This window comes from Adiantum capillus-veneris, chromosome 29 (genome assembly GCF_014529385.1).
Source record: "Adiantum capillus-veneris isolate H3 chromosome 29, ASM1452938v2, whole genome shotgun sequence".
Lineage (NCBI taxonomy): Eukaryota > Viridiplantae > Streptophyta > Polypodiopsida > Polypodiales > Pteridaceae > Adiantum > Adiantum capillus-veneris.
The window spans coordinates 135,416,087-135,488,175 of NC_140959.1; the positions used below are offsets into that span (position 1 = coordinate 135,416,087).

Sequence of the window (72,089 nt, forward strand, 5' to 3'; positions counted from 1 at the left end):
TCCATGGATATACTCTCCCATTCTCTTGTATGTCCACTTTCATGGTAGGCCAATAAAAGTACATCTCTACTCATCGAAGAGTAGGTTGAATGCCTCTATACCACGCATAGGAGGAGCATGGGATTCATACATAACTTTCTCACGAAGGGAGTGGGTAACACATAGCCTATTGCCATGGAGAAGATAACCAACCTCTACAAGGTGAATGGTTCCTCTTTCTTCCCCAAATCAAGGGCTGACATTACATCTTTAAAGTCAGGACCAGTAGCATACTCATCTATCATAGAAGATAGATCATTGTGAGTTGCTATAGACACCGCATCAACTTTTCATCGTCGTGAAAGTGCATCAGCCACTTGATTATGCTTACCGGCATTGTGAGCAATATGAGATTAAAATTGCGAAAGATAATTTTTCCACCTCATTTGTTTGTCAAAAAGCTTGGTTTGCGTCATGAAGTACTTGAGACTTTGGTGGTCGGTTAGTAGAATAAATGGAGTCTCCAATAGATAGTGCTTCCATGTGTCTAGGGCATGTAGAACAACTAAAAGCTCTTTCTCATAAATGCCTAAGACCCGTTCATTCGTATTTAGCCTTCGGCTCTCATATGCTATGGCATGCCATTCTTGAAGCAAGACTGCTCCAAGGCAATCACCACAAGCATCATATTGGACCTCAAAGGGCTTTGAGAGATCCGGAAGCATGAAGACTGGTTGGGAGGTAAGCTTCTCTTTGAGCTTGTCAAAAGAATTTTAGTCCTTCACAGTCCATGAATACTTAACATTCTTCTTTGTTAAGTCATGTAATGGTCCTGCTATTTGAGGAAATTTTGCTATGAAGAGTCTATAGTATGCACACATACCAATAAGGCTTCTTAGCTCATGTAGATTCCTTGGATTAAGCCATGCTTTTATTACCTAAAATTTTGATGGATCCATACAGATACCATCTTGAGAGATAATATGACCTAAGTATTGAATCTCTTGAAGGAAAAATTTGATTTTCTTTTGATAGAGAAAAAGCTTGTTCTCCCTCAATGCTTGAAAAATCACTTGGAGATGTTGCTTGTGTTCCTCCAAGGACTTGGAGTAGATGATGATATCATCAAAGAACAATCCATTGAATATGCGATAGGGTCTAAATATTTTCTCCATTAGACAATTGAACGTGGCCGGTGCATTAGTCAAGCCAAAAGGCATGACTAGATATTCATAAAGGCCAAACATTGTACGAAACGCGGTCTATAGTATATCTTCATCCACTATCCTTAATTGATGATAGGCACTTTTAAGGTCAATCTTACTGAAGTAGGTAGATCCTTGTAGCTTATCAAACAGATATTCTACCCGAGGCACAGGAAATCTGTTTTTGATAGTGATATGGTTTAGTGCTTGATACTTCACACACCTACGGTATGTACCATCCTTCTTTTGCACTGAAAGTGCTGGAGAACAAAAGGGAGAGGAGCTAGGTCTCACCATCCCTTTGTCCAGCAATTCGTGTACTTGCCTCATGATCTCCTCTAGTTGAGCTTGGGAAACTCGATAAAGAGGCTTGTTAGGCGGTGAGCTTCCTAGTAGGAGCTCAATTCGATGATCATCATCCCCTCGTTTTGGAGGTAACTCCATAGGGATATTGTCGATGAACACATCTTCGAATCCTTTTAGAAAATTAGACAATTCTAACTCTTCTTGATTTCTACCATTTACATTTGATGAAACATTAGGACCTTTTAGGGACTCTTTGATAAAAATCATGTACGCAAAAACTAAGATTTTCATTGATTTTTCAAAAGAAGGAGGATTTACAAGTGGTATAGTATGACCAAACTCACTAGCATCTATATACATGTTCTTTTCCTTGTAGGTGAAGTAGATTCTCCTTTCAGGAAACTTCATGTTGGCAGCCATGCGGTTTGGACCATGGTGCCCATACGATAGCATCCTCATGTTGGAGAGGAGAGATGAAAAAGTCTTCTTTGTCGACATAGATTTGGACATGAAGCCTCAACTTCCCAATCAACGGAGTAGCGAAGGCTTGCTGTCCCTTGAAAGCAATGTCTGCCATTACAGTATTTCTTATCTCAAAAGCTTGAATGCCCAACTTGGTGGCCAACTCCATTGATATGAAGTTGTGAGTAGAGCCAGGGTCAAACAAGATGAAGGCATCATGCTCCCTTACCTTTCCCCAAGCATAGGAGAGAGGTGATCCTTTGCAATGAGCATCCTCTTTTGGAGCTTCGATGGTGGAAGCTCTAGAAGTCTTATTGTGGGCATTTCTCATGGGGCAAGAACAATAGCCATGTCCTTGCTCCCCACACTTAAAACATTTATGGTCCTTTCAAAAAGCTTCAAGCTCTTTAGGAGAGAGTTTGTTTTTACCTTTGTAAACTCCCTTCTCCTTGGACCAATTGTTGTTGTTGGAATTGCCTTGGGAAGAATTTTGGGCATTGGTTTTCCCCTTTTCATCACTCTTGTCTTAGTTTTCCATGGGCTTGACATTCCGTCTAGCCCCTTGTTGGAAATTGATGCGCGAAGCAACCATACTGTGGTGGATTACTTTGGTGATAGAACCAGGTCATTGAGAGTTGATATACTCAGCCATCTCTTCAGGTAACACCACACAAAATTGTTGGTATCTTTTGAAAGATAGTATCCTTGAGATGTAAATCCCAAAACTTGTCTACATATTTGTGGATAGACTCATGAAAGAGAAGTTTCAAACTGCACTATTCGGTAAGCACTTTGTCATTTGCATCACTTGCAAGGAATTGCTTCATGATGGAAACTCGTATATTTTTTCATGTCTTAGGGGCTATGATGTTGCCACGGAGTCTAGCCGACCATTGAAGAGCCGATTTTTGGAAGTGCATAGCTACATGGTGTAGCTTGGAGGACTCTGTGAAGCCCTCGTCTCCAAAGGCCGCATCAAATTGCTAGATGAAAGCCAATACTTTAACGATAGCACCAATGTCATCATAGGTGAGAAAAGAGATACTCTTTCCTCCCTCTTTGAATTTCTTGAGGTTTTGTGACCTTCGCCATGTAGGGTAAGATTTGCGATGTCCTCCCTCTTGTATTCTCTAGGAGAATAGCCATAGCTTTCGTCGAAAGAGGAGAAAGGTGAAGAAGAAGGAGAAGAGGGTGATCTCTTTCTTGTCCTCTTGTTCCTTTGTTTCCTCTCTTCCCTTTCAGAGTGATGAGGAGAAGGATTGTGGGCTGATCGTTTCCTCTTGGGAGGAGTCGGCGATCGTCTAGACCGTCGTCTTCGTGGAGCCACATCTTTAGAGGAACTTAAAAATTCATTACTTTCTTGCTCTTTGGATTCCTCCTCTCGTATGGGAGAGTCTTCTCTTGGGAGTCTCTTCAAGAGGCCTCCTAAGCTCTCTTTCCTCTTGGAGAGGAACGGATATCCCATAAGCATGAAGTTGTTGAGTAACTTTGGCTTGCAAAGCAAGGTCATTAGGAAAGAAATGGACTCATTTTTGGGCCTTTTAGCTCTAGTGAGAGAATGCTCCTTAGCCAATAGGAAGAAGGCTAACGTTATGTTGAAAAAACCTTTTTTCTCATTTTGAAAATTTCCATGGAAAACATTTTGGTGAAATTATCACTATCATCAGAAAAATAAGGTGCTTGATAATGACATCTTGCACAAGCGCCGAACGCCTTTTTATGACCCGCTGTTGCTATCCTATAAAGTGAAGTACTTGTACTTGTGCATCTCTCACAAGTATCAATCACCTTTTTATGAAGTACTCGCAATTTAAATTTGAACAGATCGTACTTGATAGTGATTGATACGTACTATTTAAGACTATGAAGGAGTCAGAACCAAGCAAATAGAGGCCCTTGAGGGGTCTCTAGGACCTCTATCGCTTGATTCTGACCTCATGATGCCATAGAATTAAGATATAGCATTTTTTAAGCCCACGGATGCATCCGGAATGTTCAAAAACATTAGGATAGCTCTTTAAAATGTTGAAATCTGACGTCTCTAGCTCAAGATATAGCATTTTTAAGCCTAGGGCCTCATGAGGTCAATACCAAGCGAATAGAGGCCCTTGAGAGCTATCTTAAGGATTTTGGACATTGCAGATGCATCCGTGGTATTATTTTTGTATTTTGAAAACAACTCTTATGTGTTTTCTCTCATCGCACATCACATCACTCATTAACATTCACAGACATGGATATTTGTGTACGAAAAGCATTTAAGTGAGCATGCATTTAAGTGATTGAGCTCTCGAAAAGCATTTTGTACGAGCATGCGTTCAAGTGATTGAGCAAACTTTTACGTATGTACTATGAGAAATAGAATTCCAAAAGAAAACTTTTGCATTTTTCATAATTACCTCACTCTATGCTGATTTGACTCCTAATATGCCCATAGCTTGCTGCAACCTAGTAACAAGATAATTGACAAACATGGGGGCATCACTATTAGCACCTTCATGTGCAAAATCAAAGTTATCAATCTTCATTCTACTCTCTTGGTGTTGACCCTCACCGACATCCTCTCACCTTTGACAGATGCATATTATTTATCTGATTGAGTCATGGACCGGGCTTGTCAGTCCAATAGGTGTGTAGGTGATCTCCGATGAGAGGCGCACCACTTATCTTATTTTGACAGTAGTTTTGCAACGACCGGCCACTGTGGACGCCCATGTTTGAATGGATTAAACTCTTATAAAAGGTCCATTTGACCTAAAAAATCCTCATTCTTGTAGGCGTAAGCTAAGAAGTGCTCTTACTCCATCTCTGTCTCCTTCTTCTTCATGTGCTCACAAGTGTGTGTGTGTGTGTGTGTGTGTGTGTGTGTGTGTGTGTGTGTGTGCATGCCCGCACTTGAGAGAGAGAGAGAGAGAGAGAGAGAGAGAGAGAGAGAGTGTGTGTGTGTGTGTGTGTGATCGAGCATTGTGGCAGCATTGGTGGCGGCGAGGCGGTTGAGCCCGACATCGATGGCGGCAGATCCTTCTTCTTCAGCACAGGATCCTTCACGACGGAAGCATTGAGCGGTGAGTGACACGCCCCTGCCCCTTTGAGCTTGCTAAGATCTTCTAGTTGTGTGTTTGCAACCTTTCGAGGCTCGCACACAATGCAAAGGCAATTTCCCAGCTTTGACACATATGGCAAAGCATACATTTTTGGTGTCGCTATCGGGGAATGCCTTGCATAAAGCTTGAGGAGCACTCAGTGGTACCTATGGAAGCCTTTCTTCCATCTGTTTCCTTTTTTTTGATGCGTTGTGTGACAGCTGTTAAGTGAATGTAAAGGACAAATTAGCAAGTTTTTGTCAGCTTCTATTAAGTGGTTGTAAGCTCTGTTAGTGCTGCATTATATTTTTTTTGTTAGTTTTGCAAGATTTGTAATGAGTAGGTGTTAGTAGATCTATTAGTGAGGGTAGATAGTGAGCAGTAGAGTAGATAGTGAGCAAAAGAGTTGATTGTCTGTGAGTGTGCAGTGTACTGTGTTTGACAGTGTGTTAGTAGAGGTAGTTAATGTTAATTACCTGTGTTAGGTAAAAAGAGGTTAGACAGAGCTCGCAGGAGCTGTTGTGTGTACATGGGAGCTCGGCGTCCACGCGGCCGCATTATCCTCAGAAAAAGTTTAAATATATATATATATACATATATATAGTAAAAAATAAAAAACACTCGGGAGATTTGGGACTAAAATAAAAACTCAAAACAAAAATTAAAAAAAAACTTATCTTAAAAGGAAGGATCGGGATCATTCCCCGAAACCGAAACCGCCACAGACCTCAGTCCTCAGACTTATGATAAACTATACACACCACTTTATATATAAAGACTAGGACCTCAAGTGAAGGGAGGGCATGTGGGACAAGTTCCTCAAGTCCTCCACCAGCCCCTTCACACTCACCCTTTGGACTCACTAAATCTAGCCCTCTCCCTACCTTAAAAAAGACTAGTTTTAGGATTTCAAGGGTTGTACGTAACCAAATTGGGATATGTAAAGCACGGCACATCTCTCTAGCCAAGACGCTCGTTTTGAGAAATCACACACTATATTCCCGGCTTGGTTAAAAAAAGAGGCCAAAAATACCAAAAAATTGGGTTGTAAACACCTAAAAAACTAAGGTGAGTAGCCTTCATGTGCACTCACCAATACCTCTAGAGTGTTGAGGTCACATGCACCTAGGCTCTAGTCATGTGCTAGAGGATGAGCACATCGAGAGTGTCTCCATTTACGCGGGCACTCATTATTCCTCCACCTTAGTCTTTAGGCCCTCAACGGGAACCCAAGATAATACCATTATAGACCCACATATTGCGTCTAGTGACTCTTCCTCTGACTACGACGTCATGGAGGGTTACTCGATGCATAATCCCGATAGCTCCAGCCAAGACATGCATGCCATGGACCCACGGTCCAGGTTGAGCGTGCTTAACTACTTAAACAAAACCTTTAGTAGATCCACTCGCTCCGAACATGGAGCTAACGATGTAAATGAGGGGGGTGGGGAAGTAAATTTTCCATTCATGACCAACGTAGACCTCATGCTCTTGGAGAGTGTGCACGTGAATACTCCATTCATTCCACCCCCTTACTCTTCAGAGCTATTCCCCTTCGAGGTTATACTCCTTGATGGGAGAAGCCTTGCCGAAGTCCAAGAGGTTGAGCGATATATTCTTGCAGTAGCGAGGAAAAAGGAAATTGAGAGCTTACGTAGGGTAGAGCAATGAAGAGAGTTAAAAGCTAAAGCCCCTATGTCAACATCCATGCGAGGAGAGAAATCGAGTGCTCCTAAATTATCGACCACTAAGGGTCAACCCATAGAGAGCCACATTGCATCTAGTTCAAAGAACACCCCTAGCACCTCAATCCTAGATGGAGTATTCCTAAATGAGGACTGGGAGTATGAACTACAAACACAAACTCTAACCGACCTATACACAGGTCACACCTATCACGTGGGTTGGCTAGATGTCCTAAATCCACAAAGGGTGCTACTAGCATAGACAATCAACAAAAAAGAGTTTGTGATGTCATCCATAGGATTATTGAGTTGGAGAGGCAGAACAAAGGGATCTACACGTCCTCAAAGGGTTTCATGAGATTCTTGGATACAAGGAAGGCTAAGCAACCAACCTTGTCGCCAATGGAGACTCCCTCTGTAAGTCCGATAGATCCTCCATATGTTGTTTCTCCAGGGGTCACTGTACAATCTGAGCCCACAAGTGATAGCTTTACCTTTCCAAGTGTAGCTCTTCTCTCTCTTGATGATGCCACCGATACCATGCCTACCCCAATGATGGACATGCCAAGGAACGCATAAGGACCTCATTTGTTAGTAAAGCACCGCTACATGGTAGCTGAATGCCTGGAATAGTACCTACAAGTGTGTACCAATCATATACACCTATGGGTCCTCGTACTCATGTAGCTCCTACCCCTCCCATTGTTTCAACAACCTATGCTCCACAACATCCAAGCTCTTCTTTAATGGGACCATACCGGCTAGCATTAGCATACCAACTACCACGTCTGCTATGCCAAGGGCCACACATATGAACTTTGTGCCACCACATGGAACAACACCGTACCAAAGTTGGAACTCGAGGGCTTCCTATGTGCCAAGCCCAATGCCAATACCTACTACACATATGGTCTCTAGAGCGCCTTCACCCATGGTGCCTGCTCACTTATCACCTGTGCGTTTTGAGCCAGGTCTTAATTACATCATGTTGACCGATTGCGGTGAGCCAAGCTGCTACCAAGAAGCCATGATGACGGATGATATGGTGAAGTGGGAGCAGGCTATGGAATCTGAGTATAGCTCAATTCTAGCTAATGACACTTGGGACTTGGTAGAACTGCCAAATGATGCGAAAGCTTTACCTTAAAAATGGGTTTACAAGAAGAAATTTGTCTCAAGTGATCCAAATCCAAAGTACAAGGCTAGACTTGTAGCCAGCCAAAGGATTCAAACAGCAAAAGGGATTCGATTTTGATGAAATCTTCTTACCTGTGGTGGTCAAGATGACAATGCTTAGAACCGTACTTGGTCTTGTAGCGATTGAGGACATGGAAATTTTCCAAATGGATGTGAAGACAAAATTTCTTCACGGGGATGTCGATGAGGATGTTTATATGCAGCAGCATGAAGGGTTTGTTCAGGAGAATGCATCTTGTGAGGAGCTAGTATGTAAGCTCAAAAAGGCACTTTATGGCTTAAAGCAGGGTTCCAGGCAGTGGTATCATAAATTTGATGCATGTATGAGGCCTCAAGGGTATAAAAGGAGCGAAGAGGATCACTACTTGTACATGAGAAAGCTAGATGATGGCTCGATGATCATTCTAGTTTTGTATGTTGATGACATGCTTATAACTGGAAAATCCATTGCGGAGATTGCAACTTGAAGAAAACACTTAGCAACAAATTTTCAAAGAAAGATTTGGGGGATGCTACACACTTTCTTGGCATGCGAATCAAAATAGATCGCAATCATTGTATTCTTGAGTTATTTCAGGAAACATACATTGAGAAAGTTTTGGAGCGTTTCAATATGCAGGGGGGGAAAGCATTGAGTACCCCAATGCAGGCATTCTTGAAACTCAACAAGGAAGATTCACCCAAATCTGATGTTGAGCGAGCAGAAATGGCTGAGGTACCATATTCTTTGGTAGTGGGCAGTCTCATGTATGCTATGGTGGCCACAAGACCAAACATTGCTTTTGAAGTGGGAGTGGTGAGCCGATATATGGCAAATCCTGGCAGCAAGCATTGGGAAGCAGTGAGGCACATTCTTAGGTACCTCAAAGGTACGATCGACATGTGTTTACACTTCGGGAACAGTGATGCATCCATCATGGGTTATGCGGATGCAAACTATGCGGGTTGTGTCAACAATAGGAGATTGACATCTGGCTATGTCTTCATATCTGCTAGAGCAGCAGAATCTTGGAGGTCATGTCTTCAAGATTGTACATTGTCTTCCACTAGAGAAGCAGAGTACGTTGCATTGTCAGATGCAAGTAAAGAGGCTGTATGATTATCTTGCTTGGTCAGAAATCTTGGCATTGATGAGACTCTAGTGATATATTGTGATAGTAAGCTTTATTTAGAGAATTAGACGATGAAATGGGGAGCATAGGGTAGGGGAATGAGAAGGAAGAGAGTGGTAGAGCACATGGTGGATACGTGGGAGTTGATGGCGAAGACTCGCACGAGGATTATGGCCATCATCCTTCATTTAGTTGCCCTTCATCTTCCATAGCCAAGGGTGTAGAGGTCATGCTCAAGACAAGCATGGTGATTGCGGTGATGGTGATGGTGTGGGTGTGTGTGTGTGCACTAGGCACACACAGTGCATAGTGTGTTCTTTGGCGATGTTGTGTGTCCTTAGTGTGATGGTGACCCCTATTTATATAGGGGAGGAGGGGGGAGGAATTCTAGAATTTAGAAATGAAGAAATCATTATCTACATAGGCCATGTGACTGTGGGCCCCACTTGTCTGGCTGTGTGTATATGTGCCAGAACAGCAGTCTCATGAGAGAGAGACTAAGAGAGAGAGATGGGTTGATGCAAAAAAAGTGAGAGGTGACATGGAGACTAAAGTAATTACAAGAGGGGAGAGAGGGGAGTGTGTTCAGAGGTGAATCTGTGTGCAGATGTGTGTGAACACAAGAAAAATCAGGTAACCACTGGGTGGGGATGGGTCTGTGGGCACCTTTTTCAATGAAACTGAGTGTGTGTGAGTGTGGGGGAGGTTATTTAGCTACAAGACAAGAGACATGGCGCCCTTTAGAGAGAGAGGGGGGTATTTGGGTCATGGGATATGATAGGAGAGAGAAAGAGGGGGTGGGGTATACTATTTTGGAAGATAGGGTAAGTTGCATGTGAGTTGGTGCATTATTGGTGAGTTATAATGCATTATTGGTGAGAGGTGGGGTAGCTTGAGGGGAGAGAGAAAGGAGAAAGGACAAGGGGAAGAGAGAGGGGGTTGACCTTTTGAGTGGAGGAGAGGAAAAGGGACACACGGCGGGGCAACAGTGAAGAAAAAGGAGGCAAGGTGGGGATGGGCTGCCCCGCAGGCATGAGGTGGCTAATTTTACCTTTCTCATATATTTACATAGTCATACTTTATTTTTTTCTTACTTTTTCCAATGCTTTTTATCACTCCCTCCCTAAGAGGGGGTTTTCATGGGGTGGGGACGAGAGAAGAGGGGTATGGGAGCTTGGCTTGTGAAAAGCCCCCATCATTAGCCCTCCCCTTTTGGCTAGAGGCATTCATGCATCTAGCTCATCTGTTTCTTCTTCCGCTTAGCTGTAGGATCCGATATCGAGTTGCCTTCTGAACTATCCATTCCATTTGGCCATTGGTGAGATTTCTAGGATATTCGTTGATCTGTAACAGGTCCGGGTGATAGCTTGTTTCTTGGAATAGTGTCGGTTGATTAAAGGGGAAGCCCATGGCTTCCAGAACTTTGTGCCAGTGTCCTCGTGGATCCCAAGTGAAAAATAGGATCATTGTCTGCAGTGTCCGAACAATAAAATTTGCATGCCAAATTGGACCAAATTTGTAACCACCAGTAGCGAGAGGGGAAATGAGCATCTTGGCTCCTGCAAAGACAGAACCGAAAATTATGATTCCCAAGAGTGTACCAAGAATCCACCATATATGGACGCCTTGTTGGTGTGGTGAGCTCAAGTTGTCTTCAGAGTCCTGCTTACTGCCATGACTAGAAAAAACTGCAAGCATATCATGCTTCTTTTGGGTGTGCTCAAACATGTCAGCTTCCTTTACTGATGCTAATAGAAAGCCACCTACCTTGCAGCTTAAATACAAGCGTAATCCACTTACCTTTCTCCAAAGAGAGGATGCACTATTTGTAAAAAATTGTACCAAATTGAGAATGAGGTCTTTATTCTTGCATTCTATCAGGCTTTTGTCTATCCATGGCTCCTTTGCTCTTATCTCCATGCTAATCTTCTCTCTATATGTTATAGCAGCTAGCCATAGCCATAGGTCTGATGCATCCCATGCAAACACAATGCTGTGTTGTGGAGGAGTTTGGAACATCCTTAAAAGGTTGGCAACATATTGATCATCACACTTACTCTGAACACCCTCACATAAACTGGAGGCATTACCCATCTCCAAGTTTATAACATCTTTCAGTAGACTAGAGGCATTACCCATCTCCAAGTCTATAACACTACACAATAAAATCTTGCTCGGCTGCCAAGCCTCTGGAGAAATATCCAACTCCAAACCTTCAGTCATACTTACCTCTTCGTTATGGTCCTCAAGTGAAACTTCCTTGATGCAAGATTCCTTTAGCTTGCTACACTGTCCTGGGTCCATGGTGGCGCACATGCTTCCATTTTCAAAGCCCTCCCCTTTGCTTGATATGTTGTCCATCTTCTGCAAAGCCTTGCTAACAGGCTAGTTTTCCTCTTCTCTTGTATCTTTCATGACTTTTGCATTCCTCTTACTCTGACGAGGCCTAATCAACACTTTACACCTTCTTACCCTTACTGCCCAATGCTGTCGATTGATCGCTTTGGTGCCTATTTCATCCAAGGTTAAAGATGTACTCACATTTGTAACACAATTTTCTTGACTTACCTCCCCCACCTGGGTAGCATATGTTGATCCTTTAACCTCTTGTTCCATTGCTTCAGTTCTTTGAATAAACTTCTCGCTTGATCCTTCTTCTGTTACCTTCATCTTGACCTCTTCTGCAAGACCAATGATACTTGGTGTGCGGGTACCAATTGGTGGTGGGCATAGGATGATTGTAAGTGGTGATTGTGGCGGACGTAGAATTTGTGTTGGTGGGGCTGGTGCTCGGGGTGGGGGTGTTCTTTCTCTAGGGGGTGACAATTGGTTCCTCCTACCTCCTCTATTATAGTTTTGTCGTGGTTTGGGACAGTAGTACATACCGTGACCATCTTCTCTGTAGTTGTAGCAGTGATACTCCCTATTTTGTCGTCGTGCTCTTCCGGGGTCTTGATCTCTTTCTTGACTCCTCCCTTGCTGTATTAAGTGGACAGACAAACTTTGCAGTTGTTCAGTAATATGGGCCAAAATATCTTGTTGGTCACCTCTTACCCCAAGAGCCGGTGGTGGTGGTGGAATGGTGGTTGTCATAGTTGCTGGTCGACGCGATGTTCCTGCTTCTATTGACTCGGTTTCTTTGGCTTTCATTCGCATCTTCTTGTCCTTAAGGCGAGCAATCTCAACGGCTAACTCGTACGTAGCCGGGAATCTACCTTTCACCTTCTCCTTGAGAAGCGGCCATAAGCCATGTGTGAACCGATCTTTTTTTAGGAAATCGGGTGCAGCTTCCCTCCTTGCCAGTGACTCAACCCACCGTTCCCACAAATCCACAAATTTGGACTCATATGTGGCATATTCTAAAAGACCCTCCTGCTTCAAGTCTCTCAACTTGTCCCACAACTTTTCTGAAGTGATACTTCCCCCAAAGCGCCTCTTAAAAGTGGTTTTTAAGGGTTCCCAGTCATCCTTGGTTTCTTGTGGAAGTGCATTGTACCATGATCTAGCTTCTAGCTTCATGAGATGCTTAAAGATTCTAACCCGGGATTCATCCGTATCTTTGTTGCTCACTACACATGCTACTTCAAAGTCATCTAGGAAGTCTATTACCAAATCCTCCCCCTTCTTTCCTTTAAATGTTGGAAATGCTACACTTGCCATGATTACTGAGAGAGATCTAGAAAGACACACTTCTTAACTTGCAAAAGTTTTTTTCTTCTTTACAAGGAGGCGTGTATACCCTCTTATACTAGGACATAGATTAAAACTTCAAATGGTACATTGCCTTGTACCAAAGGTAAGACAAATGGCTGATCTGATGCCTGAACGTCAAAAAACCGCTCCCCACCTGGCATGGTGTCAATGACGTGCTGGTAGTCAAGTCCAGTATTACCTTGATTGAGCGTACACATGTTGGTATGTGTGATCTGTCTTGAGGTAGGTTGTATTGATTCATGTGAAGCTTAGAGGTGCTTAGTCATTGTCCAAGCTTGTGGGAGAGGGTGGTGTTCTTTCCTGAAACAAACTCTGTAGATCCCTAGTTTCTCTAGTGAGAGTGTGAGCCAATGCTTCCGTTATCTGTGCTGCAGCATCAAGTGCAACTTGAAAACTGACTGTGATAATTACCTCGGTGACTTGAGTTACCCAATTCTCAAAGTAGAATAGTGTTGATTCTCTATTGTGCAGAGCTCCTTCCATTTTTTTGTTGTTGGTTGGTTGTAGGTTGTGGACATGGTTTCGACCTTCTCCTTCTTCTTCTTGGCACTTGGCCTATGTATATCCACTGGGTTTGGCGTGTTGGTTGACTCTCCCACTGCAAATCGATTACCGTTACGCCTGGCACTCGAGCTTCGATGAAGATGCGGAGTTCGTCCAGTTGTGCTTGGAGCTCTTCTTCTTCTGTCGTCCAATTAGCAAATCCTGCTAGCCATTCATACATTCACAATAGTTTAGGGGTTTCAGTCTTGTAAACTGAAGGGTTTCATTGAAAGATCCTCAGTGGGGGGCACCAAATGACGGGAGCAAAGCGAACCCGGAACCCCAACGGCCTCTAAAGCACCGGGGACCGAATGGCGCGCCTCGAGCCTGTCATGGTAAAGCAAACAGGGGGCACCACCTAGCTTTAGCGGCTAGGACGCAAACAACACACCACCATAACAAAGTTTTCATCCAAGAGAGATGGATGCTTGGGAGTAATGATGAAAAGGAAAGGGAATGAGATCAAGTGAGAGAGAGAGAGAGAGAGAGAGAGAGAGTGAGGGAGGGGGTATAGCGGCTTAGTACTTAGGCATCACAAAAGGATGGCGAATCCGCACACCCTTCACACATACACAAGCTCACTCCAAAACACAAGACTAGGTGGCGATTCCGCACACCTCACATGGGCAAAACATTGCAAGAAAACATACTCACAAAACCTCAAGCTTTATTTAGAGAATTAGGCGATGAAATGGGGAGCATAGGGTAGGGGAATGAGAAGGGAGAGAGTGGTAGAGCACATGGCGGATACGTGCGAGTTGATGGCGAAGACTCGCACGAGGATTATGGCCATCATCCTTCATTTAGTTGCCCTTCATCTTCCATAGCCAAGGGTGTAGAGGTCATGCTCAAGACAAGCATGGTGATTGCGGTGATGGTGATGGTGTGTGTGTGTGTGTGTGCACTAGGCACACACAGTGCATAGTGTGTTCTTTGGCGATGTTGTGTGTCCTTAGTGTGATGGTGACCCCTATTTATATAGGGGAGGAGGGGGGAGGAATTCTAGAATTTAGAAATGAAGAAATCATTATCTACATAGGCCATGTGACTGTGGGCCCCACTTGTCTGGCTGTGTGTATATGTGCCAGAACAGCAGTCTCATGAGAGAGAGACTAAGAGAGAGAGATGGGTTGATGCAAAAAAAGTGAGAGGTGACATGGAGACTAAAGTAATTACAAGAGAGGAGAGAGGGGAGTGTGTTCAGAGGTGAATCTGTGTGCAGATGTGTGTGAACACAAGAAAAATCAGGTAACCACTGGGTGGGGATGGGTCTGTGGGCACCTTTTTCAATGAAACTGAGTGTGTGTGAGTGTGGGGGAGGTTATTTAGCTACAAGACAAGAGACATGGCGCCCTTTAGAGAGAGAGGGGGGTATTTGGGTCATGGGATATGATAGGAGAGAGAAAGAGGGGGTGGGGTATACTATTTTGGAAGATAGGGTAAGTTGCATGTGAGTTGGTGCATTATTGGTGAGTTATAATGCATTATTGGTGAGAGGTGGGGTAGCTTGAGGGGAGAGAGAAAGGAGAAAGGACAAGGGGAAGAGAGAGGGGGTTGACCTTTTGAGTGGAGGAGAGGAAAAGGGACACACGGCGGGGCAACAGTGAAGAAAAAGGAGGCAAGGTGGGGATGGGCTGCCCCGTAGGCATGAGGTGGCCAATTTTACCTTTCTCATATATTTACATAGTCATACTTTATTTTTTTCTTACTTTTTCCAATGCTTTTTATCACTCCCTCCCTAAGAGGGGGTTTTCATGGGGTGGGGACGAGAGAAGAGGGGTATGGGAGCTTGGCTTGTGAAAAGCCCCCATCACCTTCTTTTATCAATAAAGACGCATTGTTGGTGGCTTGCAAACGGTGTTGGGGACTACTACGCATCATTTACTTCATCAAGTTGGCTATAATACCACAAGTGTTGAGGTGTGCTTCACTTCTTTGGATTAAGCTTGTGTGGGTCTTTGTGTGTTGGTTATCTCTCTTATCTCTTTCCTCCATTGTTTGACTGCTTTCTGAGCTTTCTTAGATGAATAACCCCAATGGTGTAACTTTTCAACCCTTTCACTTTGTGCAACATATTAGAATTAACGTTTGTATTAGTCATAAAATCCACTTCCAATAGATAATTGTGTTACTCTTTGGGCCGGAAAGACTGCAAGAAATTCTTCTTTCTCCACGTCCTCTTATTTACCCACTACTAGACTACTCTAATTCTTTCGATGTGCACATATTTATTCTTCTCTAGGGGTTGAGTCTTGCTTTCTTAGTATTACTATGAACCAAGAAGACTTGTACACACGGCTCACTCCTATTGCTAGGCAAAATATCTACATCTTTGTAAGCACTAAGTTATAGTTTCAAAGAACCATTCGCAGTCTTTTTGGAGCACAACGACTTGCTGTTATAAATGCATCAGTGAACCCTTTCATCTTACATTTGATTAGATACAATCAAAGCCTTGATTTTTTCATCTTTGTTTTGTTTTGAGGGTTTCACGTGTGCGTATGTGTGTGTCTGCGTGTAAGATTCGAATGGCTACACACAATGTATTTGCTACAAACACTAAGCTTGCTTAAGTGAAAAGCTTCACGGTCTCCCCACAAACCCTCACAGCTAGAGGCCCGGCGCCTTCCTGACAAGACCGCCAACTCTTTGACACACTTTTTGGTGAACTCGACGCGAAGTTTGTCATGGTGAGTTAGTGGGGATCTGCAAGCTACTTCAACCATGGGTGATCATCATCCGCAGCAGCAAGGTATGCCTTTTGATCCCGCTACAATGCAAATGTTTCAAGCATTTGCCTTGTTTATGCAACAACAGCATGCTACAGAAAGACGAGAAGTGTCAGCAACCAAAGCTATTCAAGCAGTGGTGAACAAAATGGATCAGTTTAATGGGAGAGATGTGACAAAGTATCTTCGTGGCTATATAAAGGAGATGGAGTTGCATCGTGTGCCAGAAGATGAGATGCTCCAAGCTTTGATCTTGTTGTGACTCCCAAGGTTAGAGAGCATGTGAGAGGAATCATGAATGAGCATAGAAAAAATTGGGAGGAGTTCAAGCTAGCGATGAAGAAGGAGTATTTCATGGAGGACTCTGAGAGAGTAACAAAGAGAACTTTCTTGGAGTGGGTAGCCAAGCCGAAGTAGGGGCTCTCTCCAACAGAGCTACTCAGGGAGTTTGATCGACAATATGCTCAACTCACAAGGACAGAGAAGGCCACACTCGACTCAGAAAAGACAGAGCTCTTCCTACAAGCAACAGGAAAGGAGCTCCAGGAGCAGTTGAGCTACTTCTTGAGGACAAAGATGCTGAGCAGGGACTGAAGACAGATTGGAACGAAGTTGAAGCTGCTGTTTCATTACTTGCCAAGCACCAAAGGAGACGGGATAAGATGGTTGTTGGTAGTGCACCATCTACCTCCGCAACTTCTGAAAAGATGGTAAAGCCTTCTTCCTTTATACTCCCAAAAGTGGATGACGTTGTAGTAGATGAGCTTGTGAAAGGTATGAGGGATTTAAAAGTAAAACTTACAAAGCTTGAAGAGAAGGGGCAACCATTGGCACCATCTTCAAGGCAAAAACAACAACCTAAAGAAGGTTTTGTTCATAGATGCATATGGTGTGACAGCACAGAGCATGCTAGGAGAGAATGTGACAGCTTCAGTGAAGCTTTGAGAAAAGATCTTGTCTTCTTCAAGGATGGGAAGATTCACTTAAGGAAAACAGGTTTACCCTGAAGGACTAACTTTGGGAAAGGAGGAATTCAGAGTCTGGTAGAGGATATGGCCACTACCCATGCCATCTCTGCATCTGAGGCATCTACTTATACAGTCAAGATTGAACCATTGAGGAGTTTTGACGAAAATGGTAAGATGTGGCCAAGTGCTATGGAGCTAGCAAGGAAAGGAAAGCTTACAAGAGAAGTCCTACATGAAGCAGGTGAATGTATTCGTCTAGAAACAGGATGGAATGACCCTGTGGACTCCTTGTCAGTGCATGCCTATATTGCAAAATGTCAAAACAACGAAGTTTTTGTGGAAGAAAAGCGCAAGCGAGAGAGTGGTGACGAAGGACCATCAAAAAGAATTACTAGAAGAAGAGATACAATACCTCCTCGAGTGCCTCCAACACAGGAAGCACCCCCACCTGAAGTGACTATGGAAGAAAGTACAACTAGGAGGAAAAAGGAGTCATCAAAAGGTAAGCCTAAAACTCCAACTTATAAGTTACAGTCTGATATTGAGCCTGCTACAGACTCAGAGAAAGTTCTAGAAGAAAGAATTTTGAATAGCAAAATAGAGTTTACCTTGGGGGAGGTCCTTGGCATAGCCTAGCGTGAGTTTCACGAGGAGATCATTGATATCATCAAGAGGAAGAGGCAAACTCTTGTTGACACCATTCGTTCGCAATCTGAAGGAGAAAGCTTAAAGACACAGGTAATACAGGTGGAAGGCAGAGAGCATGATGAGGATGTCGTAGGGTGCTACCATTCTTCTGGAAGAACAAAGCAAGTACAATTTTCAAATGGAGATGAGGAGTACGAAGCCATTCCAAGAAGTCACTTTTCCAGGAATCATTGGGCAAGAGCTACGACAGAGACAATGGTCAAGGTGGGTGATCTTGAAGAGCCATTTGTTGCCTTAATTGACCATGGCTTAGAAATAAACATAATATCAAAGAGCTTATTCAACAAGTGCAAATTACCAATCGACACAGATCATGGATGGATGGTTAAGGTAGCAAATAATTCATCAGGTGAGTTATATGCAGCTTGTCCTAGTGTGAAAGTGACTATTGGAGATGTAAAGGAAGAGCAGAATTTCTTTGTACAGGACACATCTTCTTATGATCTCATCCTTGGACAACCCTACATTGTAGGGGTTAGAATGGAAACAAAGGTAATGGCTGATGGTTCTGCTTATGCTAGGATAAGAAGTAAAGATGGAAAACGTGTTGTTCAATTTCTCACTGTCTGTGTGAATCATGAAAGAAATCGTGACAGTCTCCGAGAGCGCCCATTGCCCAGATTGAGAAAAGAGTTTTATGATCATCGAGAGAGAATGGGTTTTGGCCAGGTACCATTGTAGAGCGAGATTACAATGGTACAAAAAGGGAAAGGTTCTCACATAAGAAGGTTTTCTGTACAGGTTTTACAGGTATAATAGAATATGGATATGTCTCTTTTCTAAAATGTGAGAACTTGAGTGAGGTTCCCGCAAACATGTACATAGTCTGCAAAAGGAGTGGAAAGAGCATGGTCTGCTAGGAAACAATGAAAAAATAACAGGTGTGTTTGAGGAGTTTTCTTTCGTGGACACATTACAGGATCTGCAGTCTATAGTAGATTATCCTTCGCATGACCAAAATGAGATAGTGAAAGTGTGCTCACTTTAAATGTACAATGTGGTTGAGGCATTTCAAAAGGAACAAGAGGATAGAAAGCAAAAACATGAAGTAAAGGTGGACACCAAGAACAAGACTGTGGCAAAGAAGGTAAAACCAGTGGCACTTCCTTTGCCAAAGGACTGCAAGGAAAAGCTAGAACAGGCTTCTTTGCAACCTAGTCTTAGAGATCCAAAAGGGATTGGACACAGGTTTACAAAGGAGTCTCTAAATCAATTGAAGATTGGGAATGAGGACTCCTTGACACAGGTTGAAAGGGAATGTTTTGAAGTGATGCTCTCTAAACATGGAAAGACATTTGCATTTGAGCCACATGAGATAGGATGTGTAGATCCTACCATTGTTGCTCCTATGGTGATCTTTAACATCCCTCATGTACCTTGGAACTTACGGCCAATACCAGTTCCAAAGGCTCACTTACCAAAGTTAATTGAGCTGCTAAATGAGAAGATCAAGATGAGTATTTTGGAGCCTTCATGTGCTCCATACTCAAACAGGTGGTTCACAGTACCAAAGAAGAATGGAGCTTTGCGCTTCATCCAAGATATGCAGCCGATCAACAAAGTCACAATCAAAAATATGGGTACAAGGCCAATTGTGGATGAGTTTGCAAAAGCATTTGCAGGAAGAGCAATATATTCTATGGGAGATTTGTACTCAGGGTATGATCAATTCCAACTAGCAATGGAAAGCAGGGATCCGACTACCATGAGGACACCTTTGGGTTTGGTGAGGATGTGTACCTTACCACATGGAGCAACCAATTCGGTTGCACATATGATGAATGGTATGAATAAGGTCTTACGTGACTTTATTCGCCAAGTAACTATGCCCTTTCTTGATGATGTTCCTATCAAAGGATGTGAAGAAAGTAATAAAGATGAAGCTTTGGATTCCAAGGGGTGCTGCAACTTTGTGGCACAACACATAGATGATTGTGACAAGATCCTATCCAGACTGGAAGAGGTGAACCTTACCCTCTCAGGACAAAAGTCTGTGTTTGGAGTGAAGGAGGTGTTGATTGTTGGGCATATGTGTGGCCCCATTGGGAGACGAAGTTGTCCAGCAAAAATTGATGCAATTCAAAAGATGAAGGAGATATGCATATCTGTGAGTGAAGTTCGCAGATTTCTTGGTGCATGTGTGTTTTATGTTATATGGATTCCACATTATGCACATGTAGCAGATCCTTTGTATCAGTTATTAAGGAAAAAACAAAAGTTTCATTGGGGAGATTCACAAGCAAGGGCTATAAGAAAGCTAAAGGATTTGCTACACCAAGCACCGACTTTAAGAAAGGTAAACTATGAGTGTGGAAAGCCAGTAATAGTGACAGTGGATACGAGTTTGACAGGATTTGGATGGGCAATAGGGCAGGATGACGAAGAGGGACATAGGTATGTGGTAAGTTTTGGAGCCAAGGTTCTAAGTACTCGACAAATGAACTACCCACAGGTAAAACGGGAGTTGTGGGGCATGGTTACAACACTAAAGTGTGAAAAGGGGTACTTGATTGGAGCATACGTGGTTGTGGAAACAGATTGTCTACCAATCCTTGGAATGATTACAAGCTTCTCAACACCAGACATTGTCATGCTAAGATGGATTGCCTACATTAAGTCCTTGAATCCTGAGTTCAAGCATCTTGCAGGAAAAGACAATCCAGTAGCGGATATGCTGTCAAGGGCAAGGTATGAGAATGAGCAAGACATGGTAGATGATAGTGAAGATGTAGGCACAAGGTTCTACTCCATTAATCATCATAATGATGTTGGCACACCTAGTGCACTTGAGCTGTTTTTAGAAGACGGGTATGAAGGAGATTGGTTGCTTATTGGTCATTATTTGAGTACTTTAACAAAACAGGGTGATTGCTCTGAGCATGAGTTTAAGAGGATACGCAGAAAAGAATATGGGTACTTTCTGCAGGATGATTACTTATGGAAACTTCCAAAACAGAAGGGTGCTAGACCACAAAGGGTAGTATGTAACAAACAAAGTCAAGTAAAGCTCATGCAAGAGTTTCATGAGAACCTATGGGCTGGACACCATGGTGTGTGGGCAACCTTTTCAAAGCTAAAGGAAAGGTATTGGTGGAAAGGTATGTACAAGGATGTATCCCACTTTGTGGAATCATGTGTAACATGTCAAATGTATTCAAATGTGCGACATCGTGATGGGTTACATCCTACTTATCCACTAGCCATGCATTACAAATGGGTTGTGGATCTAGTCACCATGCCTTTAGGACTCTAGCAGATGAGGTACTTGGTTCTTGCAAGAGAAGACTTGACTAATCAGGTTGAACGGCGAGCTTTAAGGACAAAGACTACAGAGGCAGTATATAATTTTCTCCTTGAGGATGTAATCTACCGCTATGGTTGTGTGGGAAAGATAACTGCAGACAGAGGAGAGTTGGATGCCGAGGAAGCAAGGGAGTTCTTTTCCAGGATAGGAATCAAGCTTTTCATTACCACTGCTTACAATCCAGAAGGAAATGGGGAACGTGAAAGAGGGCATCCACCAATCATCAAAGCCTTGGCTAAAGCTTGTGAAGGGAGAATTAGTGAGTGACCAAAACTATTGCCATATGCTCTATGGGCTAATCGCACGATGCACAGCTCAGTAAACTGGCTACATTCCTGCAGAATTGATGTATGTTCAAAAGCCTGTAATGGCCATTGAAGAGACCATTCCCACATGGAATGTGTTACCTTGGCAAGATGGGCTTAGCAGAGAAGAGCTTCTTGCCTTGTGTATAAGACAGCTAGAAAGAAGGCCTGAAGACATTGAGGTTGCAAAAGAAAGATTGAAGAATGCCAGCTTGAAAAGCAAGGACTACTTTGATAGACGACATAGGCTAAGAAGGAAGAAAATTGTCATAAAATCTAATATCTACTATCTAACCAACCCAAATGATTTTCTCATATTAAATTGATCACTTAATGTGGGAGAATAAACGGGAACAAGTGTTAAGATATAGACATGTGCTTATAGATCTATCTCAACACGGGGCCAATGGTAAAGGGGCCCAAATGAGAGATGGTCTATCAAAGAGCAAGGCTAACAAATGGAGCATAAGACCTTAGGGTTAGCTTCATTGAAGACCTCCAATAATGTGTGTAAAAGGGCTTTGACCTTAGGTAAGCTAGGGCTGTTGAGCTTGAGGCGCGGGAACCCGACCCAGCTCGAGGTGCTTGTCCTGCTTGTCATGCTTGATGACTAAGGTGCTCGATGATTGAGGTGATTGAGATACTTGAGGTGCTTAATTATTGAGATGCTTGAGGTGCTTGACATGCTAGGGTTGCACTTAAGGTGAGAACCTAGCCCAAGCTTAAAGTGCTTAACGACCAAGCTTGTGGTGGGAACTGGGCCTATGCATGAGGGGCTTGAGGTGTCAAAAAGTCAAAGATTCAATCCCTACAAGGAGGGGTGAGCCCTACATGAGGGGGGATGAGAGAGAACACCCACACACTCACACAAGGCATGCATGGTACAAAGAAAGCAAAAGGGACACTTGTCAAGTTCCTCCTCATGTTGCCCTCATGGTGTGCCTGAAGCCTATTGGTTGGCCACCCAAGGGGTCCAATAATAATTTATGAGATTTAATTAATTGATTTAGCATTTATCTAGCTCTCTCTCTCAAAGGGGAAAGGGGGACACTTGTCTCAAGGCTACCCTTGCTGCTTGTAATGCCTCCTGATTGTGATTGGCTAGGCCTGGAGGGGTCCAATGAGCTTCAAGCATGATCTACAAGGGGGGGTCGACCCAAGCAAACTAGGGGGTTGCTTAGGGGGTATACTCACCCACACACACTCACAAACACTCTCATTGTGTGCTATGCAAAGTGCAAGAGCTCCCTCTCCTTGTCCAAGCAAGTAGAGGTTGAGAGCCTACACCAACACTCTTGGATATGGAGTGCAAATCCAACCAAGATCCATGCTTCAATGCTTAAGCTTGCCATCTCCTTCTTCTTCATTACTATGCTATTATTTATGCTAGCAACAAGAGTTATGATAAGTGAGGAACTAATTCTTTCTCCTACGAAATGTTTCTTCTTCCTCTTCCCTACCCTCATTCCCTGCTAGCTCTCTCCACCTTCGAAGGTGTTTGAGATCTTGGGACTGAGGCTTGGGATAGTTAAAGCTTTCTTCAATTTTATGTTATGTTTGTGATGCATGAAGCTTTCCATCTTCATTGCATCACCTAGGTCACAAGGAACACAAAGATTGTATTGTAACAAGTCTCTCTCTTAATGGGAGAAATCATAATACAAATGCCTATTGGAGGGGGGACCAGCTCCACATAAATCCGGTCCTCAACTGTTGTCATGTTCTCTAAATTCTCTCTCTTGCAAAAGTATTGTTCATGCCAAGTTAACTAATTGCTATGATTATGTTGCTATCTTCAATTATGTTCACCCGCTATCCTCACAAAGTCATTTCTCAAAAGTACTCTCATTAATTTCCGCTACTCTCAAATTAAATAGGCCAATTCCATTACATTGGTATCAGAGCATTTGGTTTCTCTTTTCTTGCTTAAGAAGAGAGGTCCTTAAGTAGCCTATAAATGGTTGATGTTGTTAATTATATTAGGGTAAGTGGAATTGGGATCTATTATCGGTTTTGTTGACTATGTGGGGGATGGTGCACACCTCGGGAGCTTTGGACTTAATAATGGAGTCTTTTTAGACTTGCCTACGGCTTTACCATTATTGAGCCATAAGAAGTCTGAAAGGAGCTAGCCCTTGGCAACTCTACTATGTTAGACCTACTCCTCTACTCTCTATAATTAACCACTTCGAGCCGTGGGTGTAGATACTTAAGAGCTGATTTTCAAAGGCTAAGAGGAGTGGCAACTAAGGTTTTGAATTACCAAAGCATACACTAAGTACATACATAAATTTTGTTAACATGGCTAACAATAATCAAGAGAGTAGAATGAACATTGATAGCTTTGATTTTTCACATGAAGGTGCTAATGATGATGCTCCCACGTTTGTGAATTATCTCATCACTAGGTTGCAGCAAGCTATGGGCAACCCTGCTTTGCAAGCCAAAGTTACTCAACAACTTCGTGCTTATGGAATTTCCCTTCCTCTCCAAGAGGAGAGAGAGCTTAGGAGGCCTCTTGAAGAGACCCCCAAAAGAATACTCTCTCCCATTCGAGAGGAGGAATCCAAAGAGCAAGAAAGCAATGAAAGTTTAAGTTCCTCTGAAGATGTGGCTCCGCGAAGACGGCGGTCTAGACGATCGCCCACTCCTCCCAAGAGGAAAAGATCAACACATAGTCCTTCTCCTCATCCCTCTGAAAGGCAAGAGAGGAAACAAAGGAAGAAAAGGGCTAGGAAGAGGTCACCCTCTTCTCCTTCTTCTTCACCTTCCTCCTCTTCCGACGAAAGTTATGGCTATTCTCCTAGAGAATACAAGAGGGGAGGACATCACAAATCATTTCCTGCATGGCGAAGGTCACAAAAGCTAAAGAAGTTCAAGGAGGGAGGAAAGAGTATCTCTTTTCTCACCTATGATGACACCTTCGGTGCTACCGACAAAGTGTTGGCCTTCATCCAGCAATTTGATGCGGCCTTTAGAGATGAGGGCTTCACAGAGTCCTCCAAGCTACGCCATGTAGCTATGCACTTCCAAAAATCAGCTTGTCAATGGTGGGCTAGCCTTCGTGGCAATGGTGAAGCCCCAAAGACATGGAAAACTCTACGAGTTTCCATCATGAAGCAATTCCTTGCAATAAGCGATGCAAAGGACAAAGTGCTTACCGAATGGCGCAGCTTGAAGCTCCTCTCCCATGAGTCTATCCACAAATATGTAGACAAGTTTTGGCATTTACACCTCAAGGCTACTGTCTTTCAAAAGATAGACTTTGCCGAGCAAAGGCAGCAATTCTGTGCGGGATTACCTGACGAGATGGCCGAATACATCAACTCTCAACGGCCTGGTGCTATTGAAGTAATCCATCACACCATGGTTGCTTCACGCATCAATTTCCATCAAGGGGCTAGACGTAATGTCAAGCCCATGGAAAACAAAGACAAAAATGATGCAAAGGGGAAAACCAATGTTCAAAATACTTCCCAAGTCAATTCCAACAACAACAAAAATCGGTCCAAGGAGAAGGGAGTTTACAAAGGTTAAAAAAAACTCTCTCCTGAAGAGCTTGAAGCTTTTCACAAGGACCATAAGTGTTTCAAGTGTGGGGAGCAAGGACATGGCTATCGTTCTTTCCCCAAGAAGAATACTCGCAATGAGACTCCTAGGGCTTCCATCATCGAAGCTCCAAAAGAGGGTGCTCATTGCAAAGGATCATCACTTTCCTATGCTTGGGGAAAGGTAAGAGAGCATGATGCCTTCATATTGTTTGACCCTGGCTCTGACCCTGGCTCTACTCTTAACTTCATATCAATGGAGTTGGCCACCAAGTTGGGCATTCAAGCTTTTGAGATGGGAGATATAGTAGTGGCCGATGCAACTTTCAAGGGACAACAAGCCTCCGTTACTCCCTTGATTGGGAAGTTGAGGCTTCATGTCCAAAGCTATGTTGACAAAGAAGACTTCTTCATCTCTCCTCTCCAACATGAGGATGTTATCCTAGGGGCACCATGGTTTGATCGCATGGCTGCCAACATGAAGTTCCCTGAAAGGAGAATCTACTTCACCTACAGGGGGAAGAACATGTATATAGATGCTAGTGAGCGTGGTCGCACTATCCCACTTGTAAATCCTCTTGCTTTTGATAAATCAATGAAGAGCTCAGTTTCTGCGTACATGATTTTTGTCAAAGAGTCTCTAAAAGATACTAATGTTTCATCAAATGTAAATGGTAGAAATCAAGAAGAGTTAGACTTGTCTAATTTTCTAAAAGGATTCCAAGATGTGTTCATCGATGATATCCCTATGGAATTACCTCCAAAACGAGGGGATGATGATCATCGCATTGAGCTCCTTCCTGGAAGCTCACCACCTAACAAGCCTCCTTATCGAGTCTCACAAGCTCAACAAGAGGAGATCATGAGGCAAGTACAAGAGCTGGTAGACAAAGGGATGGTGAGGCCTAGTTCCTCTCCCTTCTGTTCTCTAGTCCTTTTAGTGCAAAATAAAGATGGTACATACCGTATGTGTGTGGACTATCGAGCACTAAACCATATTACTATCAAAAACAGATTTCCCGTACCTCGGGTAGAAGATCTGTTTGATAAGCTACAAGGCTCTACCTACTTCACTAGGATTGACCTTAAGAGCGGCTATCATCAAATAAGGATAGTGAATGAAGATATCTTAAAGACCACGTTTCGCACAACGTTTGGTCTTTATGAATATCTAGTCATGCCTTTTGGCTTGACCAATGCACCAGCTACATTCAATCGTTTGATGGAGAAAATTTTTAGACCATACCGCAAATTCACTGGAGTGTTCTTTGATGATATCATCATCTACTCCAAGTATTTGGAGGAACATAAGCAACATCTCCAAGTGATTTTTCAAGCATTGAGGGAGAACAGGCTTTTTCTCAACCAAAAGAAAAGCGAATTCTTCCTTCAAGAGATTCAATACCTAGGTCATATTATCTCTAAAGATGGTATCCGAATGGATCCATCAAAGTTAGAGGTAATAAAAGCATGGCCTAACCCAAGAAATCTACATGAGCTAAGAAGCTTTGTTGGTATGTGCGCATACTATAGACGCTTCATAGCAAAATTCTCTCTAGTAGCAGGACCACTACACGACTTAAATAAGAAGAACGTTAAGTTTCTATGGACTGCTAAGAAGCAAAATGCTTTTGAAAAGCTCAAAGAGAAGCTTACTTCCCAACCAGTCCTCGTGCTTCCGGATCTCTCAAAGCCATTTGAGGTCCAATGTGATGCTTGTGGTGATTGCCTTGGAGCTGTTTTGCTTCAAGAAGGGCACGCCATAGCATATGAGAGCCGAAGGCTCAATATTGATGATGAACGAGTCTTGGACATTTATAAAGAAAGAGCTTTTAGCTGTTCTACATGCCCTGGACACATGGAATCACTACCTATTGGGGACTCCATTTATCCTACGAACCGACCACCAAAGTCTTAAGTATTTCATGACGCAAACCAAGCTTTCCGACAAACAAATGAGGTGGGAAAATTTTCTTTCGCAATTTAATTTCCATATTGCTCACATAGCTGGTAAGCACAATCAAGTGGACGATGCACTTTCACGACGACCCAAAGTTAATGCGGTTTCTATAGCTACTCACAATGATCTATCCTCTATGATAGATGAGTATTCTACTGACCCTGACTTTATAGACATAATGTCAGCCCTTGCTTTGGGGAAGAAAGAGGAACCATTCACCTTGCAAGATGGTTATCTTCTCCATGGAAATAGGCTATGTGTTACCCATTCCGTTCGTGAGAAAGTCATGTATGAATCCCATGCTCCTCCATATGCGGGGCATAGAGGTATTCAACCTACTCTCCGAGGAGTAGAGACGTACTTCTATTGGCCTACCATGAAAGTGGACATACAAGAGTATGTTTCAAAATGTGTAGTATTCTAGGGAAGCAACCTGGATTACTCTAGCCATTGCCTATTCCAAATTCACCATGGGAGAGTATATCCATGGATTTCATCTTTGGATTACCCAAGTCTATCCATGGGAATACAAGAATATGGACAATAGTTGACAGGTTTAGCAAGCAAGCACATTTTATTCCTATCAAAAAGACTGTTAAGGCACATCAAATGGCAACTCTCTTCATATCTCAGATTTTCAAGCACCATGGATTACCCACATCCATCGTGTCAGCTAGAGATCCTAGAATGACCAGTAATTTCTAGAAAGGTCTCTTTGAAAATCTAAGAACAAGATTGAATTTCTCTTCCGCCTATCACCCACAAACGGATGGCCAAAGTGAGATAGCCAATCTTACGATACTCGATCCACTCAAGACTTATGTTACCAAAGTAGATCAACGCTCACAATGGGAAAAGTACTTACCTCTTGTAGAGTATGCCTACAATAATACTGTACATACTTCTATGGGAAAAGCACCTTTTGAGATCATTGAGGGAAGACCTAAAATTCCCTTGCTACTCAAAGTACATGGGAAGATCTTCGCCGCCGATGAGTATAGCCGTGACCTACAAGAATCTTTTCAAAAGATTAGGGAGGATATATCCATCTCTCAACAAAGGCAAAAAGTTGTTGCTGATAAGCACAAAAGAGCCTTAATGTTCAAAGAAAATGATTGGGTCTTACACAAGTTTCCTAAGGCTCGATTAAGGCAAACGACGGGCAAAAATCCTATGGGCCATCAAAAGTATTATGCTAAACTAGCAAAAAGATACTATGGTCCTTTCCAAATCTTGAAGCCCCTCAAGTTGCCCAACCATTGGCTCATACACAATGCCTTTCATGTAAGCCTACTTAAGCCCTACAAAGGAGAGCCACCAACTGAACCAATTATTGAAGACCCTCCCGAAGTTGAAGACCAAGAAGAGGTGCTACAACCCAAAGCTGTCCTTCGGCATGAAGACAAGGTACTACGACATGGTAAGATTATCCGACTGTATCTTATTAAGTTCAAAAATTATCCTTTTGAAGATGCTAGATGGATGCAAGGAATATAGCTTAAGGATAGTATGAACCTTGTCAATGCTTACGATGGTACATTAGAGTAAGCAAATGTACAAATTTCTTTTAAATGACTCATGTTTTTGTCTTATAAGACTAGTCCTCTTTTTAATTGTGCACAAATTTAACTAGTATGCATGCTTAGAATCATGTTTGTGATGACGACGTCTCTCAAACACCAAGTAGAATTTGTCACTCTACTTTGGGAGAATGAAATGGACTAAAGAGCAGATATGCTTGAGGCAACTATGTCTCCCAAGCACCAAATGGATTAGTTATCCATCTTGGAAAGATGTCATAGGGTAAAAAGGTATCCTCTACCCGCTAAGTAAAATTGACTAATGACTAAGGCTTTATCTCTTCTACCTCATAGTCGAGGACGACTATGATTTCAAGCGAGAGGTAATGTCATAAAATCTAATATCTAATATCTAACCAACCCAAATGATTTTCTCATATTAAATTGATCACTTAATATGAGAGAATAAACGGGAACAAGTGTTAAGATATAGACATGTGCTTATAGATCTATCTCAACACGGGGCCAATGGTAAAGGGGCCCAAATGAGAGATGGTCTATCAAAGAGCAAGGCTAACAAATGGAGCATAAGACCTTAGGGTTAGATTCATTGAAGACCTCCAATAATGTGTGTAAAAGGCCTTTGACCTTAGGTAAGCTAGGGCTGAGCTTGAGGCGCGGGAACTCGACCCAGCTCGAGCTGCTTGTCCTGCTTGTCATGCTTGATGACTAAGGTGCTTGATGATTGAGGTGCTTGAGATGCTTGAGGTGCTTGACATGCTTGAGATGCTAGGGTTGCACATAAGTTGAGAACCTAGCCCAAGCTTAAAGTGCTTAACGACCAAGCTTGTGGTGGGAACTGGGCCTATGCATGAGGGGCTTGAGGTGTCAAAAAGTCAAAGATTCAATCCCTACAAGGAGGGGTGAGACCTACATGAGAGGGGATGAGAGAGAACACCCACACACTCACACAAGGCATGCATGGTACAAAGAAAGCAAAAGGGACACTTGTCAAGTTCCTCCTCATGTTGCCCTCATGGTGTGCCTGAAGCCTATTGGTTGGCCACCCAAGGGGTCCAATAATAATTTATGAGATTTAATTAATTGATTTAGCCTTTATCTAGCTCTATCTCTCAAAGGGGAAAGGGGGACACTTGTCTCAAGGCTACCCTTGCTGCTTGTAATGCCTCCTGCTTGTGATTGGCTAGGCCTGGAGGGGTCCAATGAGCTTCAAGCATGAGCTACAAGGGGGGGTCGACCCAAGCAAACTAGGGGGTTGCTTAGGGGGTATACTCACCCACACACACTCACAAACACTCTCATTGTGTGCTATGCAAAGTGCAAGAGCTCCCTCTCCTTGTCCAAGCAAGTAGAGGTTGAGAGCCTACACCAACACTCTTGGATATGGAGTGCAAATCCAACCAAGAGCCATGCTTCAATGCTTAAGCTTGCCATCTCCTTCTTCTTCATTACTATGCTATTATGTATGCTAGCAACAAGAGTTATGATAAGTGAGGAACTAATTCTTTCTCCTACGAAATGTTTCTTCTTCCTCTTCCCTACCCTCATTCCCTGCTAGCTCTCTCCACCTTCGAAGGTGTTTGAGATCTTGGGACTGAGGCTTGGGATAGTTAAAGCTTTCTTCAATTTTATGTTATGTTTGTGATGCATGAAGCTTTCCATCTTCATTGCATCACCTAGGTCACAAGGAACACAAAGATTATATTGTAACAAGTCTCTCTCTTAATGAGAGAAATCATAATACAAATGCCTATTGGAGGGGGGACCGGCTCCACATAAATCCGGTCCTCAACTGTTGTCATGTTCTCTAAATTCTCTCTCTTGCAAAAGTATTGTTCATGCCAAGTTAACTAATTGCTATGATTATGTTGCTATCTTCAATTATGTTCACCCGCTATGCTCACAAAGTCATTTCTCAAAAGTACTCTCATTAATTTCCGCTACTCTCAAATTAAATAGGCCAATTCCATTACAGAAATTAAGCAAGGAGATTGGGTTTTAGTGTATGACATTAGTCTTGATAACCAGCATACTGTCATGCGAAAGGTTTCAAAAAGATGGTTTGGACCGTATATAGTCAAGTACGTACATGACAATGCCACTTACACCCTGGCTGAATTAGATAGAACAGAGATAAAGATACCCATTGCAGGAAAGGGAATCAAGGTATTCAAAAGAAGAGAGGATAGTCATCCGGTCTATCAAGTAAGCCAGAATGAAGGCTTGGAATTACCCAGTGAAGATGAAGAAGAAGAAACTCAAACCGCAAACATTAGCTGTGGCACATACCGGAGGATGTACAGGTTTAGAGGGGGTGGATGTCGTGCCGTGGCACGTGCATGGTGGGAACGGAAGCTAAGCCCTACAATATTATGGATTTTATGTGTATACCTTAAGTGTACATAAGTATATGCATTTTCCATTTAGCATGCAAAAAGCTAGTCGAAGTCTGATGTGTCACTCTTGTTGGGAATGGACTTCAATCCCGGGCTTCTTTGTGAACCTCTTCTTGGAGCCATGATGAAATGAGCCTATAAAACATACCTCCTATCTACTAGGCATCCTAGGTGGCATATGACATATATAGCATTGCCAAAAGTGGCCTTAGTCATAGTATACCCCATGAGGTGTCATTCTACACATAGTAGGTGCACTTTGGAGTGATTATGGACGTAGAAAAATACCTTAGAAAAGTGGTTACGAGTTTGTTTGATGTCATCCATGATGTATGCCAAGCTCTCTCTCAATTTTTTCTTTATGCACATGTTCCCACCATAGCTCAACAATTCTTGACATGTGGCGACAAGGAGAAGATATTTGGAGAATGATCTAAAAGAACCTCTAGATATTTCTTAAAAAGAAAGATCTAGAAGAACTTCTAGATATTTCTTGAAGAGAAAGATCTAAAAACTTTGAAGATAATTTCGAGATATTTTGAAAAGAGAGACACTTGTCACACAAATCCCTTGGATATTTCTAAGCAAATATCTTCTTCAAGAGGCAACTTCACCTATAAATAGAGCCTCTTGCCAATCACTTGGGCATCAAGAAAACCATCAAGCAATCAAGCGCTCAAGCAATCTCCATAATCAAGCCACTCTATCAAGCCATCACCCAACCTCCTAACCATCTCCTTGAGGAAAACTTTCTCTCAATTTCAGCCCAACACATCTTGAGCTTGCTACTTCATGCCTCAAGCCTTCTATCTCCTCACTTGTAATACTCATACACTCTATGTAACCTTCTTTCATCAATAAAAACACATTGTTGGTGGCTTGCAAACGGTGTGGGAGACTACTATGCATCATTTACTTCATCAAGTTGGCTACAATACCACAAGTCTTAAGGTGTGCTTCACTTCTTTGGATTAAGCTTGTGTGGGTCTTTGTGTGTTGGTTGTCTCTCTTATCTCTTTCTTCCATTGTTTGACTGCTTTCTGAGCTTTCTTAGATGAATAACCCCAATGGTGTAACTTTTCAACCCTTTCACTTTGTGCAACATATTAGAATTAACGTTTGTATTAGTCGTAAAATCCACTTCCAATAGATAATTGTGTTACTCTTTGGGCCGGAAAGACTGCAAGAAATTCTTCTTTCTCCACGTCCTCTTATTTAGCCACTACTAGACTACTCTAATTCTTTCGATGTGCACATATTTATTCTCCTCTAGGGGTTGAGTTTTGCTTTCTTAATATTACTATGAACCAAGAAGACTTGTACACATGGCTCACTCCTATCGCTAGGCAAAATATCTACATCTTTGTAAGCACTAAGTTACAGTTTCAAAGAACCATTCGAAATCTATTTGGAGCACAACGACTTGCTGTTATAAATGCATCAGTGAACCCTTTCATCTTACCTTTGATTAGATACAATCAAAGCCTTGATGTTTTCATCTTTGTTTTGTTTTGAGGGTTTCACGTGCGCGTATGTGTGTGTTTGCGTGTAAGATTCCAATGGCTACACACAATGTATTTGCTACAAACACTAAGCTTGCTTAAGTGAAAAGATTCACAGTCTCCCCACAAACCCTCACAGCTAGAGGCCCGACGCCTTCCTGGCAAGACCGCCAACTCTTTGACAGCGCGGATAGGGAGGGGGCGAGGATGGCGTGGGGAGAGGCTGGGAGTAGCGCGAGCGAGCAGGGGGAAGGAGATACGCAGGGAAGGTTAAAGTAATGAGTCAAGAACTAAGGAGTCACATAATTCCACGATGTTCTTTATCACTCGTTAATGTTCTCTCTCCTTGAAGGTTAGATGTGCCCGGCTTTGTTCTCCTCTTCATGCTTTTGAGGCCTTGTACTTCTCCTTTTTTAAATTAAATTTTTGTTTATCTTCAAAAAGAAAAGTTTTTTTTTGAAAGGTGTAATGATTTGAAGTAAACAGAAAAGAAACAAACCGAGTCCCCAAGGTAGGGATGGGGATGGGCCCCTAACATGACGGATCACATCTCATGAATACTATGGAACATCCTTAACCTAGGGGCAGAGTATACATGAGTAAGGAGAACCTTCTATTTTTGCCAGGGGTTAAGCTTTTGGAGCTCATGTTGGCTCACATGAGAGACCCCTTTCATACTAAGTATACATGACTTAGAGATATATTTGATATTATACAAGAAAGATAAGGCTGTTGACAAACTAGTGGGTAGTGGTGTTGTGTTATGCAAATGGGATCCTGCATGACAAAGTTAATGTCATAAACCAATTTAGGAGGCAAAGATTGATCCTCTTTCAAGTCTTGCCAAGACTCCCATAATATGCAAGTAAGGGAAGAGCCTTTGTACTTCAAAGATTGTTGGCAGAGAGTGACCTCTCTCAATGAGAGTCCTGACCAGGCTTTGGAGCCCTGCACACAAAAGGAGGCGAGGTTTCTTTGGATAAGCTTGGCCCAGTATCATCCCTGTCTATAGATCTTACAACCCACTTTGCAGCTAGCTTCTTGGCAAGAAAGGCCAGGTTGAGGATACCAAGCCCCCCAACGTCTTTGGGTAAACAACATGTGCTACATGCTACTTTAGGTAATTTGGATCTATCTTCATTACCTCCCCACAAAACCCTTCTTGCAAGGGTAAATACTTTACTCAATTGAGTCTTGGAGGGCTTTCAATAGGCAAGAAAAGAAACATAGAGGATAGCAAGTAGTGGTTTAGCACAAAAAGTCTAGAAGGGAGGTAAGTTTGCATATTATACCACATAAAGACCTTCCCTCTGAACCTGTCTAATACCCATTCAAATCTCTATGACATGCTGACCTTGAAGCCCATAGGTATATCAAGGAGTTTGAACACTTTACTATCTTCAATCTGCTAGTATCCATCTTGTACAACCAAACACCTTCCTTCTGAACATGTCTAATACCCATTCAAATCTCTATGACATGCTGACCTTGAAGCCCATAGGTATACCAAGGAGCCTGAACACTTTACCATCTTCAATCTGCTGACATCCAACGTGTACAACTGTAATAGGACCAGTCTTTGAAGTTCTTAAAGTCGAAAAGAATGTAGCAGGGCATATCTTTCGTTAGCACGATTTGAAAGATTGTTGAATAGTCTATTAAATAGAGCTTATACGAATGAGTTGAGATATTAAGAGAAAACATATATTCTTTTTTTTAAATAATATACTAAAGACGGATTTGATAAAGATTAATGAATAACAGATAGTCTGTTTATGAACAGTAAAATAGAGATTTTTATTAATATCAATGTTTTATATTTATGTGTTTTAGCTTAAAATGCATGGGTAGGCTTAAAATAAGTTGTAAAAGTAGTGGAGACCCAAAAATAGAGGTTTTATGAGTCGCAACCTAAAAGTTGCGTTTTTAGCCAAACAAAGATGTTTTTCAAAATTCTGTCCGCGATACCTTGTAGACCAGACCTATTCCCGTCGTTTTGAGTACCTGGATCGCTTTGTTCTGAGTTTGTTTGTAAAAGTTATGATGAAAACAAACAGAAGGCATCAGCAGTGTAGTATACACAGGAACAGACAGACATACAACATTATATAGCTCTCCCTGCTATCAACCAAGAAGTGGATTGTTTCTTCATGGTAGAGTATGGCAATTGAGATTATGAAGGTATATAATTATGTTTTTTTACTTTGATTATCATGTTGAATTGGTTGCACGAGTATGTTCTTTTGGTTATTTTGTAGGCGATGCAGAAATCAATGTGTGAAACAGGATCTGTGCAAAGTGTCATGATAGAAATCCAACCTTTACGGATCGCTTAGCGATCACGTTCTTATATTATTCTCGCAGGTATACTTGGTACGAAAATCGTGCAAGCCTTTCGAGGAAAAGAAGGATAAAAGCACGACGGGTGGTGCGTTTGGGGATCATTCACCGATCTCTTCTTCTGCGAGTGCGAGTGCGAGTGCGAGTGAGAGTGAGAGTGAGAGTGCGAGTGCGAGTGAGACGCTGCATGCAAGCGAACTGAAGCTCAGGGGTGGTCGGGAGGTTCGAGCTCCGTACAACGGAGTGCGCCCATATATTTTGCTTCTCTGTTGTATCAAAACTCTACAAAGATTCATCAATACAAAGATCTCTTTCTCTATCTTTTGCTATCGATCTCTATTATTCGGTTCCTGTGACAACAACCAAAGAAGGGGAGTCTCCATTAGATGTCTTATACACAATTTTTCCATGGTTAATCTGAGAGCCTGAAGCTGAACAAAATGTTGAGACTGTTAATAGAGATATCATCATTACTCAGCAAACTATTTGTATCATCTGCAAACTGATGTAGGCATAAATCTTTCTCCATGCCAGGAATTTGAATACCTTTTAGAAGACCTTGATTGATACAATCATTGACAAGCCATCCCAATGCATCTGAAGACATAACACACATAAGAGGGGACAGGGGACAACCCCGTCTAATAGATCTGGCAAGTTGAATAGCCTCAATAAATTTACCATTAAGTGCAATTTTGGTAAAAGAATTATCGAATAAAATATGTACAAATCTAACAAACTGCTTTCCAAATCCAATGTTAGCTAAAGATTGCAAAATGAAGTTCCACTCTATTTTGTCATAAGCTTTATCAAAATCTATTTTGAAAAAAATAAAATCCTGTCTTGATTCCACAGCATATTCCATGCCTTCCCAAAGTGTGATGATTGCATCTAATATGTATCTGTTCTTGATGAACCCCCTTTGCTCTGGCAAGATGATCCTGTCCATAAGAGGGCTGATCCTCCTAGCCAAGGATAGGGAAAACATCTTATATATAGAAGTGAGACATAAGATGGGTCTCCAACTGGAGAGATCATCTTTAGTCCCTTTTTTGTGTATTAACTTTATGACCCCTGTATTAACCTTAGTAGGAAGAGCTCCTAGCCTAACAGCTTCTAGCCAGACTTGCATGATGTAGAAATCTTGATAAGCTTTGAAGAACTCACTAGGAATATCATCAATGCCTGGGGTTTTGCCATCTTTCAATGCCCTAATAGAATCTTTGATCTCCCCTTCAGAAATGGGACAATCCAACATTTTTGCAAGATCTTGAGATATACTCTTTTTCCTGATCCTGATAATGTGGGCTCTTGCATTTCTTATATCCTCATTTCTTAGGGGAGGACCAGAGAATATATCAGAGAAGAAAATCCAAGTTCTCTTTATGATGCCATCAATTTTCCTCTTCCTCAGGAAGAGGACAAAGTCCCTAGCTTTCTTTTATAAAAAAAGTTTAAACATGTCTTTATTAGGTTTATCAACCTTTCCAGCCCAAAACTCTCTAGTCCAAGCTCGGGCACTACTAGCAGCCAGGAGCTCTTCGTGCCTAAGGTCTTCCTTTAGGTCTACAAGTTCCTGAGTAGGGGTTTCTTTAGGGTCCAAGTTTTTCTCTATGTTAGAGATCTTGTCCCTTATCATCATGCTTTTGTTAGATCTAATTTTCCTAACTTTCCTCTTACAATCCGTAAACAGATGCTAGATGCTTCTAACAGCTGAATTCCATGCCTTCTGAAAAGGTGAGTCACAAGCAGAAAAGGAATCATGCAAGATTTCTCTTAACTTTTGACTTTACAGAACCCAGTTTCAACATAGATTGATCGAGATGAGTGCAACCAGCATTAAATGAGCAATCAGATTGTTGTAACACAGTGCTGACATGCAAGTGATCAGAAAGTAAAATGGCACTGTTTGTTTTACAGCTTATTTGCCAATGCTGCTGCAACAAATCCAAAGACATGTAGACCCTATCTAGTCTGGCAGACCTGAAGTACTCACCAGATAGTTCAAAAAGAAGAGTTGTTGGCAACGGGGTAGGGGCTCCATGTTAAAGTTGGCAATCAACAATGCCATGTGAAGTGGCTCTATAAACACTTAGAAATGAGGACTAAAATTTACAAAAGGGGATGAGACCAGCCAAGAATTTTACTTTGACTAGTGTAAGACTAAGATCTAATAAATCTTGAGACGGTTGAGAGAACTCGAGCGTTTTCCCGAGGAGATGGAGATGTGCGAAAAGCCAAAACACGCGAACACACAGTCACAGTGTCGCAGGCTAGTCCTGGCTCACGACTCGCACTGTCCAACAGAGAGGGGGCGAGGAGAGAGGCGAGCTGATGACTCATGAGTCATGAGCCTGCAACACACAAGGTCGGGCGCTTGTCTCGAGACTCGAAAGCGCACACACGTGACGCACAGGTCATATTTTAACAGTGTGGACGCATGAGTCTGTGGAGCAGGTGAGGGGGAGAGAGCGCGCGAGTGTGCAATGCGTCTGGGTCCGGGAGTGGGTAGTTGGGCCCCGCTCGGCTCTTTAAAGAAAAAGGGAACTTGTCAAGCGGCGGGACCACAGCAGCCACACGAGCGGGCAGGCTTTAGAGCCGGAAACGCACGTGCGAAGTTGAGTGCGGACGCGAATACGGCGGGGTCGGGCGGGGCCCAAAACCCGACACCCACACATGCACGAGAGAGAGAGAAAAGAGCGCATTCTCACACCCTACCCTGATGCATGTGATGTCACGAGAGGGACGGGCGGCACGCGGTGGCATGGGTCCCATGTGGGCCCGCATGGGTAGTCCCCCCCCATGCGCCCCCCCTGCCAACCAGCCTATGCCTGCACATGAAGGCAGCGTGTGCACCAGTCTCTTTCTCATTTTTATGGTCATGCGTCTCATCACTCCCTCTCTTGCTATAACTGGACTGGTTGCCTTCCTACCCGTCCGCTCACATGAACGACGCGCTCTCGTCGGTTGTTCACACACAAAAGATGCCCTCCTTTGCGTGCACACACTGCGCACATGCAATGATGTTTCCTTCGCCCCATGCCACATGGTCTTTGCCATGGCCATGCAAAAAGCTCATGTTGTCTCTAGCCTATAGAGTAGTTGTTGGAGATGAATTAGTCTATGGTCACGCGATGCTTAGTTATCAGATATAGACAGTTATGCCAACTATGCCCACACAAAGCATTAAATGAATAACTAAGCCGCTTACATAGTCATTCATTCAACCTCCCAACTATGCTTTGAACTTCACAATTTTCCGAAATGGGCTTAGTTACAAAGGGTAAGCATATTTATTTACTTAATGCTCTTTTTTTGCGTGTGACCAAGAATGTGGCTTAGGCTATGGTCACGGGAGACTTAGTTTTGAGGAGCACAACTCGACCAGCTCTCTGATGAAGTAGCTTTTTGCAGGTTTTCATCGACTCAGTTTTGTAAGTATGCCCAAAAAGGCACACTTTCAAAACTTTCTCGGTTAGCTTTAGGTCACTGCTCCAGTTCTCTCTCCTATTGCTGCCCGTCAACCTCTCTCTCTCTCTACCCACTACTGTCCATCAACCATGACGGATCTGTACCTGCCATGGTCAACATTAGTCGAGGCTTATGGAAAAACTAAGCCTCGCGTGACCATAGCCTTAACTGCGCGCATGCAACCTAGATGGGCCTTGTGGATTGGTTACCTTTTGTCATGCTCCATTCCTGCCCTAACTCATTCTACACCCAACATAGCAACAACTTAGCAAACCCTTGTGAGATATAACTCAATTGGTAGAGCAATAGCCTATATGCCTAAGGTCTTGGGTTCAATATTCCCTTCGCAATGTGAAGACATGTTCTAAGTTCTTAGGGGTTGTTCCCATACACGAGTGTGTGTGTGTGTGTGTGTGTGATGGGATGCCTCTCTCCCTACCTGTGAGGCAGAGAGAAACTTGTAATGATAAAATCAACATGAAACCAAGCACTTTTAGAAGAAACCTTGGAAGAACTGGACCTCGCATGTCGTGGTAACGATGTCCCACTTTAGTGGCGTCGATACCACTGCTTGGGGTTCATTGAGGACCAGGTGTGATGTCTAGGAGAGTTGGCCTAGCGGTAAGGTGAGGGCTTTAAGCATGCCTGCTTTTGTTCAACTCTTGGGAAAAATCATGCCCCACTTCAGTGCCGTCGATACGACCGCTTAGGGTTCATTAAGGACCCCGTGGTATGTCTAGGGGAGTTGGCCTAGTGGTAGGCCAAGGGCTTTAAGCATGCTTGCTTTTGTTCAACCCTTGGGACTTAGGGGTGTAGGTATGTGGGCGCAATCCTAGGTAAACTAGCTAATGCGAAGCATTAGATTGCCAAAAAGAGGAAAAAAGACCCCGTGGTAGACAACGTTGATGTGTTAGATTGTGGTCACGCAAGGCTCAATTATTAGTAATTGATAATTGAGCCTACAATGCTCTATTTTAAAATTCCAAGCACTAATAAGCCTTAGTTTTGGTCATGCACAAGCCACTAAGCTTTTTGCATTTGGTACCTCGAGGTTCGCGCGAGACTCAACAACTGGTAGGGTTTGTCCTTTGAAAATATGTGTGTACGTAGGGCACAAAACTCTTTGCCTGCACTTGCAGTAGCCATGGTGAAGGTTGATATCCTTCTCTCCCTCTCTACAAAGGTAGCTCGTGGCTGGGGTGGTGCCACACATGCATGCGAATCAGTCCGCCTTCAAAGCTGAGTCGGTACCTTTTACAACTATGTCGTTTTCGACATAGTTACAAATGCTTGTGTCTAGTACAACTGAGCTAGCTTAGTTTTATCGTGTGGCCATAAATGAGGCTAAATTATCCTGATAATTGAGCATCGTGTGACCGCCACCTTACCCTTGGATTTTGACTTGAGGCGTTGGAAGCGCGCGACACTGCCGGCCCAGTGGGGTTACCATGGGAACCCGGGGCTTGTAGACGATGTATATGCCCCTATGCATCCTATCCTATGCACATAAACAGAAAAGCAGAGAAACCAACATAGAAAGCTATGTATGATTGGCAATGGCATCCATCTTCCTCGTCATTTTGTGTTTAATTTGCAATTGCGAACTTCTTCACATCTCAGCCTGCACGTACTCCCTCTCCTGCCTGCCTTCGATCGGGGTGCGACCCTCCTGCGAGACTGCCATCGCCGAGATGCTTGCCCGCTTTCATCGAGTGTGGTTCAGATCCACAATACATACAGCACATACGATTTGATTTGATCAGCCCCCCCCCTCCCCCCCCCCCCCCCTCCTCCACAACCCACACTCGGAGATTGCCATCGCTAGTTGTTTCATTTCATTCACCCTGCCGATTTTGCACATCTGCATTGCAAACATGACATCTGGTAGCCGCGCTCCGACCTCAAAGGAGCGCGAGAACAACAAGAGACGAGAACGGAAGAGGCGCGCAATTGCTGCTCGAATATTTGCTGGTCTGCGTCAGTATGGAAATTACAAGCTGCCCAAGCACTGTGACAACAATGAGGTTCTTAAAGCACTGTGCCGTGAAGCTGGCTGGATTGTGGAGGAAGATGGAACTACTTACAAACCGGTATGTTGGGGCTGTAATAGCGATTTGTCTATCAATGGGTGTAAATTTTATGTAGCATGTCCGCCATTGTTATGTACTGTTGTTGGTCTCCATCATATGCCTGTCTAATGTAGGGAATTTGTTCTCTAACTTAACACGCATTTGGTTCTGTTGATGTTGTTGACTCATTCGAGATGGATTTCCATTTAAGAAGAATCTGGGTTTGTTGATGGTGCTTAGGGCTGTAAACCTGTGCAAGATCGAGGCGATTGCTGCATTTCGTCCTCCACAAGCCCTGCATCATCGTCTTTTGTCCAGGGAGGTGGTGCTGGTGATGGCTTGTCACTGATTCCTTGGCTCAAAGGCTTATCGTCATCCTGTGTAACGGTCGCTTCGACCCCAGGAGGTGTTGGGAATGCCAGTGCAGCGGCTCCCTCTTCCCGAAATCCTGGTTTACCTCCTCTTCAGATCATGAGAGGAGGAACTTGCAGTGCCCCTGTCACGCCGCCTCTCAGCTCTCCGCGGATGACATCGCATGTCCAGCCTGATTGGACGGAACTTAGCATCAAGGCAGGAGAGGCTCTTTCCTCAGACTGTGCGGCGACTGCCCTTTCCAATGCTTATCATGGCCATCCGCCTTTCATTGCATCGACAGCAGCTTCTGGTACCTCCACTCCTACCTATCCGCCTGTCTTTATCATGTCTGGTACGTCTACACCCTCACATTTCATGGCCTCTGGGTCTGCTACCCCCTTTCTTCCTTCTGGGGCGTCTACGCCAACGTACGCCTCTTCCATGCGAGGCATGCCTACTTTCAACTTCGCTGCGGTTGCGGCCATGGCTGCTGTGCAGCAGCAACAGCAAGCGCAGGATAGAGATCAAATACTTCCAACAGGAATCCCATTGGAGTCTGAGAGGCCGCGGGATGCCTGCAAGCCCTCGACTAACATGGATGTAGACATGGATTGGCGAGCAGCAATGATGGCCTCCAGGCAGCCCGGAGGTGTCAAACATGATGATACAGCCAAGGAGTTAAGGAGAGATTTGTCTGCTGCAAGTGCTGTCAGAATGGATCATGTGGGCAATGGTGACACCTCTTTGGTGATGGATGTGAGGAGAGAGGCATTTACTGCTAGAGGGGCAGCCCCTTCTTCGGACATGCTTGGAGTGCAGGGGGACCGTTATACCATTGATCAAAGTCGTGTTTGTAGCTGGCCGCCCCCACAAAGTCAAGGTGAGGGTGTGGGTCATACAATTTTTGCATTGGCTGTGCCGGATGCAAGGGGCATTGTACCAGAGAATTTTAGAGCAGTTCCAGATGTGGATTCTGGCGTATTTACTTTCAAGGCCAAGAACAGGCAGCTCTCGGGTATTGTGAAGCCTTGGGAAGGCGAGACCATACATGAGGTGTCATTGGAAGAGGAAGGGCTAAAGCTGACTTTGGGTAATGCCTCTACTATGGCTGCTACGTCTGCTCCTGGAGTTGCCATCTCCAGTAGAACTGTGGCTACTGCTATGTTGATGGACTAAGACCGACACCTACTCTTTGATTTTACTGGTCCTACCAAGTCTGTGTATATATGCTCACAACGAGAAAATCCTCACCCTTTACTGCTTTTGGGCGTTTATTTGGTTATGCACGGCTTCCGCTTCATCGGTCCAAGCAGCAAGTTGCGTAGACACAGATTTCCTCTACATCAGCATCTCATCCAAAATTTTTAAATCTAATTTCATGTGCAGCTATTTTCACGGAGTCTGTCGTCCATGTGCAGGTATGCACATACAGCCTTGTCATATAATGCTATGGCGGACGCATGCTTACATCAAAAATGTTTTCGGTTCTTTATAGAGGGGTTGCTCTTGTATGAGATTAGCCGGTTCTCAAATGCTCTTATGTGATCCTTGTGGGTAGCATTTCAATATTTTGCTGTCAAATATTTTGTGCAGATCCCTACTTGCTCTTGGGAAGCTGAAAAGCCATTGATAAGGTTGTAGTTTCTTCCGTCGAGATCCATTTACTTTGATAAGTTTGTCACTCTTTTCTTAAGAGACTTCTGACTACAAATTTGGAGTTTCTCTCCAGATTGTTGCTTTGGCTTCATTGTTCTGGGTTTGGCTCGGGTTAACAGCTAACAGTTGTAAGGGGCCTAGTAGTTCAGACGAGATCCTATAAAAGCACCGATAGCCCTTCATGCGTGCCTTATGTTGGGTACCATCCAAGTTAGCAAGCTAATAAGTGCCATGTGGAACCTTGTCCAAGACCAAGAAAGGTCCTCGCCACTTGATTTGAAGTGTTTTTTGAAACAGATTGTCAATCATGCCATTTAACCGTTTCTCACCCTTGATGTCTTTTGCATAGCTGGAGTGAATTAGACAGATGAGGCAGAATTCTTGCAAATCCTCAAGTAAAATGTGCGGTTCTCATGGACTTCAGAAATCTTGGGACTTTTTGTCCTTTGGCAATTTTAGGGCCATGCTATGTTATTTTCATGCTTGTTCTGGGTTTGTTGTCATGGCTTTTGAATGTAATGCATGAACATATATCCCCATTTTCATGCTGAAGGCATGCTCTTGCAGATGTCATTCCTATATCGATTCTAATGCTTCTCAAGGGAAGAGGTTCAAAGAATTGTCCCATCCTAAGGCTCCTTTGTCCTCCACAAAGCAACGGCCACTAAGGAAGTAGTTTATGCATTTCCCTCTGTTGGGTTCAAGTCTTGTCCAGTCGTCTAACCCATGTGGGATCATGCATTGTCGGTTAACAAATGCAGACCCCTCTGGAATGTGAAATTTGCATGGTAAAAAGCTATGGCTAATATAAGTCAAACCTCCTATGCATGTAATGGCTTGTTATTAATCAATAATATAGCATGGTCATTTTCAGCTTGGTCAAATCTCTCTCTTTCTCTCTCTCTGTGCATGCTGCCTTCATCTCCCATGGCTCTCCACATGCACTCGTCATAGAACAACCGATCCTATCAAGTGTTATTAGAGCCTTGAAAGCTTGTGTCTGGAAAGATACACGGGAGCAGTCACGCTTAGCGGAGATGAAGGCTTCATCAATCTGCGTGGATTAGGTCGCAGCTGCCATCAACAAGTTTGCGATGATCTGCGACACAACTTTAGACATTGAAGGATCTTCTGGTTGCGCAGCAGCAGCAGCAGAGTGACATTGGTGTTGTTGCAGAGCTCGTTTTCTTTTCATATCCCATTTATTTTTGTTAGCATTCACACGATTTTTAAATGGTGGTCTTTCCTTCTATTTTTGAGCCTCGACCTTCAAGCAAAGCAAGCCAGTTTTCATACTTTATCTCTTCACACGGTAACAATTTGAAAACGATCTTGGCTGCGAATTGGTAGACTCCGACAAATATATGTATTCAAAGGTGTCTAGTTTGGCTACAACATTGAACTAAATAGAAATCAAACCCGAGGTTGAGTTGGAATCTATATAATCCAAGTTCGTGGTTTTTTGAAACCAAGTCACCAAGTCAACAAAGCATATCGGTACATCTGCAACCATTTATGAATTTTTCAGAGCCAATTGTTTTGAAGGGTCTCCATCTGGGATTAACAAACCTCACCCATTTTTTGGAGATTCAATATTAGTAGGAAGTTTCACACAAATTACATTTTTATTGCCAAATATGGCATTAAAATTTTTGACAAGTTTGACGGATTCGGCTTCACTCATGGCAAATCAAAGTTGAAGGATATTTGATTCTGAAAAACTTGTGGAGTGTTGTCGTCAAGTCTCTTTGAACAGACAAAGTGGGTACAAAGGTTGCAATTACTAGAGCTTTATTTGTCGAGCAATAGAGGAAAGACAAGCAAGCATTGGGTATTCTCTAGACTTCTCCTGGAAGACGATTTTATTCATTATTTGGATGATATTACATCTTCAAGTGATGTTCGGATATAATTAGAAACTCTTTTTGGTGCCAAAGCTAAATATTCAAAGATGAGTTCAAAATGAAATTATGCTCTTTAATACACCATGCGTGTTGAAAATATAGTAGCATTAACTAAAAGATTGAAAAGCATCAAAACTCAATGATTGTATGTTGAAGCTCTAGCATCTAATGAAGATCTTATAGCCGTTTTACTTAATTTCTTACCTATTAAATTTCGTCAGATTGTGACCATTTGAAAGGAGAAAGATCCTCTGCCATCTTTGCATGGTATTGTTATTTTTTTTTGGCAAGAAATGGAGAAAAGAGCATCCCGTATCAGCTCTTCCATAATTCCCATTGCATGTGCAGCAGTGGTTGCACTTCTACTTTAACTTAAACCAGACCGTCTTCTGGTATTAGATCTTGTGCAATGTGTGGGCGAAATAACCATCAAATAAAGAATTGCTTCTCCAAAAATCCTTGTGTTCCTTGTGTGAGACGGACCATCCTTCCATCAAGTAGAACAAAAGTCAGACAATGTAAGGCCAAGGGTCAGTATGAAGCTAACTCGGGGGTTGCCTATACATAGGTATATGGTTGGGTGGAGACTTAGGCTTCATTGTCCTAGCCTTAAATTGGTATCAAAGTGTGTGGTTTTTGCATGCATGCAAAATCGTACAGTGGAGGAGGGAGCTTCTCGACAAACAAGAAGTGGGGAACATCCCTTGGGTGTTGAAGGGGAGGAGAATCGACCTGCATGAAAATGCTGCCTCTTGCTCTCTACGTGTTTGCGTTGTCGTGTGGAGAAATTCACGTTTTTGTGGTGATTCAAGCCCGGCTCTCTCTCTCTCTCTCTCTCTCTCTCTCTCTCTCCTCTTTTGGTGCACTCTATTCAACGCCATAGTTGAGGATTTGAGCTTCCTTTTCCACTTGGTGGGCACCCCAATGATTTGCACTTGGTGGGCATCCCAATGATTTGCAATGCCAAGCAAAGTTGTCAAAAAAACTTTATGTAAGGGTGCATGCACACTCCGTGCACCCAACGACCATCGCATTGAACCTTGCAAAGTTCACTAGAGAGATTCTTTGGATCCTCATGTCTTTGGCAAAGCTGTATTTTATTGCATAACATGCAAATTTTGAAATACATTTCCAAGAAGTGCTACAAATTGTATGGGAGTTAATTTGGATAGTTTTTCAAGATTTTCAAAGCTTAGAAACATCTAGCGTGAAGGGACTTCCTAACATTGAAGTTATTTTGCATTATTGGATGGATTTTTCTAATTTTCCAATAACGCTTGTTATTTGAAGGTTTTCAACAGTTGTAATCGACATTGAAAGACGTTTCGGTTTTCATATTTGGCACGACCAATTGTCACCTATTGTAGCTGTTGCTCTTCTACTTTTGCTTTTCAGTTTCTCCATATGATTCTTGGAACAAGGTATTCCTTTTCTTACTGCTCACATAACACAGCTGCACCATGGATCCAGACATAGACATGTATGATACTTTCCATTTTGAAAACCCTGCAATCGTTCAACCTCGTGTTGTCCTGCAGTCGGCTACTCTCACAGAGAGTGCCCTCACTGCAACTGGCCAGGACGATGGCATAGAACTGCTTGATATGCAAGAGTTTAGAGTAGTACAAACGTGCATGTCTGTTTTGGATTCCAATTTTGCAATGTTGAATGCGAATGTGAGTAAAATGTTTGATTTGCTTGTGTAATTCATGCAACAGTCGGCCAAGAGCCCTGTTAATGAGCAGGCCCAGGTTTCTTTGGCTCTTGTGCCTAGAATAAACACCGTTGGTGTACATAAGCAAGGATCCAATCTGGATGGGTTGCCTCTTCTCTCTCAAAAAGAGGTGGATGATTTGTTGAAAAATAGTAAGCCATCGAGATTTCGAGGGGAAGAAAAGGAAGCGCAACAAAGATACGATAAATATATTCATGAGCAAATGGGATGGAATTCACGATCTTGGACAAAGTTTGGATGCAGTCAAGGTAGTGCAAACAAGTCTAATACTAGAGGATAAAGCCTATACATGGTGGATGTCACTCAAGGAGAATAATATCATACCACATACATGTGCAACCTTTGAGGATGTGTTTAGAAAAGAATTCTTGTCCACCAATGAAAGCCATAGAAATTGGAGTGCATGGGACAAGTGCTCTATGCATCAATATAAGACACTGTTTGAGTACATCTCACACCATCGCAATGTGATCCTCAAGATAGAGGGTTTAGACGCCTTTCAAAATAGGAAGCTATAGTGCAGGCTCATATCCACGATAATCCGGATGAAAAAGCATTGCATAGAGCACACATGCTTGACACTTCAAATGTGAATGCACGTGTATCTCATGGTCATAATAAGAGGAAATTTGTTGTATCTATATTTGATGTGTCCAAAAAACCCTAGGGGCCATCTATCTAGTGAAGAGTTTGAGAAAGAAAAGAAGGATAAATTATGTTTTAACTGCTTAGGAAGTGGACACGGAAAAAAATTGTTCCAAGGGAAAATCTGTTGTCCAAGGTAAGGAGAAAAAAGTGCACATGGTGTAATTACTTCCCCTAGAGTCCTCTTCTCACTTTTCCAATGTAAAAGTAACACCTATCAAAGTGGTTCATGAGTGTTATCTTACGGTTTCTATGTGGCAACCGACCTTTGTTCCACACAACTTGGTGCGTATGCATATGTTTATCCAAGATCACAAGGTAAGAATCTTGGTGGACAATGGTTCTCGCACAATTTCATCAACTATAAGTTAGTGAAGTCGCTCAATTTGCCCCAGTTTCACAGCTACAAAGTAGCCATGATAAACGGCCATGATGCTGAAGTGTGGGATACACAAGTAAAGGGTGTACCGTTGGGGATTCAAGACTATCATACGTCCTTGGATTTTTAAGTTATGATTATGGATCGGACAAATGTGGTACTAAGTAGGGAGTGTACCGCTAGAGATTTAGGATATCATACATCCTTCGATTTTTCAGTTATGAATATGGATTGCGGACATATGTGGTACATGAGTGGTTATACAGATTAGGGTCCTCATTCAAGCGTATCTATGAGCATAACATTTTAATGTTTGAATCCAAAGTGTGCACGTGCTGCTGTATGAAGCTCTCTTTTGAAAATAAAATAGAAGAACTCTTCTTGTGTTATTCACTATGTCATTTTTTGTCAAATGTTGATAATACTTCAACGAATGATGATTCCTCAAGCCACAATTTTCTCTCTTTTCTCTTCAATCGCTTGCTACTCCACTGTCACCAACAAGAAAATGCTGCTGGTAAATCAAAAGAACTTTTAATGAAATACAAAGATGTGTTCTAGAAGACTTACCACCAGGGTTACCGCCACGAGCACGTTCTGTGAAACATGGCATAGATGTGGTTGCAGGTAGTAAGCCCGTTAGTAAACCACAATACAAAATGAGTCATTTTGAGGCTATTGAGGTGGAACTTCAGGTTGTTGACTATCTCAGTAGAGGGTTCATTCAACCTAGTTCTTCACCATGGGCATCTCCCATTCTACTGTTGAAGAAAAAGAATGGTACTATGCGTATGTGCATAGAATATCATGGTCTAAACATGGTTACTATTAAGAATAAGTACCTGTTTACCGTACATGGATGAGTTATTTGATAAACTCACCCATGCTCATATTTTTACAAAAAATAGATTTACGATCAGGGTATCATTAAGTACGGATTAGTCTTGTTGATTTACCTAAAAATGCTTTTCGAACAAAGTTTGGACACTACGAGTTTTTGGTTATGCCCTTCGGGTTAACCAATGCACTAGCTACTTTCATAACGCTTATGGATAGTGTCTTGAAACCATATATGGGCTTTGTCATCGCTTTTCTTGATGACATTCTAGTGTATAGTGCCTCTAAGAAAGAGCACTTACAACATCTAAAGCAGGTGTTTGATTTACTATGGCAACATAAATTATATGCAAAAGAATCCAAGTGTGACTTTTAGAAAGATGAGATTCACTATATGGGGCATGTAATTTTGACTGTTGTCCTTCGTATGGATAAATCCAAAGTGGATGTCATTTGTAAATAAATAGCCTTCTCCTAAAAATCTAGAAAGAGCTTCAGATTTTCTTGAGATTTGTAGGTTTTTTTGGACGGTTTGTTAAAACTATGCTCAAATTGTTGTTCCTATGATGGAGCGATTGAAAGCCATGGGAAATTTTTTTCAATGGGGAGAAGCTCAACAACAAAGTTTCCATGCACTCAAGGTTGCTTTAGCTACTGTACCCATTTTAGCTATTATGGATCCATGAAACCTTTTGTGCTCAAAACCAATGCTAATAATCACGCTATTGGAGCAACATTTTTCAAGAGCAAAGGCTAATTGCATTTGAAAGCAAGAAACTTGATTCTGCATACACAAGTTATTTTGTGCATGGAAGAGAATTCTATGCAGTAGTGCCATCTTTGAAAACATAGCGACATTATTTGTATAGGTCTCAACTTGAAATTGTGTTTGATCATGAAAGTATTAAATGGTTTACACAAGAAACTGATTTATAGGATTGGAAGGCTAGGTGGGCTGAGATTCTTCAAGAGCCAAGCTCTAATATTGTAAGGGACGATACAATGTGATAGATGATGCTCTTAGTCGTATGCCCAAGATAAGCTCTCTTCTCTTCACAAAACTCCGAAGTGAGTTTTTGAGATCTCCAAAGGTGTGTCTATTTCCTTCACACCCAGTTCTCCTCTTTCAAGTGATGAGCTACAAAGATGGAAGGATTTTTCCATAGATGATGGGTACTTGCTCCACAAAGGGAGAGTTTGTGTACCGATGGGACGAAGGCATTCAGCGCGCCAAATTCTTTATGAATGTCATGATAATCCTAGTGCAAGACACCCATGAATAAAGAAAACTTATGAACAGTTTTATTGGCTAGATTTACATGGGTATTTTCAAGAATGTGTCTTGCATTGCCAAGAATGTCAAGTTAATAAAGCAAAGCCTAGGAAGACATGAGGTTTCTTGCATCCTTTGGAGATTCCCAATGGTAAATGGGACAGTATCTCTATGGAATTTATTGTGGGTTTACTAACCATTGTATGATGTCATGATTCGGTATGGGGGACTTTGACTCCACCCATCCTTTGTCCATTTTGAACTCAACATGGCGTCAAATGGCTAGGCCCAAAATTGAGAAAAAACCTCAGACTCCCCATGACCGCAATCAACCACCAACTTCACGCGGGCATAACTTCGCATCCATGACTTGGAATGGAGAGCTGTCAATTCTTGATGATCCCATACACCCACACTACCTTCTCAAACTTTGGCAAGGCCCAAAGATGGTACGCCTTTCAATGTGGTCAAACTTGGCCCATAATTGATCCCCGACAAATCTTAGACTGACCATATCTTGCACTCTAGAGCTTTGATTGATGATCCGAAAGGACTGGCATGCTCCATAACTCAAGGTCCTTGCATCCATTCTCTCAACTCAGCCCTGGCCATATGTCTCCACTTGTCATGTGCGTTGGGAATATGCAAAACCTTCCAACTTTGAATCGCCATATCTTTCACATTAGGGCTCCGTTTGAGGAGCCCTTTGACCGGCTTCTAGAGCACTTCAGACACTGCATTTCAAAGTAGCAACTAAACACTTCAGACTCTTGGACTTGCTAACCCAATTGGCCTCTTTTTTGAGCTCTTTTGATCTAGAAAGCCACATCAAGCATACATTTTTAGTAGCAGCTTTCCCAAGACCTTCACACTTGCTGTAGCCCTTTGCTATGCACTTGAATATTTCCTTAGCCTGCATAACACACTTCCACCTACTTGCCCAGGACCTTCACACTTGCTTTAGCCCTTTGCCATGCACCTGCATACTACCTTAGTTAGCCTAGGATATCACACTGTGCGCTTTGCCGCACGTGTCAGAGGCTAGGAACTTGCCTGTGCACTATGTGCGAGAATTGAAATAATGCAAGCAGACAATTAGATAGCCCTAGAAAGCTCAAAGAAACAATGGTATGTCACTCACTGCTCAATGCTTCCGTTGTGAAGGATCCTGTGCTGCAAAGAAGAAGGAGTCGCCGTCGATGCCGCCACAATGCTCGATCACACACACACACACACACACACACACACACACACACACACACACACACACACACACACACACACACACACATACACATGTGAGCACACAAAGGAGAAGGAGATAGAGATGGAGCAAGAGAACTTCTTAGCTTGCACCTCAAAGAAAGGATTTTTAGGTCAAATGGGCCTTTTATAACAGTTTGACCCATTCACACATGGGTGCCACCGTGGTCGGTCATTGCAAAACTATTGTAAAAATAAGATAAGTGGTGCGCCTCTCATCGGCGATCACCTACACACCTATTGGATCGACAAGCCTGGTCCATGACTCAATCAAACCGTGAAGGTTAACATGCCCCCCTTCCTGATGTAGATTCCATTGTTGGAAGCTATTGAGATGAAGCCTATTCGTCGAGGTGGAAGAGCATCCAAGATTGAATGTCCTTAGCCTTTTTCAATCACTGCAAAATCAACCAAAATTGGCAGAGTAATTGCATTCTCATATACAATTAAAAATCATATGTAGTTGTAGGCACACAATTTGATAGGTAACAAAATATTAAACAATTTGTCAGTAGTAAACATTAAACTATAATATAATTAGACGTATAAGGAGTTGTAAAGGTAAAAAACTAGACAAGTTTGGGGTCGCTAATTAACGATCGGAAGGCACTAGAGGTCAACTATTAATACCATGGGCAAGCTTCTCAATTCTCTCTGGTCAATTAAGCTGTTTAATCGTGAGAGCCAAGTATTTCATGTTCGAGGGTTGATTAGAGGCTATACCTAGAAGAATTTGTTAAGCTACGATAAAAGGAATTGCTCATGAAATCATCGTCTGACTTATTCCCTTTTCTTTGACTCCTCAAAGTTTTTTCACATTGATTCAATTTTGATGCGTGTGCTTATTTTGTATGCCTTGGGCCTTTTGATTTTTAAGAAAAAGCGTCACACTGGGAACCTCTAGGGCTCTAGTACCATAGGAAATACATGTGAGTGACGTACCAAATCAAGCTAGGATTTCTCTTTCAACTTAAGATTTTACATTGTGGCACTTTTTTTTTTTGTTTGTTAATTTTCAACATTTAAATTTTGAACTTTGGGGGGTTATATGACATTGTTTCTCTCCCCAGGTTCATCACACTAGTAAACTCCCTTTATAATACTTAAGCTAAAGGTCAATAGGGACTAAACCCACTAGAAAGCCCTAGTACATTGTACACAATGTTTCCTAAATCGGATTAAGAGCCTAAAGTAACCATTGATTATTATTAGGAAGGCATTCCCCATGGTATTAAAAGAAGATCTCTACCTCCTAACTTGGTCAAACTAGCTTAGTTAGACTGCTTGATTCTGAAACCTAGACAAGAGATTATGACATAAAATTATATAGAATCTAATGTTTAATCTAATCAAATGTGCTGAATATGTGCTACCAATCACATTTAAAGCAGACAAACATTGATGCTAAAAAGAAGACACGAGGCAATGCTAATGGACAAGAAACACCTGTTCGTATTGATGATTGCGCTCGATTCGAGATTGAACTAGACAAAGACTCAAAATTTCAACAACTACAATGAATTCCTGCATATACTAGAAAACACAAGGAGTATCTCTATGAGGCACATTAGTGTGGGAAGAGGCACCAACCTTTATTGAACACAATCAAACAACATAAGGAACCCTAACCTAATTATTTGACCCTCCTAAAGAGTCGAGGGAACAAGATATTGAATAGGTGGGTGGGTAGCCCTAGGTCTAAACCCCTATTCTCGTTATCATTGAGAAAAACAAAGTCATCATCCGTGAGACCATACGTGCCATCTATGTAATCATGTAACTCTTCCTCATCATTAGAGACACAAATGTTCACTAAGAACGTCACTAGACGTCTATAGTCATCTTGATCAAGAGGGTAAGCTTGTGTAATCGGAGAGACGTCCTTTACTAAGTATGGATCAGTCGTGGTTAAAAGACGTATTTGCCATTCTAATTCCTCAAAATTACTCTCACATGCTAGCATATCTACCAAATCCCATTCACAGACAAGCACCGGGTAGACTATGTGAAATACTTGTGAAAAGTAGAGAGTGTACCTCTCACCCAAGGTAGGAGTGGATGACTCTAGCGTACTAGCCATATCTGTACACATAGATAGATAATGGCTAGAGTGCAAATATTATAGGGGTCATGTTAAAAGGTCGTGTCCTTGTGCATAATGTGTTTTTATGATTTTGGATCATGTACTAGAAGTTGTAGGTTTTCAGCTTTTTGTTTGGTGGCTCTTGCCCATTTACTTTTTAAATTTTTGTTTTCTTGAGTATAGGGCTATATATATATACATTCCCTGAGATTGGGAGATTGAGAGGTCAGAGAGGAAGGTTAAGAGGGGAGCAAGTGAATGATGGATGTCAGCAAACACTTCCCTCTTCCTTGGGTAGATCATACCTTTTGAAGCGACGTCATCACCTTTTGAAACCAATTGTTCCGAGTTGTTATGGGTGAAGACTTTGAATAATAGTTTTCTACCGCCCTAGGCGTTTCATCTAGTTGCAAGGGTGGTAAGGTACTCTCTCATGATTTTTGTGCGCTCCTTGCCGCACTGTCGAAGCAAGGGACTTGCCGATACACTGTGTACGAGCCGCAGACGGCTCCAAGCACACAACTAGTTTAACTAGTAAGCTCAAAGAGGGCAATGGTGTGTCACTCACTGCCTTATGCTCCTGCCGTAGAGGATTCCTCGCCGCGAAGAAGAGGGAGACGCCGCTACGCCGCGCTCAACCGCCTCGCCACCGTCGTGCCGTCGCAACGCTCGATCGCACACACACTCTCACTCTCTCTCTCTCTCACACACACACACACGCACACACACACAAGGATATGGTGAAGGAGAAGGTGGAGATGGAGCAAGAGCAGCTTCTATTGCACAATGAGAGAATGACTCAATTTTAGGTTTAATTGGCTTTTATGTGAGCTCACCCCATTCACACTTGGGCGCCCATGCTTAGCCAACTAACCCTAGCATGTTCGTGTTAGAGTGCGCCTCTCATCGGCGATAACTCTACCTTTCCATATTGGACCGACAAGCCCGGTGCCTGACTCTACTTAAATAAATAATACGGTTATAGTGTCCGTCGTAGGTGATAGGGTGTCCGTGAGCTACGAGGGTTAACATTGCCCCCCTTCCTGATGTAGATTCCGTCCTCGGAAGCTATTGAGTTGAAGCTTGGTATCTCCATGTTGTAGAGCATCTAGATTTGACCCTGCAAGGCAAAGTCACTGTTTTAGCAAGCGGAATTATATTGCCATAAATCATGAGGGGAATGTAAAGTACATGTGGAAATGAGTAAATGCAAGATTTATGAAATGTTAGACTGCCATTAAGGACAAATAAATTGCACTTTGAGTAAATTAATTAATCAAGAGTTTTGAGCTTATGTGTGAGTCTATCAATTAGTTAGCTATGACTAAGGTTAAAACAACTACTCTAGTACTAGCTAAGCTAAGAAGATTATCTAAATGCAAGATTCCCTAATTATGCTTTTCAGCTTTGATTAGCCAACTCGCTCTCACAACTGCAAACAAAAGCTTGAAATGCTAACTGTAAGCTCAATGGAAGTCTTTTAATTTTTAAAATTTTTTTTTTAATACTTTTTTACTTTGGGTCACAATCATGTGACGTGTGTGCTTATTTTGTATGTCCGGGGTTTTTTGCTTCTCAAGGAAAAGCGCCCACATTGGGAACCTCTAGGGCTCTAGTACCATAGACAATACATATGAGTGAAGTACCAATTCAAGCCAGGATTTCTCTTCCAGCGTAAGATTTTTCATTTGTGGCACTTATGTTTTTTTTTTTTTTGCTTCCATTTCCTTGGTATTCGCACTAGTGTTTTTTGTTGTTTGAGTGAGCAAGCCTTTCTCTGCCTAAAACATTCCTAAGGTCTCAAATACTCGGATAATTTTATTAGCTAGGCCTAGTGGTCAAGTAAATGAGTTAACCTAAAGTCACGGTCTCCTAATCTCCAGGTTCATCCATAAGATTAAACTAGAGTTCAATCAACTTAAGCAAAGACAAATTTATACATCTATAATGGCAGATAACAATCATAACTATTGCACTTAAACTAATAATGAAAAATCATTATTAGCAATTACACATATCCACCAACATGAATCATGGAAAGTAGTACACCTGGAGGTATGGAGTGGCTCATTTCGTTGAAGCAGATGTCCTCAGCCATGTGGATGGAGATCCATATAAGTCCTACCTAACACATCCAAAAACAGGCACTATACCTCTAGGAGGCATGTCAGTGTGAAAAATTAAAACTCCTAAAAAACAAACTCAAAACACAATCTAGACCCCTAACCTACCTATCTGTCACCCCTTTTAGAATCAAGGAAAGAGGATATTATATAAACCGGGTGGCCACCCTAAGGCTAGGCCTCTATCCTCATGATCTAGATAAATAAAATCGTTGTCCGTGAGGCCATAGTCTTCCTCGGTCTCTATTAGTTCCTCTTCATCATCCTCTTGTGCAAGCATGCTAATCAAGAACCTCGCGATGCGTGGATACTCATCTTGTGCAAAAGAATAAGCATGTGCCATTGGAGACACATTCGCTACTGGGTAGGGATCACTAGTTAGCCATAGACGTATCAGCCATTCTAACTCCTCAAAATTTCTCTCACATGCAAGGCTCTTTATCAAATCCCATTCGCAAGAAAGTATAGGGTAGCATACGTAGAACACTTGAGGAAAAGACAAAGGGTACCTTTCATAAAAAATAGAAGTGCATGCCTCTGGTGAAGTAGCCATTTCTGACAAGACAGATAGATTTGGTTAGGCCTTTAAAACATAAGAGTTGTTTTTGTGTGTTGCTTGAATTGACACGGTGAATTTGGACTTATATGTAAGATCTGATAGGGTGCTCTCTCGTTGCTAGTCGCTCTTGCTCTTTACTATTTTTGTTTTTCGTGAGTATAAGGCTATATATATATACATTCCCTAAGATTGGAATTGAGAGGTCAGGGAGGAAGGTTGAGAGGGGAGCGAGTGAATAATTGATGTTAGCAAACACTCCCCCCTTCCTTGGGTAGATCATACCTTTTGGAATGAGGTCGTCACCTTTTGAAATCAATTTTTCCAAGTTGTTATGGGTGAAGGTTTTAACCAATAGTTTTCGACCGCCCTATGCGTTTCATCTAGTTGCAAGGGTGGTAAGGTACTCTCCCATGATTTTATTTGCAACGTTGTTGTAGGTGGTGAACTTACCCCGGGAGGTGCAAACTCTTTCGTGCTTGTATGGATATGTACAGTGGTAGGTGGAGGTTGTGTCGAAGCTTCTATTTGCGTATAGGAACTACATGAAGAGCAAGAAGCTTCATTTGATTTCCCTCTTCCTGACCTAGGTGGAAAAAAACGTTCTTTCTTTGGTACCCAAACTAGCTCTAGATCGGGTGTGTAACATTCCATGATTTTTTCCTTTCCGCGATTTTCAATTTGTTTTGGAGCTTTAGGAATCCAATAGTCGTTTAGGAATCCAACGCAACGTTTCTTTACATTTCTTGGAGTGAGTGGGACGGTTCTTACTAGGTTTCCGTTTTTTTGCATCGACCATGCTCACTACAGAGGCTTTAGGGACCCACTTGTATGTTTTCTCTGTTATATTAGGATGGTTCTTGTGTGTCTCAAGCTTTCTTTCAACTACATCAGTTGAAGCTCTAGAGAGTTGGGCTATGGGGACGTATGGTTCAACCTCCTGGACATGCAATGTCTTGGGTTTTATTTCCTTAGGCAATATCTCAGGGACTATGGCTTGAGTGGTAGGGCTAAGAGTTGGTTTTTGCGTTGTAACACCCCCAGTCCCCCAATCAATAGTGCATTTGGTGGCTATCATCCACGTGCGGCCTAGGTTTATATTACCCTCCATAGTTCCAGTAGGCATGACCAAAAAGTCTTGAGCTACAATTCCATTGTCATAACTGACAGAAGTGTGCCAGATTCCAAAAACCGTAGTTTTTTTCTTGTTGACACCCTTGACTTGGATAATACTCTCAGATAGAGGTGGCTTCCCTAACTGACACCACAACCCATAGGATAGCAGATTATATTTAGCACCCGTGTCCAATAAGGCGTTATATAGCACTTTTCCATAGGCACTATTTAACTCAATAGGGTATCGTAGAGGTGTGTCAGAGTCCAACCCATCCTCTTCGATTTCCACGTGGAATACATTTGTGACTCCAAGGTTAGCCTCTCGTTGTTGTCTTATACGTTGTTGTCGCTCCTTAGCCTCAGCTTGAGCTTGTATCTTGTTTAACTCGGTTTGTGCTTTGGCGGCCTTCTTTTGATGAATGGCCCGTAGTTCTTCTTGGCTTAAAGGATCATAATATCTTTTGAATTTACTCCCATTGAGGAATCCAATGGTTTCAACTCCATCAAGAGTTTCCACACGAAGGGTACCTTGTGGGGTAATTTCACATACTCTATATGGTCCTTTACCAGCATATTTCAACTTTTTCTTCTCTTTACTTACTCCATACATAAGGACTTTATCACCAACTTTGATGTCCTTGTCCTTCACATGGCGATCAAACCACTTCTTTCTCCTATCCTTTTCCACAAGAGCATTTTGCACAGCCAACTGTCTCTCTTCGTTCAGTTTTTCTAAGATATACAAACGCTCGGTTAAGGGGTTACCATTCCATCCTTCTTGCGAAGCTACCCTAAGACTAGGAATGACAAACTCCCAAGGTATAACCGCTTCTTGGCCGTATACCATTTTGAATGGCGTACAATTAATAGCCACTTTATAAGCAATACGATAAGCCCATAGAGCAGATGTCAACTTCAAATCCCAATCAGTGCGATGAGCTTCTACCGTCTTGGTTAAAATAGAGATTAGAGTCTTGTTGGTGCTCTCGGCTTGTCCATTAGCTTGCGGGTAATAAGGTGTAGACTTATGGTGGGATATCATAAAGGTCGTGGTAAGCTCTCTTATTACCTCATTTATAAAATGGGTACCATTATCACTAACAATTTCAAAAGGGAAACCAAATCTTGTGATAATGTTCTCAAAAAGAAACTTAGCTGTTGTCCTCGCGTCAGCTTTTTGTGAAGCCTTAGCTTCAGCCCACTTTGTTACATAGTCCGTAGCAACTAGAATATATCGAGATTGAGTGTTGCGAGCTGCGGGACTAATTGGACCTACAAAGTCTAAGCCCCATTTTTCAAATGGTTGGGTTACTTTAATAGGATGTAAGGGCATTCTGTCTTTGCGCTGTGTGGTCTTGTAACGTTGGCACTCATCACACCCTTTTGTAAAAAGTGATGCATCCTTAAATAAAGTTGGCCACCAATACCCTGATTGCAGCACCTTTCTAGCAGTCAGGTCTCCTGAAAAATGTCCTCCTGCTATGCCCATATGTGCTTCTTGCAAGATATACAAATATTCATCCTCGCGGGCACAACGCCTAAGAATATCATCCTTGCCTAATCTATACAGAGTTCCGGCAATCAAACAATAGGGTTCACATTCTTTTACTAGCCTTCGAGCGATATCCTTACGAAGTTCCTTGGGTGAAAAACCATTAACTAAAAAGTTAACAATGTTCTCACTCCATTCAGGCATAGTCTCAACTATGAATAGGGAAGTATCGGGTAATTCATCATCAACTCCTGTAGGGGCTTCACCATTGGGTATACAAGACAAATGATCAGCCATGACGTGCCTTTTACCGGGTCTCACTACAATCGTGAAATCAAACTCCAGAAGAATTAACAACCATCGTGTGATTCTTCCTGTGGAGCATGGCTTGTTTACCAGATACAGCAACGGTTGATGGTCCACATAAAATATAAACTTGTTTGCCAGAAGGTAGTAGCGAAATTTCTTTATTGCATAAACCATTGCCAAACCTTCTCTCTCTGTAGTGGTGGAGTTCCTTTCAGCATCGTTCAATTGACGGCTTGCAAAGCTAATGGGATAGTCCAATTTATGTTCTCCTGGTTGAGTGAGAACACACCCAATAGCAAAGTTTGATGCATCAATATGCACATGGAAAATGACATCCTAGTTAGGTGTCCTTAAAATCGGAGCACTTGCTAGTGTTTTCTTCAATTGTTCATAGGCCTGGTCTCACTCTTCAGTCCATTTAAATTCAATGAGAAGCTTGTACAAAGGACGTGCTATCTCAGCGAAAAATAAAATAAACCGTCGATAATAACCCACGTGTCCCATGAACCTTTGAACTCCCTTGTAATTGGTTGGTGGTGGTAACTCTAGAATCACTTTAATTTTGCTCTCATCGGTTGAGATACCATTCTTGGATACTATATGCCCTAAAATAACTCCATGCTTGACCCAAAATTGGCATTTGAACGGGTTCAATGAGATACGATATAACCTACACTTTTCAAACACCTTCCGCAAACATGATAGATGTTCTTTCCAAGAAGAGTAAACACAAAGGTCGTCTAAGAAAGCTTCACAAAACTCTCTCAAATATTCTTTAAAAGCAGTGTTTATTAATCGTTGGAATGTAGCAGGGGCATTTGTTAAGCCAAAAGCCATCACACGAAATGCAAACACGCCAAATTCTGTGATGAAGGCAGTTTTAGGTTGGTCCTCTAGCGCTATCGTGATTTGGTTGTAGCCTGAGTACCCATCTAGAAAGCTATAAGCTTCCTTGCCTGCAACTCTTTCGAGTACATGTTCGGAATATGGTAGGGGGTAATGGTCTCTTCTAGTAGCTGCATTAACTTTTTTGAGGTCCACGCACACCCTGAGTTTCCCATTCTTTTTTGGCACGATAACTATTGGAGACACCCATTCAGAGTGTTCAATAGGATATATGAACCCACATTTGATAAGCTTTTCTAGTTCTTCTTGAATGATCTTTACGTACTTAGGATTCATCGGGTAGGGTCTTTGTTGTACGGGCTTCGCAGTGCTAATCATAGGGATTGTATGTTGGACCACAGAAGGTGGAACACCTTTCATATCATGGTATGTCCAAGCGAATACGTCCTTGAATTCCTTGAGAAGCTCTTTGAGGACCGCCTCTTCAACTTCTGTGAGGTCTTGGGCAATAAAAACAGGTTTTGATTCTTCACCGGGGTCAGCTAATTCTATTTCTTTAACTATTGCCGGACCATCATAGATTCCATTATTCCCATCGATAGGTATTCTTTGGGCTTTTGTGTACACAACCTTTGCTTCCCCTGTGGTGTAAGATTTGAAATGTTCTGGTGCAGGATGCAAGTCTGTGGATTCTGGTTGTGCTTTGGTTTGTGCTTCCATTTCTGCTTTCTTGTGTTGTCAAGCTAACTCTTGGTTTTGACGCCTCCTTGCAGTGCGGCTCAACTTTGGCTTGTCTATAATCTCTAATTGGGCTATGTCATGGGGTCGTGGTCTACACCACATAACATTTTGGAGATATTCACCCCAATTGTCTACCAATTTTCGATGAGCATCACATGCTCCTATATAACTGAGCCATTCTGCTGAGGATCTCTTCTTTTTTATCCTAGCACGTACATTGGCTCGATATCGACGCCTTTTAAGGTTTTTCTTTTTCTTATTTGAGACCTGCTTTTGATTTGCATTTAGATCTGGCTCACTAAAGGAGTCCTCGTTGGTGTCCTCTTCACTCTCGGGGGAGCTATCATCGGTTGATGTGCTCGGTCCTTCCGAATGTTTTGACTCTGAACTTGCTCCACTCTCTAATTCATGAGATTCAGAATCCGTTTCACTCTGGGAGTCAGTGTCCAAGTCGTGTTGGTCAAAGTCTTCTATTGAGCTATCGGTGTCACTGTCAGATTGGTCCACAATTGCCTTGCCCTTAGAAGATGCATGTATGGCACTTATCATGTTCAGAGGTGCAATTTGTGGTACCTCTTCCCCCTCTGGTGTGACCCAATTGGTTCCTCTATTTCCCCAGGTATCTATGGTTGCAGCTAGGTGTACCCAATCTACGTTGTCTGATTCCGTCATACCCGGTAGCACATCCATGTAAGGAGAATCTTGGCCAATGTCTGTATCCTTCTTACAAGTGTAACAATATTGTAGTGGGGCCGAGTGAACTGTGGTGTCAGAGCGATGATCAATAATGGTTTTACTCCCTAAGGGGTGTACCTTACCAGTCACCAAATCCACTCTAAGGACAGAGTCTTGGAATTGCAAATAGACATGATTTTTAGACCAATCATGAACCATTTGTGCTTCCCTCATGAATGGTCGTCCTAAAATCATTTCATATGACATAAGGTGTTTAGAGAAATCCATTACAATGAACGTGTGTCGTACCTTGTGTCCTAGAACTTTGATCTTAAGATCCTTGAGCATCCCCATAGGTTTGGCTATGGTACCATTTGCCATCTTTACCACAATGTTAGTAACACTGAGGCGGGGTTTTCCCATGGATTCCCAACAATCTTTTGTAACGATGCTAACTCCCGCATCACCATCAAGAATTCCCTTTATAGTTAATCCCTTGGTAGTGATGGGTAGGGTCGCATTAGACTCGTCGCCTTCAAAATACTGCCCTAATTCGTTAATGGGTACCTCGATTACGGACTCGTGTCCATCTAAGTCAAGTGATTGCACATGATTTTCCTCATCAATCATAATCGAGTCAGGCCTATTTGGTTGCGCAAATTGCGGTAATCCCGTTCGTAGCTCTCCATTAAGGAATGCTCGAAGTGCAAGGAATAACTCAGGATCTCCATACAGCTTTGCTATGATCGTGTTTCGGACCTCAGAAGACATGAAGTCCACTAGTTTGGCAACATTCATTGGCATTTTGCAGGGTGTAGGTCCTTGACTAGGAACTGGTGAGGATGGAATCTCATATTCCTCAATGGGATCAGGTATTCCTTCGTTAAACATCCTTTCCAACAAGAAAGGTGTATGCTCACTTTCTGATGCCCCGTCCTCACTCTCTTCTTGGATGATACCAGATATGGCTAACGGTCTATGGTTCATGTGGGGTGGATGAACTTGCGTGGGAAACACTGTGTCGTGAATTTTGACATGCATGGGTTCTGGTTCTAGTTTTCTTTGAGTCTCCTCCACTAAACCTCTTAGATGTTTCACCTGCTCAATCTCGTCTACTGGGTTTGGGTACGTCCCAATCTTCTTTTTACGATTCTTCCCTTTTTGCCTCTGCGGTTTATCTTGGGGGTCTCGGATTGGATTTGGAAACACTTGTGGTGTTTTGAGAGGCTCTTTATGGTTTTCTCTTATTCGGTTTTCATTTGGTTCCATGTTACGGTTTTCTTTGTCGGTCTTTCCCTTTGTGGTATTGGTTCTAGTCTCCATTGTCTTGATTGAATCTGAATCATCCTCGAGGTCATTCATATACACGGGGTCATCTCCTGTTCCTATGTTTGTTTTGGAACTTGGCTTTGAATTTTCCGTATTCTGCGACCTCTTCCTTCGTGTCTTCTTTTTCTTTGCTTGGATAACTGACGCGGTATCTCTCTCTTCGAGAATATGGCCTGGCCCTTGAAGCATGGACCGTGTAATCACATAAGCGGGTGCGACGGGTGGTATTGGCGATGTCACACTAGCAATTTCGACCAAATTTAGGGGTGTGATTTTAGGCGCATTTGGGTAACGCATATTTTCCGCGATAGATCGACCTATGTTTTGAGCAAACACTGCCAAGTCACCTATGTGAGGAGGCAGGGCCGGTAGAGGTACTCTTGGAATCATATGTGGGAGAGGGACGGGTACCGGTCTTGGCATATGTGTGGATGATGCAGGATATGGAACATAACCGGGCATAGGTCCACTCGGATAAGGGCTAGGGAGCGGCACTCGAGGAGCATAAACAAGTGGTACAATTGGAGGTGTGGGGGCCATGTGTGCATAAGGGGCTAGAGGCACATACGGTCGAGGCCCCATATTAGGTACTACGACACTAGGTAGTGGCACTGCGCTAACCGTAGATGTCATCGGTACATTCTCTGTCAGGCTTATCCCTGGAGTGAGCACTGTGTTTTCCTTAATAGAGGGTTGAGCCAAGTTAGGGAAGCTAAAGTTGTCGCTCGGAGGCTCAGATTGCATAGAGACCCCAGGTGAAATGACGTAAGATGGGTCCATGGGGCTCATTAGAGGAGTCTCCATTTGTGATAGAGTAGGCTGTTGAGCCTTGCTCGTATCCAGAAATCTCATGGGGCCAGTTGATAGTATATTTACCCCTCGATTTTACCTTTCTGATTGAATAATGCCATGGATAACATTACAGATCATTTTCTGTTGATCTTCGATGCTCGTGGCACTAGAGGTGGATTGTACAATCTCTATCCATCCTACATGGTAGGCGTGGCCAGAGTGTAGATCCGTCAACACCTCAGTGTGGAGGTCGTATGTCCAATGATCATTAATGAACAATCCTTCTAGAGTCGACGTGTTAACGGTTTCTTGTGAGGTAGAAGCAATGTTGCTCCCCGTGGTTTTACTTGTCAGCAACGGTACTCTAGAGGGAACTTCTGAAGGAGGTAGCTCAACAGGGCCTTCTTGGTAAGAAGTTGGCAGGATATCCACATGGACACTCTTTGGGGGTGTGGGGTCCACGTGCGATGTGAAAGGAGAGTCCACTTCCCCACCCCCTTCGTGTGCTTCATTTGCATCAGGTTCCGAGCGAGTAGCTCTACCTAATGTTTCCATGAAACGGCTAAACATACTAGTACTAGGCTGTGGAGCTTCGAGAGGTGCATGGCCTTCTCTCTCAGTGTTTTGGGTAGGGTATGCTTCCATGATTTCTGAGTCGGAGGAGGAATCACTAGCGGCTATTTTAGGGTCTTGGGTGGTGCTACCTTGTGTCCCCGCTGAGGGTCTAGAGCCTATCGTGGATGGGTAATGGGTGTCCGTATGAACAGAGGCACCCTCAATATGCTCGTGTTCTAGCACCCGCCCAGAGCGTAAGTGCATGTGCTTTTGATACCCTAAGGTGTCAAAAAGCTGCTCTAGGAGGCCTTGTGACTAGTTTTTTGCATGTTTTTTGTTTGCTTTTTTGCTAGATTTTTTAGAGCGTGTCGTGGAATGGGCCGTGTGATAGCTCGAAACGAGCATATCGCTAGGAGGGACGCGCTGTGCTCTACAGCCCACCGTTTGGTTCTATTTTGCTCCAGAAAAGCCCGAAACAGTCTTTTCCTAGCTGGGGAACTAGGCTCCAAATAGCAAGTCTAAAGGTGCAAGTGGGAAGAGAAGGGAGGAGAGTGGAGGACTTGTCCCACATGCTCTCATTCCCTCTTGAGGAGGTAGGGTATATATATAAGAGTGACTCTAGTATATATCATAAGACTGAGGACTGAGGCCTGGGCTTGGGCTTGGGCAAATGATCCCGATCCCGATCTAACTTTTATACAAACCAACCCGTCCGTTTTTATAACTCATGTTTTTTTCAAAAATCTAACCTCTCCCTCGCTCATGTTTTTATTTTTTGATTTTTTTTTGAAATATTTTTTTTTTTGGAGATATTATTTGGTACGCGTTTTGGTGCGCGTTGACCTCACCTAACTATTTACTGTCCCACCTACCTACTGACCTGCTAATCAGTGGTTCACCTAATTACTAACCTACTTAGTTAACTAACTGTGCGCCTAACTGTGCGCCTAACTGTGCACAAACCAGAAAACACAGAAAATGCAGAAATTGAAACTTGACAGAAGTTTGCAGTGAAAACACAGAAAATGCAAAAAAACGCAAGAAATGCTAACTGTGTGACTAATGCTAACTGTGTGCAAACAAAAAAACAAAATTTTGCTAACTGTCTAACTAATACTAAATGTACGCAGCAAAAAAACAGAAAATGCAAACTGTGCGCAACAGAAAAACAGAATTAACAACTTGCAGAAAAAATACGCCTTCCTCTCCCTCTTCTTTCCTACTGCAAACCACTCATACAAGAAGCACAAAGTGCCTCTTGGGCTTAGTGCAGGGCTATTCCCCGGCAGCGGTGCCAAAAATGTGCGCTCCTTGCCGCACTGTCGAAGCAAGGGACTTGCCGATACACCGTGTACGAGACGCAGACGGCTCCAAGCACACAACTAGTTTAACTAGTAAGCTCAAAGAGGGCAATGGTGTGTCACTCACCGCCTTATGCTCCTGCCGTAGAGGATTCCTCGCCGCGAAGAAGAGGGAGACGCCGTTACGCTGCGCTCAACCGCCTCGCCGCCGTCGTGCCGCCTCAATGCTCGATCGCACACACACTCTCACACTCTCTCTCTCTCTCTCACACGCACACACACAAGGAGATGGTGAAGGAGAAGGTGGAGATGGAGCAAGAACAGCTTCTATTGCACAATGAGAGAATGACTCAATTTTAGGTTTAATTGGCTTTTATGTGAGCTCACCCCATTCACACTTGGGCGCCCATGCTTAGCCAACTAACCCTAGCATGTTCGTGTTAGAGTGCGCCTCTCATCAGCGATCACTCTACCTTTCCCTATTGGACCGACAAGCCCGGTGCCTGACTCTACTTAAATAAATAATACGGTTACAGTGTCCGTCGTAGGAGATAGGGTGTCCGTGAGCCACGAGGGTTAACAATTTTATTTGCAACGTTGTTGTAGGTGGTGAAATTACAATGGGAGGTGCAAATTATATCTTGTTTGTATGGATATATACAATGGTAGATGGAGGTTGTGTTGAAACTTCTATTTCCGTATATGAACTACATGAAGAGCAAGAAGCTTTATTTGTTTTTCTATAATTGAGCCGAGGAAAAAAGTCGTTCTCGCTTGGACACCCAAACTAGCTTTGGATCAGGTGTATAGTGTTCTGTGATCTTTCCCTCCCCACGATCTTCAATCGTATTCATCGTTACAGTCTCACATGGGTCAGGTGACAGGTAAGACCACATCCATTTTGGCACCCAAATTTGATCATTTCCTTGATAGTAGCCTTGGGCTTCCGATAATCTTTTAGGAATCCAACACAAAGTTTTCTTACATTTCTTGGAGCGAGTGGGGAGTTTCTTACAAGGCTTCTATTTTTTAGCATTAAAAATTATCGCTAAAGAAGCTTTAGGGACCCATTTGTATGTTTTCTTTGTTATATTAGGATGGGTCTTGTGTTTCTCAAGATTTGTTTCAACTACAGAAGTTGAAGCTCTAGAGAGTTGGGCTATAGGGACATATGGTTCAACCTATTGGACATGCACTGTTTTGGTTTGTATTTTCTCGGGAGGCAATTTCTCTGGGACTATCGCTTGAGTGGCAGGGCTAAGAGTTGGTTTTTGTGTTGTGACACTTTCAATCCCCCAATCAATAGTGCATTTAGTCGCTATCATCCACGTGCATGGTAGGTTTATATTTCCTTTCATAGTTCCAACAAGCATGACCAAAAAGTCTTGAGCTACAACCCCGTTGTCATAACTGACAGATGTGTCTCAGATACCAAAAATCGTTGTTTTTTTCTTGTTGACATCCTTGACTTGGATAGTACTCTCAGATAGAGACGGCTTTCTCAACTGACACCACACTCCATATGACAAGAGATTATATTTAGCAGCCGTGTCTAATAAAGCATTATATAGCACTTTTCCATAGGTGCTATTTAACTCAATAGGGATTCGTAGAGGTGTGTCAGAGTCCAACCAATCATCCTCTGTTTCAAATTGAAATGCATGTGTGACTCCAAGGTTGGCCTCTTGTTGGCGCCTTATACGTTCTTTATCTTTTTTAATTCTGCTTGTTCCTTAGCTGCCTTTTTTTGATGGCTGGTACGTAGCTCCTCTTGGCTTAAAGGATCATAGTATCTTTTAAATTTTCTCCCATCGAAGAATCCACTGGTTTCAACTTCATCAAGAGTTTCCACACGAATGGTGCCTAGTGAGGTGATTTCGCATACTCTATATGGTCCTTGTCCCGCATATTTCAATTTTTTCTTCTTGTTGTACACTCCATACATAAGGACTTTATCACCAACATTGATATTTTTGTTCTTTAGATGACGGTCAAACCATTTCTTTCTCCTATCTTTCTCCACAAGTGCATTTTGAACAGCCAATTGCGTTTCTTCGTCTAACCTCTCAAGGATATATAAACGCTCAACTAAAGGGTTACCATCCCAACCTTCTTGTGAAGCTACCTGTAGAGTAGGAGTTACAAACTCCCATGGCATAACTGCTTCTTGTCTATATATCATTTTGAATGGTGTACAATTAATAGCCACTTTGTAAGAAGTATGGTAAGCCCATAGAGCTGATATCTATCACAAAGTGATGACGTGGCTACTAAGAGCAAAAACCCTAAAACCTGCAAACCCTAAGTTCTGCAAGAAACCCTAATCTATAAAAACCCTAATTTCTAGAAACTCTAACCCTAACTGCTGGCTGAAATTCTAAAGGTGGCCGAAACCCTAAAAATTGGCGGTAGAAATGCCATGTGGCAGTAGTACCGGTTTTCGGGTTTTGCGACGGGTTGTACGGACGCTGATTTTCAGCCTGAGCGACGCAATTTTGTGGCTTTTTCTCTACGCATTGAGCATGAGAGAGTGAGAGAAATTCCCTTGCTTTATTTTGTAAAAACTCAAGTGAGTTGTGAGAGAAAAAAAAAGAGAGTTTGCTTTTAAAACTGAAGCTTTTGGGGCTCTACTTTTGGGCATCCCTTGTAAACTTTAAATAAGTGGTTTAGGGCCCACTCTGCAGAGCATCTGGACGCAGAGTCTGAGAGTGAAACCCTAACCGCTCCCTTGTACTTTGACATTGATTAATACATAAAGAAATACCGAAAGGTGCGCCAGTCTTTGGGGCCAATATCTTTAGGCACGAAACTCCACCGGGCTAGTGGAAATTTATTGTGAACTGTGAATTGTTTTGAAGTGGTTATTTGGTGATGTCGTGATTGATTCTTGACTTGGAGTGTCCAAGTCTGTTACACTGGTATCTGAGCACGGCCGATTTCTCTATCCAATCCCCAATTTTTTTTCCGCGGCACCTATGGCTTCAGGCAAGGATCAATCGACGCCCTCTGCATTTGGAGATGCGGGCAGGGATCACAACGAAGATACCGACAAAGAGTATGGCCCGCCTCGGCCTACTTAGGCGGAGGGACAAGAGTTGGAGCGTCCTCAATTGATCGGCGATGCAACAAAGATGATGCTCAATTTTGCGAAGGAGCCAAAATTTGAAAAATATATGAGGGAGACTTCTTTTCAGGAAGTGCATGAGCAGTGGGACAGAAAACCACTACACCACCCTCGAAACCCACTCTCAAGAAACCTTATGCTCACAAGAAATATTCAGAGAAGGAATTAGAATAGGTGGGTGATGCACGGATTGTTCAACTTTTTGACGCGCAAAAGAAAGCCAAAAAGCACGGCAAAAAGCAGAAGAAAGGCACTGACTTCCCGGGTTATTTGGGTCGTTAGTCGACATTTGACAAAGCAAAGAAACAGAACAAGCGTGTTCACTTTGAAGGAGTACCCAGTTCTTCTTCTTCTTCTTCTTTTGACAGTTCTTCTAGCTCTTTAGATTCGAGCGAAGAAGACAGAAAAGGCAAAAAGAGAAGCAAGAAACAACGCTTCGGAAAGGGCAAGAAAAAGGCAAAGAAGTCTAAATCTTGCCATGTGAGTGTCAGTTCTACTGAGGACTCGTCTACAGACAGCTCAGACTCCGATGATGGAAACTTTTATGTGAACAAGAAGAATTTTTATAAAGCCAACCAGTATGACTTTCTGGAAGATAAAAGCAAGAAAGCCCGAGAGTTTAAGGAAGGTGGACACTCGATCAAATTTGATACTTTTTCAGGATACTTAGATGCTTCGAAGGCTTTGTCTTTTATACAGCAGTTTGACATTGCTTTTGCGGGAGGACGCTACTCAGAGCACTCCAAGATTCGGAGAGCTACCTCTTACTTTAAGGGGAATGCTCGCACTTGGTGGTCCACGCTTCTTTTAAACAAGACTGCGCCAGTTAAATGGCTGAAATTTAAGAAGCTTTTTATTTCTTCTTGGTTGACGCAAGAGCATGAACGTGATATACGAGCTGCTTGGAACCATCTTCCGTTGACCAAGAAAGATACAATAAATGCTTACGGTGAGAGATTCTGGAGCTCTTTTCTACCGTCCTCTTCATTCAAGAAGATCTCGTTTAGAGAACAGATTGAGTGGTTCACCTTGGGTCTACCTACAGAGATCCGAGATCACTGCTTGGAACAGAAGTCAGCTTCTATTCAGGAGTTGATGAGTCATGCAAAGCGGGGCTTTGCCATTCACTCTGGCAGTCTGTCCTACCCCACAAATGAGGCCATGACACAACGAGCCGAAGAGACTTCTGGGAATGAAAGTAGAAAGAAAAAGAGAAACCCAGAGAAGAAGGATGCACGACCCAAGCTTACTCCTTAGGAGCGAGCTCGCTTCATCAAGGAGCGAAAGTGCTTTGGATGCGGAGAACATGGAAATATCTGCGCGAAGTGCCCTAAAAAGGCACCGAAAGAACAGAATGATAAAGACGATGATATGACTGAGAGTTCGAGAGCAGATGAGGAACGTGGATGAAAAGGAAAGATGAAAACAGGACTGGTTCCAGATTGTGTGGGTACCGATCCCAACACCATGGATGAGAGTACAGAACTTTGCCGAGCTTGGGGAAAAGTGAAAGATCAAGAGGCCATGATCTTCTTTGATGGAGGAGCCAAGGCCAACTTCATTTCACCAGAATTGGTGGCACGGCTCGAGATCACTCCCGATCGGATGGGACCACTTGCAGAGGCAGTTCTAGCGGCACCCGGCAGGGATGTAGCCATTACACCTGTCATTGGAAAACTTCACTTGCATTGTCAGGGGTATTTGGGGCATGAGGACTTCTTCATAGTGCCTTTGGAGGGTTCTGATGTTCTCTTAGGGATTCCCTGGTACCACAAGAACAACGTCGTGGTCGATTATCAAGCAAGGAAAGTGACATTGACTACAGAGAAGGGCAGAACCATTGTACTTGATATTAAATTGAAGGGCGAGTCTGTCCCTATCGTATCGGCTTCGGCCATTTCTAAATTAATGAAATTGAGTCTGTTTGTTTACTCGATCTTTATGAAAGAATTGAGCGATAAGGATAGGACAAATATGTCTAAACTTGATAAAGAACGCCAAGATTCTCTCCACTCTCACGCCGATTGGTTCTCAGAGGGCCTACCAGGCGAGTTACCACCTGCTTGTCCTGAAGATCATACCATTGATCTGATACCTGGAAGCACAGCACTGAACCGGCCACCTTACCGTGTGAGCCGAGCACAGAATGAAGAGATTATGAACCAAGTGAAAGACCTCTTTGAAAAGGGTCTTGTCAAGCCTAGTACTTCACTGTATTGCTCTCTAGTGTTGTTGGTTTTGAAGAAAGACGAATCTTGGAGAATGTGCATCGATTATAGAGCTCTCAACAAAATCACCATCAAGAACAGATTTTCGATTCCTAGGATCGATGATATACTCGACAGGTTACAGGGATCCTCACGCTTTTAGCAGGATTGACCTGAAGAGTGGATATCATCAGATCAGGATCACGTCGGGAGGCTTTTCGGACGACTTTTGGGTTATTTGAGTTTTTGGTGATGCCTTTTGGCTTAACTAATGCTCCTGTGACATTTAACCGGATGATGAACATGATTTTTTGAGAGTACAGGCGATTTGTTGGCACTTTCTTTGACGACAGCATTGTTTTCTCCAAGAATGAGGCAGAACGCAGAGATCATTTGCTTCAGGTCTTTTAGGCATTACGAGATCACAAGATAGTGATTAATGCAAAGAAAAGTGAATTTTTCCTACCAGAGATACACTTTTTGGGACACATTGTCTCAGCAGTAGCAGGGGTGCAAATGGATCCGGCTAAGATAGAGACTGTACGTGATTGGCCCGATTTGAAGAATTTCCATGAAGTTAGAAGCTGCTTGGGACTGTGTTCGTACTACAGGCGGTTCATTTGAAAGTTTGCAGAGGTTGCTTCCCCTTTGCATATCTTGACACAGAAAGGAGTCCCTTTATCGTGGGGACCCAAAGAGGTGACTGCCTTTCAGACATTGAAAGAGAAATTGACTACAGGATCAGTTTTGACTTTGCCGAACTTGCAGAAGTCATTTGAAGTATATTGTGATGCTTGTGGTCATAGTCTGGGTGCGCTCTTAATGCAAGAAGGCCATGTCATTGCTTACGAGAGCCGATTGTTCTCAAGGCCGGAGATGCCAACACATATTTATGAGAAAGAGCTTTTGGCGGTTATCCATGCTCTTACTCAGCGACGGCATTACCTACTCGGAGCGGATTTTACTGTCTTTACAGACCATCAGAGTTTGTGCTACTTCTTGTCATAGAAGCAGCTTTCGAAAAAGTAGATGCGGTGGGCGAACATCTTGTCACAGTTTCACTTCCGGATTGTCCATGTGCAGGGACATAAGAATGTGGTGGCAGATGCTTTGTCTCAGAAGCTGTTGGTTCTAGCTATTTCTGCGATACATCACAGGAGCTTCAAGGATATGGTCTACCAGTATGCCACGGATACATATTTTGCAAACGTTTTCACACGGATACGGGATGGGGAGACAGTAGCGGGATATTCCATTCGGGATGGCTACTTGATGAGAAAAACCATGTTGTGCGTTACACAATTGTTGAGGGAAAAGGTTATGAATGAATGCCACTGTCCACCTTTTAGGGTCACCACGGCATTTCTACCACCATGAAAGGGGTAGAGAGATATTTCTTTTGGAGACTCAAAAAGGATGTGGAAGAGTTTGTGCGCAGTTGCTTAGTATCCCAGAAGGTCAAGTTCGACAGGCATAAAGCACATGGATTTTTACAGCCTTTACCCATACCCACCCGCCCCTACAGATTTAGCAAACATGCTCATTTCATTCCAGTGAAGAAAACAATAAAGCCGGATCACTTAGCAAGACTGTTTGTGGCCCAGATACTTAGATTACATGGCATGTCTGAGACGATTGTGTCCGACAGAGACCCAAATTTACGAGTTTGTTTTAGAAGGCAATTTGGGAGAGCATTGGCACGCGGTTGCAGTTCTCGCCATCGTTCCACCCGTAGACTGATGGGCAATCTGAGATTGCAAAATTCAGTGGTTCTAGATTTATTGAAGTCTTATATCTCAGATCAGAAGACTCAATGGGAAAAATACTTACCTTTGGTGGAATTTTCCTACAATAACACAATACACTCTTCGACGGGGAAGGCGCCATTTGAGATTGTTGAAGGTGCTGCGAAGGTTACACCCTTCCAAAGCACGAAAGACAAGACTTTTGAAGCGGATGAATATACGCGAGACTTGGATACGGCTTTTGCCAAGGTTCGCGAGACTTTGTAGAAGTCTCAAGAATGACAGAAAAAGGTAGCGGATCGCCATTATCGCGACTTGAAATTGAAGGAGGATGATTGGGTGCTCTTACGTTTTGAGAAGGCACACCTAAGAAAGAAAAATGGAAAGGAGAGGCTTTTTCCATAGCTTAGTATGCGATACTACGGACCTTTCCAGATCACTGGAAAGATAAATGATGTCTCCATCCGATTGAAACTGCGAGATACTTGGAGGATTCATAATGCATTTCATGTGAGTCTCTTGAAACCTTTTAATGGTGATGTGCCTGATGATGGGGAGCTTGATGAGCAACCTGAAGTGGAAGAAAACGAGGAGATCCTTGTTCCTGAACAGATTTTGGCACATAAGGATACGAAGAATAAAGGTAAAGTTCGAAGTTAAGTTCAAGAACTATCCTGCATTGGATGCGAAGTGGATGGAGGAGGAGGACCTAGCAGATATTCAAATTGTGAAACTTTACCTCGATGCTTTTGGTTTAGCATAGTCTACTCCAAATGGAACCCAGAATTCAGCTTGGCCGGAGATCTGGTGCAGTGGGATGCATAAGAGGGGAGTCACTCCGCTCCTCTATCAGATGCCTTGATTTAGATACTAGAGTCACTCATGTCTCTTTAAGCTTCAAGGATACTGAAAGCTGACG

General features: G+C 42.8%; 1 protein-coding gene across 1 annotated transcript; it reads left to right on the forward strand.

Moving 5' to 3' along the window:
- Positions 1-39,584: 39,584 nt before the first annotated feature.
- LOC147419955 (uncharacterized) lies at positions 39,585-42,195 on the forward strand. Its single transcript, XM_086505436.1, has 2 exons — positions 39,585-40,151; positions 40,371-42,195. The coding sequence occupies exons 1-2, from the start codon at positions 39,936-39,938 to the stop codon at positions 41,658-41,660; spliced, it is 1,506 nt and encodes a 501-aa protein (XP_086361562.1). The 5' UTR covers positions 39,585-39,935; the 3' UTR covers positions 41,661-42,195.
- Positions 42,196-72,089: the final 29,894 nt, after the last annotated feature.

Coding starts and splice junctions, on each gene's coding strand:
- LOC147419955 (XM_086505436.1), top strand. CDS start 39,936: ATGACATCTGGTAGCCGCGCTCCGACCTCAAAGGAGCGCGAGAACAAC. Junction 40,152..40,370: donor ATGGAACTACTTACAAACCG/GTATGTTGGGGC, acceptor GATGGTGCTTAG/GGCTGTAAACCTGTGCAAGA.